The 72,089-nt window shown below is 36.3% G+C and overlaps 4 protein-coding genes and 1 non-coding gene across 6 annotated transcripts; 2 read left to right on the plus strand and 3 right to left on the minus strand.

Annotated features, from left to right (window-relative positions):
• Nucleotides 1-9,819: 9,819 nt before the first annotated feature.
• Nucleotides 9,820-10,736, plus strand: LOC145161429 (LOB domain-containing protein 12-like). The gene is made up of 2 exons (XM_079080941.1): nucleotides 9,820-10,085; nucleotides 10,250-10,736. Exons 1-2 carry the CDS (start codon nucleotides 9,927-9,929, stop codon nucleotides 10,673-10,675), a joined length of 585 nt encoding a protein of 194 aa, XP_078937067.1. The 5' UTR covers nucleotides 9,820-9,926; the 3' UTR covers nucleotides 10,676-10,736.
• A 1,793-nt stretch (nucleotides 10,737-12,529) lies between these two features.
• On the minus strand, nucleotides 12,530-17,735 carry LOC145161427 (cytosolic endo-beta-N-acetylglucosaminidase 1-like). 2 transcript variants are annotated; one of them, XM_079080938.1, is made up of 12 exons: nucleotides 17,111-17,735; nucleotides 16,635-16,772; nucleotides 16,416-16,525; nucleotides 16,199-16,310; nucleotides 16,000-16,107; nucleotides 15,802-15,914; nucleotides 15,557-15,638; nucleotides 15,396-15,476; nucleotides 15,250-15,305; nucleotides 14,371-15,167; nucleotides 13,138-13,244; nucleotides 12,530-13,073 (listed from the first exon to the last, which is right to left on the minus strand). In XM_079080938.1, the coding sequence occupies exons 1-12, from the start codon at nucleotides 17,594-17,596 to the stop codon at nucleotides 12,918-12,920; spliced, it is 2,346 nt and encodes a 781-aa protein (XP_078937064.1). In that variant the 5' UTR covers nucleotides 17,597-17,735; the 3' UTR covers nucleotides 12,530-12,917. The 2 variants fall into 2 exon arrangements, with proteins under 2 accessions (XP_078937064.1, XP_078937065.1); XM_079080939.1 differs by lacking the exons at nucleotides 12,530-13,073; nucleotides 13,138-13,244 and adding an exon at nucleotides 13,251-13,360 and having other exon boundaries at nucleotides 17,111-17,733.
• Nucleotides 17,736-38,228: 20,493 nt separating this feature from the next.
• Nucleotides 38,229-38,603, minus strand: LOC145158654 (uncharacterized). Its single transcript, XM_079077515.1, has one exon. It carries the CDS (start codon nucleotides 38,601-38,603, stop codon nucleotides 38,229-38,231), a length of 375 nt encoding a protein of 124 aa, XP_078933641.1.
• A 6,317-nt stretch (nucleotides 38,604-44,920) lies between these two features.
• On the minus strand, nucleotides 44,921-46,582 carry LOC145158655 (uncharacterized). Its single transcript, XM_079077516.1, has one exon. It carries the CDS (start codon nucleotides 46,580-46,582, stop codon nucleotides 44,921-44,923), a length of 1,662 nt encoding a protein of 553 aa, XP_078933642.1.
• LOC145161960 (small nucleolar RNA R71) lies at nucleotides 46,347-46,453 on the plus strand. The gene has a single exon (XR_013738815.1). It is a non-coding gene; the product is annotated as a small nucleolar RNA R71 (small nucleolar RNA).
• Nucleotides 46,583-72,089: the final 25,507 nt, after the last annotated feature.

A 72,089-nucleotide genomic window follows, 5' to 3' on the forward strand; every position in this document is an offset into this window, starting at 1 on the left:
AAGTGCCCAGAACAAAGGACGGTTACGACATGATTTGGGTGGTCGTTGATCGGTTCACTAAGAGTGCACACTTCATAGAAGCCAATTAAAGATGGTCTATGGATAAGCTTGCAAATGCTTGTGTGAAGGAAGTAGTAAGACTTCACGGTGTTTCTTTAACGATTGTATCAGATCGTGATAGTCGTTTCACGTCAAGGTTTTGGAGGAGTCTACGAGAGGAATTGGGTACGAAGTTGTGTTTAAGTATAGCTTACCATCCGCAGACTGATGGTCAGAGCGAAAGAACGATTCAAACACTGGAAGATATGCTAAGAGCATGTACCCTAGAATTCCAAGGTAACTGGGATGAGCACTTACCTCTGGTAGAATTTTCCTACAACAATAGTTACCATTCGAACATCAAGATGGCACCTTATCAAGCTTTGTATGGACAGAAGTGTCGTACGCCGTCATGTTGGCTTGAGGCCGGAGAAAAGCAGTTTACGGGCCCCGCGATAGTCTATCAGACTGCTGAAAAGATAAAGGTGATTAGGGAAAGGATGTTAGCAACTCAGGATCGTCAAAAGAGTTATGCTGGCAAGAAGAGATGACCGATGACATTCAAAGTTGGAGATTCGGTTTTGCTTAAAGTCTCACCGTGGAAGGGACTTATAAGATTCGTAAAGAGGGGAAAGTTGAGTCCAAGGTTTATTGGATCGTTCAAAGTTCTTCAGAGGATTGGGAACAAAACTTACAAGCTAGAACTACCAGAAGAACTAGATGGTACTCATAACACTTTCCATGTGTGTTATTTGGGGAAGTTCACGGGAGAAGTTCCCGACATAATTCCACTTTCTGAGTTAAGGATGGATGAAAATAAGAGGCTAATTGAAGAGCCGGAGGCGATTGTTGACCGTAAGACGAAGAAATTGCGACTCAAGATGGTTGACTTAGTGCTTGTGCGATGGAAACATACAAATAGGCTAAATCTCACCTTGGAAACAGAGAGTGACATGATGAGTCGCTATCCACATCTGTTTGATGATGCATGATTCCGGGACAGAATCATCCTAAGGGGGAGAGAATTGCAACGCCCGTGTTTCGAGGCTAGGCATTGATGCGATGATGTAATAGTTAGGGTCAACAAATGTAACTCATTTTGATGTAATAAAGAGGAATTACTTGAATTTTATGTGAATTATGTTAATTATGTGCTTATATACTTGTTTATAAAGATATAATAAATTAAGAATGAAAATAAGCGTAAAAAATAAAATGTTAGATAAACCCGATATCTATGAAGAAAGTTGTAATGGTCATGATAAGGATTCCAGAGATATAAAGAATGCCACTAACGAATAAGTTATGACCTGTTGAAGTTTCGCAACAAAACCGACACGACACTGTGTGACGTAAAAAGTGAGTTTATGATAAAGTGCTTTTTAGCCATAGAGATCTAAACGAAAGTCGTAGCATACGTTAAACCGAGAGCGTGCATAAAAAGAACGCCCAAATATGACTTCGTATGAGGAAGTTATGATTTTTCCAAGCTTCGGCTTAGCAGTATGCAACCCGGAGTTCGAATAGTAAATCGACTGATTTTTAGCTAACACAACCTAAACAAGAATCGAATATCTCGTTAATAGTAGCTCAACGGTAAAAAGACAGATGAAAACGGACGTTGGATGAAGAAGTTATGAATTTTTAACGGAGTTTTCCTGTCCCAGTCTGTTAAAAATATAACTTTAAAAACAAAGTCAAAATTTGCCGATGGAGTCTAAACGAAAGTTGTAGAGTACGGTCCCGCCTACGCGTGGATATAAAGAACGTAGAAAACGGAGCTCGTATTCGAAAGTTACGAATTTTAGAAGTCGGGATTGGAATTTGCGAGCTGGGTGCGAGGACTACGCCCAACGTACCATCGGACGCCTCGCGTACCGAAGTATGCCCTGCGTACGAAGTATGAATGCCCCGCGGTCTCGCATTCCTCGGTCCGGAAGAAGCCACTATAAATAAGATGCGAGGAACGCCCAACATCCATCGAAGTATGCCCTGCGTACCGAGGAACGCCCAACGTACCACCGAAGGTACACGCAACGTAGACAGCAGCCTCCGACTATAAATAAGATGCGAGGCAGCCCTTCTTTCTCACACCATTTCACACTTCTTTATCTCTCTACTCTCTCTCTCTCTCTAAACCTCCTAAACACCCCCAAGCCTAGGAAACTTCCCTAACACTAGAAGAAACAAGAAAGCCCCGGAGCGCCCGAAGACTCCGAGAAAAAAAGAGTTTTTCGGCTCAGAAGTTCTGCCCGTGCAGAACCCGGTTTTCAGCAAACCTCCTGGTTTCGTCGAAGGAAATTAATTTTTTTTAAGAAGCGAAGCGCTGTCTGAGTTCAGAATCACCACATTAACAGGTGAGTGCATAGTTACTTTCATCTTACACATAGATATGAAGTATTTTATATAAATTACGTGCTATGTGTGCATATTATATGTTTATCTTAAGATCTATGCTGAAAGAAAGATTTAAACTTTTTTTTTTCTTCAGATCTGAACTATATATGTATTTTCTTTTCAGACCTAAACTCTTTTCTTCAGATCTGAACTGTATATGTATTTTCTTTTCATATCTAAACTTTTTCTTCAGATCTGGACTGTATATTAATTTTCTTTTTAGATCTAAACATTTTCTTCAGATCTAACCTGTATATGTATTTATTTTCAGATCTAAACATTTTTTCTTCAGATCTGAACTATATATGTATTTTATATCTACAAATATGTTGGGTAGAACATGGGTAGATTAAATAGTTGGTGTGTGATGAAAGATGAGTTGGAGGATGAGATGAAAGGTGACACAGATCATGAGATGAGGGTGAGAGGTGAAAAATGAGAGAAACCTTTACCCAAGCGTTGGCCCCGTCATCTAGCAGAGTATGGATGACAACCACGGACTATTCTAGACGGTCCGATGGAACACTAGCAGGCTCACAACCTGTAGGTGTTGTGAACGATATGTTCACCCGATGTACTCTAAAAAACGCATTGACATGTATTGCAGGTGGACTCCTGAAAATAATACTATCGATAAATGAGATAAACCCTGACAACTATGGACTTAGCGCCTGTTGGATGAACCCTAGGAACTATGGACTTAGTGCCTATTAAATAAACCCTGGCAACGATGGACTTCATGCCTATTCATTAGGACAATCCTTAGGAATAAATAATGAGGGATAGACGATTCATAGAGAAGATACTTAAGAATAAAGAAGATAATGAGGATGGGTAAATGGGTTAATTGTTTGATGATGAAACATAATACTAGATTATTGTGGGTTGAAAACCCTATGTACTCACCAGGTTTCCCAACCCGACCCACTCAGTTTATTTGTATCACATGTGTCGTTATGAAACTACATTACACCGAGAGATTAAGGAGATGTAGATCACTAGTGTAAATGAATGTAAGTTCTGTTTATGCTTATGTTTCTGTATTGACGACGACATCCCAAAGTTTTAAAATGAATAAAATACATTTATTCGGAAATGCTTTGATAACATAATTATCATGTTTTTCTGGTAACAAATTCCGCAACACTTTTCTTTAAAAACTTACTCTGATTTGAAAATAAAGCATAAGCAAATCGGTCTTTTATGACCGTGAAAATGGGGATGTCACATTCACTTATGGTATTGTACTTTGCTTATTAGCTTTACAAGATAAAATTACACCATTTTAGGTATTGTATTACCATTACAATCTTGACAACAACAAAAATTACAAAAACAAAATATTCCATACATTATAATTTAGGAAAATTGTCAGAAAAGTCCCAATATTTTCAAGAAAGCTACACTTTAGTCCCAAGATTTTTTTTTAAACATAAAAGTGCCGATTATTTCATTTTGGCTCAAGTTTACAAAAAAGTCATTTTTTTCTTTTAACAAGAAATGACATATTATCATGTTTTTACAAATAATCGGGACTTAAATGTTCAAAAAAAAATATTGGGACTAAAGTGTAACTTTTCTGAAAATATTGGGACTTTTCTGACAATTTCCCTATAATTTAAGACACAAGGTACATGAAATGGCCTTTACATTATACATATGCCAATTCATCAAAATAAGAGCATCCCAAAAAAAACCTCAACACCATACAAGCATCATAAGTACAAAACATAACCACTAACTTTTACTTAACCCTAATCCCTAATTCTACGTCAAGAAAACAAGAAAAAAATTCAACTGCAACACAAGTAAAACCTCAATTTATGAACTTCATCTTCTAAATCTCTCACTGCCGTCTTTCATTGGAAGCTTCAAATTGTTCATTCTCTTCAGTAGACCAGAAATGATAGCCTTAGCACGACCACACATTCTTGGATTAAACCATCCAAGGAATCGACATTTTGAGTCCTTTGAAAGACGAAGAACACAAAATTAGGACAAAAATAAAGTGTTTGATTACAAAAATTAAAACACTTTACCGGTAGAGGGCAAGAGTAGAAGCGTCACTTGGATTGAGTGGAGTCCACAAGGTGTGCACCACAGAGTCGTTGCCACATAAACCTACCATCGTTACCATTTTTCCTTAAAATGTGAGAGTCGTTGGGGAAGACGGGTTCAAATGAGGGTTAAATAGAAAAACATTCGATTGCAATTTGGTCCCCATAAATGAAATTACGAAAATGCCCTCGAGTGCATGTGGGGAAGAAAACGGCATGCCTCTAACGGCAGAGACCAAATTCATAGCTCAAACTCAAAATAAAGACGTTTTTTGCTAGAAAACTTGTTTTAGACCTTATCCAAAGAAATCGGCAAACCATAGAGACAATTTCTACAGTTTTGTCGATTTTTTTTTCTAGTTAAACTGATAATGATACGTCCCAACTTTTTTTTTTAGATCTGCCACTACACTATTCGTCTATGTTATGCCCATTTCTTATATATAACAATGGCCATGATGATGGTGTGTTCGGTTTCATGTTGGATGAAAAATGGTGTCTTGTGGTTTCATCTTGTAAAAACTGATTTAATTATTCACTGGGAAAACATAATTGAGTTATCGGTGTATATCCAAATTTTTGGTCTGTTCAAATTTAACATAATACATATCTTCACGTCTTTTTGCTTAAATGCTGTAGTAACTAGTAAGTTCAATGAACAAACTAGTCAAACTCGGGCCAAGGCCCAAGACTGATGGATGGCAGCCCATTTATTTCCCATTTTAACACTAAAAGTATATATACACGATTAGCCTTTTTTTCTTTTTTTTTTCATTATGATTTAGGAGTACGCAAATTACCATTCCTATGCAAACAAGGTGTCTCCTCTTATTAGTTATATTAAATAACTACTCGTCTTCCATGTGTACGTGTGCATGGACTGGAAGTGAAAACAAAATATTAAAAAATTAATAGTAATAATTTGAGGTATTAGAGGGCTTACACTTCACTTCACTTTTCAGATTATGTATTATATTATATATCTTCCGATTATTTCATTTTAATATTATATCTTATTATTTATCTTATGTAATTAAAAATCAAATTTAATAGCTATAATTTAGGGGCGTTAGTTTGGATGGATCGGTTTGATCCGATCCGATAAGTAAATCCAAATAAATTTGGATTTTCAAAACATGGATCCAAATAGTCCAAACTAAATTCAAATCCGATCTGATCCAACCAAATTACAATTCAGTTAGATTGATTTTTATAATTCGGTTTTTAAAAAGCAAACATTTTAAAAAATATATAACTTAAATTTTAGCAAACTCTATAAAAGTAACTAAAAAAACTTTTTAGTTATAACTAATAATTTATAAACAACTATCAAGAAAAATTGATTATAGTTTAATATTTCATTGAAAAAAAACTTTTGATAAAAAAAATACATATTAAGGTATTGTATTAGATGAACGTTTCTAATAATTAAAAAAATAATTTAGTAAATTTATAAATGATTAAAGATATGTAACATCCGGTCTTGAGGTATGTTTTATTTTAATTTGAGATTTGAAGTTTCATGAGTCGCCACGACGTGGGAAAGATGGTCACGACGTGGCGAGACATTTTCCAGCCACAAGTCTTTTTGACTCGCCACGACATGGCAAGGAAGGCCATGGCGTGGCTGCCGCTGACGTCTTAAACCCTAATTTTTCGGGTTTTGCACCTATTTAAAGAAATGAGGAGGCTAGGGTTTGCTCACCCTCAGCCTCCACCACCCTCTTCAACTCAAAAGAAACCCTAATTCATTTTTCTCTATTGTTGAAGCTTTCTTAAGTGCTTTTGAGAGGTCTTGAAGGAAGAAGCAAAAAGGCGTAAGCCAAGTATCAGCAAGAGAGTCCCTATCTCCCTTCCTAGCTCAATTATGGACCCTTGTAAGTGTTCAAGGTTCCACCTTTTTGATTATAGAGTGCTAGATTTTGCATTTTGTCTCATTTTCTTCTTGATCTTATTGGATGGGATGGTGAGACTTCATAAAGGTTGCAACTTTATGAATCACTGGATTATTTGAGGTAGTTTATGGTTTAGATCTGAAGTTTGGTGGTTTGTTTGAGCCATGAATAAGATTTTGGTCATGAAACCTCATTTTGACCTAAGTGAGTCCAAGACTTGCATCAGACATGCGAGTCTAAAAAAAGCATCAATATTTAGGATGATTTTAGTGTTATAAGCTCTTTTGGAGCAAATGGGCTCAAGATTTAAGGGATTAAGTCTTGCATTGGACATAAGATAATGTCAGATTTCGTAGATGATAAGATGATACTAACGACTCTGCACTCAATAAAGATGATACCGACTACTTTACATTTAATAAAGGTGATAACGACAACTCTATGTTTAGTAAAGATGACAACGACAACTCTACATTCAATAAACGCACACTAAAAATATATTACAAATACAAGATAAAATATATTACAAATACATTAAAAGCATGAGATACAAATACAAGATAAAATATCTTATAAATACATTAAAACCATGAGATACAAATACATGATAAAATATCTTACAAATACATTAAAAGTATAATGAAAATACAACATACACTAAACTGTAATTAGTTTCCATAAAATTTCGACATTAGAAAGCTTTTCATGTTTTCTTCGTGACAAGGACACTTTTTGTAGGAGTGTGTTGAAATGCACAAGTTGCATCTTCATTAGCTCATTTTCATCTTTTTTTTTTCTCAATTTCTTCCATTTTTTGCACCTTTTGTTGATCCAAGTCAAGTCTTTTTCTCATGATTTCTACTTCACTATCTCTACTAAGCCTCATTGCACGAAGTTCTTCAACAATTTCGTTGTTAGAGGACTTACCTTTTTCTTTTCTTTTAGCCGCATCTCTACCTGTTGGACATTTAATTGTTGAACCACTAATATTTGCCCCTTCTGTGTTGGATTGGACACAATTGTCTCCTTCTTCAGTAGACCTTGATCTTTTTGTGCTACCACCACTTTCTTCACCACCCACTTCATTTTTAGGACGTGATCGTGTCGCATCATGATCTAGCTGTAAATCCCATTTTCGATGTTTACACATAACCTCGTTAAAAAAAATCGTGTCATTGAACTTGTTTCCATTTGTCTCATATAATTTATGAGCTTCATTCTTAACATCTTTCATACTCATTCCACTTCTTCTTTTTCTATATGTTTCTCGGTAAACACCAACCCATTTGCTGGCATTTTCATTAAGTCGTTTATAACGACCTTTCATTTGAGCTATGTTCCTGTTACCAAGTTTTCATGAGTTTTTTGCTTGATTTGCATCATATAGCTCCTTCACTCGTGCCCGTATTGATGTTTTCTTTTGTTTTTTCCCACGACACTCATCTTCACTAACGATACAATAGGCTGACATTAAAGCGATATCTTCATCAGCATCCTATTTATTGTCTCTTGGGTTTTTTCCGGTATTTTGTGAGGTTTGAATATTTTCAGTTATAGGGAATTGATTGGGATTTGCGAAAAGCTGTGAGGTTTCTTAGCTTTGAAAGTTTTGATAATCTTGAGAATCGTCAAGATTTAAAACGAAATTTGGATCCATGTTATCAAAGAAATCAAAAGGGTTTAGAAATGAAAAGTTGAGATGAGATATGAAGTATATCGATATTATACTCTATTTATAGAGAAAAGAATAGCAAATTTGATATTTTTTTTTTAATTTTTTTTTCTAAGATAATGTTGGATTTTATTAGATAATGGTTTTTATCCAAAAAAATATATACCCTTATCCAAAGAATATATATTCACCCTCTCATTTGATAACACGTGACTTAGAATTACTTATGTGAGCGTTTGTGAGCTGGATTGTGGCGGCAACCTAGTTCACCAAAAGTTATTGAATTTTTTTTAATTAATTACCAACAAGCCGCTCGCCAATATCCTACCAATGGGGGTAGTCTGATAATCAGTTAGGTTAGACTATTATTTATACTAGCTGCTCTCATTAGTTGAGTGTTGATTATTTATATTGTATTATCTATGAGAGAAGTTATGTAGAAAGATCTGAAAGTTTCTGGCGAGTTCTTGGAAAAGATTCAGAATATATGTTATTTCTGAATCATTGTGCTTAAACATAAAAACCCAACAAATAAAATGGGTTTTTATTTGTTGAATAGTTGTGTTATTATTTCGCGTTTCTATTAGATTCATACACAAGTGTTAGGATTTGAGACCTTCATAGTTCATAGGACAATATTAAGAACCGAAAATGGGTCCGCCTGATGAAAATTGATCTCGATTCGACATTAATTCCGGTTCGATCCGATCCGACCGGACCGACCAATTGCTCACCCTTACAAATAATTGCTCACCCTTACAAATAACAATCACAATAACCAAAGTTAACTACAACAACCAACCAACCGAAAAAGACAATAAAATTCTTAAAATTGCAAATAATAATAATAATAATAATAATAATTAAAAAAAAAGTTGTATTAATAAATTAACAAAAACCTCAACGAGAGAAGTGACGATGACATTAGCCCTTTCTAGTTACGTTTAGGTTTGAAAATACATCATTTTTTTCGAATAGTCCAGGCAACACTCGAAGAAAATAGAAAATCAATAAATTAAAATAGAAAAGTGGTAAAGAGAATTATTAAAATATAAAAGTGGTAAAGAGAATTATCAAATTTTATATATTTTCTATTGTAAAATCAGGTACATTGAAGAAACATATTAAAATTTGAAAATATAAAAAAACAAATTAATGACATATTAATTACTTTCTATAATCTAAAATTTAGAATAGTTAATTAAGAAAAATCGAAAATTACCACAAAATGACAAATAGAAAGAATTAATCACAAAACTATATGTGTCAAAACGCATAAGAATATGACACGTGACATAAAAAATTGAAATTTAAGAAAATGAAAACTAAACAAATGGTCCATGTGGATAGTATGTGAACATTTAGTCAATGATCTTTGTCGAGCCCGAAACAAATTAATCAATGTGGAAATGACCAAATACCAAGTACAACCGAAACTTTAAGTTTAAAGGCAAACGCCTTCATATTAGAAACTTCACAAGTTAATAGTAATTAAGACATAGTTGTCTAAATATGACATAAATCCTTTGTATTTATTATAGATTTATTAGATAATTTAAAAAAATAACTAAGATAAGTTAAATATCACCCAAAGCGTACTCAAAGTCTCCCACATCTATAATCTTCTAATAGATCGTTATAGTAATAATAATCATATTTAAATATTAGTTGTTATAGTAATTACAATAGTAAACGCGTCCATCAAAGCTACAACTCACACACCTGCCACTAATATAAATAATACACAAAGACTTCACTTCCATTCTTCACATATCCCCTCAAAAACTTGCTTGTTCTTCTTCTTCTTCTATTCTCTCTCTCTCTCTCTCTCTCTCTCTCTCACACACACACACACACACACACACAATGGCACCAGGGAATTCTCCATGTGCTTCATGCAAACTACTGCGAAGAAGATGTGCCAAAGACTGCATTTTTGCTCCCTATTTTTCATCGGATGAACCCCACAAATTTGCAATCGTTCACAAGATCTTCGGTGCTAGCAATGTTAGCAAGATGTTGCAGGTACCCCCACCCCACAACATCTTTATCTCAAGGATGTTACATCTGTGTGCTCATGGCACTGGAAGACAGAAGTAACATCCTTAAAATGCACAGTGTATACATGTACACTTCATATAAATCATATTTAAATAAAACTAAGCTGATAAAATTGTCACAAAATTTAGGAGCTTCCTGTTTGTCAAAGAGCGGATGCAGTAAGCAGCCTGGTGTATGAAGCGAATGCAAGAATGAGAGATCCTGTTTACGGATGTGTAGGGGCAATTTCGTACTTACAGAGTCAGGTTTCACAGTTGCAAATGCAGCTGGCAATGGCTCAGGCAGATATGCTATGCATTCAAGTGCAACAAGAGTCTGCAGTATCCGCCGATGGTGTCTTGCCAGGTCATCCTGCGTACAGCAATCTGTTAACAGAGGATGGCGTCTCTTCAGATGACATGTCATACTCGTGTATGCATAATAGTAATACCATCATCAACCATCATCATCATCATCATCATCAACATCAGGAACAATACTTGAACTTTACTTGTAACAATGTAATTCAGTACGACACAGTACTAAAGAGAGAGTCTTCTTCTCTGTGGGCATGATGATAAACATTATTTAAAGTGGTTTAATTATAATACAAGTATCTTTTAGATCTTTAACTTAGACTTTTCTTTAAAGTGTTTACAGTTAACAGTTCCTTCTTTGTGTGTTTTGCATGGGTGTGTAAACGTGTGAAAGAGAGTAGTACCCACTTGGGTTTTGTTTTTATTAGAAGTTAGAAGTAGTGCAAGACAAAAAAAAAACAAAAGCAAGTAAAGAGCAGGTAAATGTTTTTGAAAACATGGGGAGGTTTAATGGAGTCAACTCTAGCATGTGGCACAATTAAAAACTATACAAATAAATAAATAAATAAATAAGAAATATCAACGCCTCGATTTTCGTTAAACGCGTAATTATTTGAAAGTGTGTTATTTTTTCGTAAAAAATACATATATATGAGCCCTGATCTCTTAATTCTTCTCAATCCATAAGAAATATATTAAAAAGGACTTAACAAAAGCATCTTTAGACTTTAATTACTAAGTTTCTTTGTGGAATGCCAATCATAGAAACTTCAAAACAACAGTAAACTGAAGGCTAAACTTTGTTTATTAAATATGATCATGGGACAAGTGTAGATAGTGAGGCATATAGAAAACTGCAAGACATTTCGTGCATTAAAGACTTGTACTGTATGGATGCATAAAAGTACAAGTTTGAGGTATGTTTAGAACGTGATCAAGAGAGGTTGTTCACGTGGAGTGGGTGGTGGGTGGAGTAATGTGTTAATGACAAATGTAAACAAAACAACGTCTATGACTTCACTTGTGGTCTACATTTTTTTAATATAAAATGAAGATAAAACCTATCCAATTATTCAAACAAATCCAAATGAATTAGAAAAAGGATAAAAGCAGTGAATACAAGTGCAAGTGAACTTACTAAAAGATTCCTCATTTCTATAGTTTAATTAATGACCAAATCATTTTAAAAAAAAATAAAAAATCAAAAATCAAAACAGCATAAACAAGGAAAGGAAGGGAAACGAGAGGTTTCTGGTCAAGAATGCATCATGAAACATGTGGGACACAACACAAGTTCACAGCGCCCAAGGCATATCAAATGCTTGGAATTACTAGTCAAATCTTACTAATAAAAACAGAAATAGTCAAACTGAGTGGGTGTGGGATTGAAAAGGTTAATAGGAGAATCATCATTGGAGATAAAAATATACAATATAATATTGCATTTGAAACCACTATCTAAATGCTTCCAAAGGTGACAAAATCATCACAAGCCAAATATTTGCATGGGTGAAAATGAAAGGCAAGTCGTTACGTGGTGACAAAATCCTCACATGCCATATATTGCCATGAATGAAAGGCATGTAACGATGATAGATTACTATTGAGGACAAAGAAGAAGAAAATTCAACAGTATAGAAATTAAAATTTTGGAAAAAGACACGATTCACCTTCATTAATCAATATTTGTTTTTGTAATTTGTTTTCAAGGATTAAAAAAAGAAGAAGTAAATAATAGTAAATCTTTGTAGGCATTTGAATGTGGTGGGCTCGAGGGGTAATGCTTCCAAATGTTTGGTTTGGTTTTAACTTTATACTTTTAAAAAGACATTATTACCCTGTTTTGAGTTTGGTTTCTTCTGCAAACAGAAAACACAACCAAAAAGGTTTTTTGGTTCACATTTAATGTCGCAAAAAAGGTGTGCCCAACACCAATATTCTACTTCCTTCTATTTTGTATAATGATTTCTCATATTTTCAGTTATTTCTATACGAGATATATTCAAGGGTTAAAGAGCTAGCAATCTACTTTCATTGTTTTGTTTATGATACCATTTTATCTTCATTTATTCATATTAGAGCATTGTACTTTGAAAAATCTACCCAATAAGAAAACAGTTGAAAGTAGAATGATATATTAGAACAGATTAAAGTAGGATGCTATATAATACACAATACACAAATCAATGAAAGTACATTGCTATTTCCTGTTACAACAACTACATAACTTATACAAGTTATAGAACAAACTTTTTTTTATTAAAAACAAGGACGACATGAAAAAGCAGCATATTCTACAAACCTTCAACATGCAACCGAAGAAAGGGAGAATCCACAAGCTTGGATGATAAATTTAAGACTTGAAATGCCAGCTGGCAACAAAAAGGTCAGATATATAAAAAGCTTCCATTGTCGCCACTCCAAGAAAGTTTGATGATTTTACTGATTTACCCTCTTCATTTTCCACATAAACCTAACATAGGTAAAGATCCAAGTAACATTACAATCTGTATACAAGGATGCACACAAAAATAATCCAGCTTAAACCAAGATAAATCTTCAATTTCAGATTTTTTTCTTCAAGCTTAATGTGGATGGACTCCTTACAACCACACATCTGCTCATCAACCCAGCCTAAGAACTTGCAATTTGGTCCCTGAAAATTTCACATATTTTAGGGTTTTTTACAAATTTCACACAAAGGATGCAATCGATGATACCTTATTGATACAACCATAGAAACACCGCCTTCCTGAGTTGTCCTTGCTCCATGAAGTTTGGATCACTGCTTCTGCTCCACAATTGCATATTCTTGCATTTTTTTCTCCTTCTTACAAGGAAAACCACAGAACAGAGATGAAGGAGGATGGAGGAACCAAAGACAAGTGTGGGCAATGGTGCCTTTGTCTAAGAGGGTTTTCAAAATAAATGACTAAAATGCCCCTGCATGTGGGGAATTTAAAGCCAGGGGTGAAGCATGCAATTTTTCAAAATAACAATGGAAGGTCTGAGTGAATTACAAAACATAGGGACGCAATGCATAGATTGGGGTAAACCACAGGGATGATTCGTGTACTTTTTTACTCAGTGCATTTTATTAACCACTATTTAAATACTTCAAAAGGTGACAAAATCATCACAAAGCCAAATATTGCCATGAATAAAAGAAAGCCAAGTAATGATGATATATTACTATTGAGGACAAAAATGAAGAAAAGTCTGACAGAATAGAAAAATATAAATTTGGAAACAGACATGATTCACCTTCATTAGTCAATTGTTTTTTTTTTTAATTTGTTTTCAAGGATTAAAAAAAAAAAGAAGAAGTAAATAATAGTAAATCTTTGTAGGCATTTGAGTGTGGTGGGCTCGAGGGGTAATGCTTCCAAATGTGGGGTTTGGTTTTAACTTTTAACTTTAAAAAGACAATATTACCCTGTTTAGGGTTTGGTTTCTTCTGCAAACAGTAAACATAACCAAAAAGTTTTTTGGTTCTCATTTAATGTCGAAAAAAAGGTAGTGCCCAACTCCAATATTCTACTTCTTTCTAATTTCTATAATGATTTCTCATATTTTTCAGTTAATTCTTTAGAGATATATTCAAGGATTAAAGAAATAGCAATGTGCTTTCATTGATTTGTTTACGATAGCATTTTATCTTCATTTAATTCTATTAGAGCATTGTACTTAGAAAAATCTACCCAATAATAGATTTCTCAAAGTATAATACCATAATAAGAAAAAATTGAAAGTAGAATGATATATTAGAATAGATTAAAGTAGGATGCTATATAATACTAATACACAAATCTATGAAAGTACATTGATATTTCCTGTTACAACAACATTGCTATTTCCTGTTACAACAACTACATAACTTATACCAGTTATAGAATTAACTTCTTTTTATTAAAAACATGAACATAAAAAAAAAAGCTATGTATTCTACGAACCTTCAACTTGCAACCGAAGAAAGGGAGAATCCACAAGTTCCTGAGAAGCCCCACCGGACCCACAAACTTGGATGATAAATTTAAGGCTTGAAATGCCAGCTGGCACCAAAAGGTCAGATATATAAAAAGCTTCCACTGATGCCACTCCAAGAAAGTTTGATGATTTTACCAATTTACCCTCTTCATTTTCCACATAAACATTGTACTTGGAAAACCCAGGAGACACACCGCTGTTCAATGTCCATAGAATCTTGAGAGAAACCGAACCAGATTTCCAGTTGACATTTTGACTTTTGACATTCCATTCCGAGGCTGGTGGGAAACTCATGTTTTGTGGTGGAGATTTGATGGAAATATGACCAAGAATGGAATAGTATTCCGATGATGAACTTAATTTGGATGAGGTTTTATAGCATACAGCATGGATACCGGTTAATGTGGACCCCACCATTGTGACACTGCTATCTTGTATCACCCATCCAGATGATGTTTTCTTCACATGACGTGGCATTATCACACTGTCAAATTTGCTTGAAAACTGGTTCATGGTGAGTAATGTATCTCCAGATGATGCAAGAAGAATTGATGTTTTGTTTTCCATGTTCATGGTGTTTGTAAACTCAAGAGAAAGACCAATCATAGAGCTCCCATCTGATTTTACAGAGTATGTAAAGTGAACTGGAGAATCCCCCATATGAACTTCTCCTTGAAAGATTCTTTTTTTCAAATAAGCACCATCTTCAAGGGCTCCTTTGAATGTAATGTTCCCTCCTCCACTATAAGATGCTTCCTTCAAACTAAAAATGAAAAAGTATAAATCATTAAATTGTACATTACCAAAATAAAAGGTTTAGAATTTTTATATATTTGTTAACTTACTCAACGGATGCTTGAATCGTTTCAGTCGTGGTATCTCCAGAAAACTCAAGAACAGGCTGTCAAAACACAAAAATGACATTTAAAAGAAAGATATCATATTGTAAGATATGATGATAAGGATAAAAGTAATCACAAAAATATGTTACCTGAAAGCTTTGATTTGAAAGATTGTTCCAAGGAGCATCTGAAACTGATTTTCCATCAACAGAGAAATGGTAACTATTACCCTGTTATGTTTATTATCAGTAAACAAATATTAGTATGTTGTTATCATGAGTATAGGATTGAAACTATGCTTAGTATGTACCCGATCAAAGTTTGAGTAAAATGGAAGAACGTTAGGATAACTTCGTGTTATTCCCCATGATTTTTCAACAAGACTCCACCACCTAAAATACATTATATATATATATATATATATATATATATATATATATATATATATATATATATATATATATATATATATATATATATATATATATATATAAGTAACCACAAATTAAATAAGAGCTAAAAGTTAAAAATAAAAATAATAGAGAAATGTAATACCGATTTTGAGCAGTTTGAAAATCGGGGGGTTGTTTAGTCTCGTAAACCCATCCAGGAGCAAATATGGCTGCTGACACATCATCTTTCTTTATTACATCAAGTGCCACATTTGCCTATTATGCAAAACATATTGGCAATTACAAAAATGAAATTTAAAAAAAAAAATTACGGATCTTGAAAATTAAATAAGCTACATACCGTCCATTGTCCACCACCATAAGTGCCTCTACCAAAAACATCGATTCCCATGTACACATCAAACTTTCTATCACCAGCAACAGCAGCTGACAACTTTGGATAATCTTCCTACATTGTACATATCATAACATCCTTAAAAAAAAAAGGTAGAACATGTAAACAAAATAATTAATAAAAAAGGAAGATAATGATAGAATACCGTCCAGGAATAGTTTGTGAATATGCCATCACATATATCAAAAAAGGGTTTGTTGTAGTTATTCAATTGATTTTGCCAATTAAGTTGACCCTCAGTTGTAACACTGTCATACCTACATACATATAGCCATATAGCCATATATCACATGTTTCAGCTTAAAAAACAACAGAGTATACAATTTGAAAAAAAAAACAATTATAATACTGGAAACACCTACCAGATTACTAAAGATCCAGGTACTGAAGAATGCATAACCTTTGTTAAATGACTGACAAATTCTTTCATAATGGGGATCTTTTCAATATCCAAACTGACCTCCATATTTATCTGTCAAAACAGGGTGAAACAAGATACATGTTCTAGCTATGTCAACAAATCATCATCTTGAAGAATGGAAAGTTATCTGATATATGATTATGAATACGATGTTACTTACCAGCCACCCATCGAAGCCCAATGCAACAGCAAGCTCAGACAAACGCTCAGCATACATGTCAGCAACTGTAGTTGATGCCAGAAACTGATCTGCTATCAGTTTTCCTTCATCCCACTCTACTATAAAAGTTCCCAGGACCTGTAGTTCTGTAAACAATTAGAAACTGTTCCGGATTTTAGGACTCCAATCTTACATATATTGAGGATAAGATCACAACAGAAAGCTACAGCTAAAGAAGTAATATGCATCTCGGAGAGAGAAATTAAAAATGTTGATTATTCAGAAATTCCAGAATAATTTTGTTTAATGGTTTTTCTCCTGGATTTCTGATTGATTTTACTTCAGATCCTGTTACGAATGATTGATGAGTTTCAAAATTTTGAAATGATCTCACATCTCCATGATCAGAGACCAGAAAACTGTTCCAGGTAATTAAGTTATTCAAAGTTCGTAAAAAGTCAACGTATGAGAAATACCTTGACTCCATGTTTATGAGCAGCATTAACCCAACCAGGAGGCGGCAAAGTAACCAAACTATGCGAAAAATAGATGAACACATCCATCAAATACCAATGCCATATTGAATAGGCATCAGCATTACTCCCTCCTTGAACCCACTTATCATCGGTGTACCCTCCTGCCATATCATGGCACACCATAATCCTCCGGCGATTCGGCAACGAAACACCATCAACACCACTGCGACGTAAAGGGACAGAAGCTTTATTGAACTGGAAATGGAAAGAATCGAAGTATGTACGAAGTTTCAAGTCTTCTAAGGTTTTGATTGGGTAGGAGACGGGGACGGACGGCACACGCGGGTCGAATTCGGGTTCTTGGGAGTCATCGGGGTTCATTTTGGGGGAAAATACAGAGAAGATAGGGTCGATGATTGAATTGTAGAAATTGCGAATGGAAATCAGGGTTCTGCGGTTTATATAGGTTCGAAAGAGGTTTAACATAAAAGGATGCTTCAGCAGTCTGTGTTGCGTTCTGGGAGAGACGAATACGATGCCGAAAAATTTGGGTAATGCATGTTCATGTTCTTGTCAAAAAAATAAAAAATAAAAATAAAAATAACTTTAAACGAGCGTTGGGTAGGCGGTAATAAATCGTTAGTCGTTCCCAAGGAATAAATAAAAACATCGTTACTCTTTAAAGAAAGGAATAAATCATACATGGAATGCGATTCCTTCCTTCAAATATATTGATTTTGATTCGTTAATGAGTGGCTCTTTTCTTTTCATTCCGGAATAGAATCGATGACAAATTACGCAAAAAATAACACCATACACTTATTTGATACCAACTCGACATGTGATAAACGAGTTTGATTAGGAGTATCCATAAATGGTGACTTCAATAGATGAAACTCTACCATTGTGAGATGTTACTTTGACAATCAATGGATTTGAAGTTCAATGGTCATTGAACTTTTCAATGGGATAAAGAAAAGTTTTTAATTCTTAAATATTTATTATAAATTACATTTTGTAACATTCTATTGAATTTTGTAGAGTTTAATGCATTGTAGGAAAAAATGATATAACTGTATAGATTGTAGAAAGATGATGTGGTAATCCATTGAAACTTTATGGAGTTCAATTCATTGTGGATGCCCTTAGTCACACTCTCCACACCAATTTTTTTTTGTTACCTCACATGTCATGTCACTCTCCACATGATACCATATTTGCTAGAAAATATCCACCACACCACTTTATTATTATTTTTTAAAAAAAATTAAATGTACACAAAAATTTTTTAATGAAATTAAATGAAGAAATATGTTGGTCACGTAGCCTCTTGGGTTAGATTTTGGTCCTCCATCGGGCGTTCCTTTGTGTTACCTTCTCCACATCAGTTAATGTCTCGTATAAGAGGGCAGTGTTCATCTGTGTGGCCACGACATGGAGGATGTGCCACCTCAACCTCCTCCATGGCGTTAGTACCCATACCAAGCAGCCTTATTCTTTTCATTTTCCCCTCAAAACTAACTATGAATTTTGTCTTTCTATCTCTCCAAATTCCACTCTTTCAACACTTTAGTGTTTAGAACCAACATTACACAACACATTTACAAGGTCTACACAACACATTTACAAGGTCTAAGGTGATGTTTGTTTTTTTTTTTTTTTTTTAAAAACACTTATGACCACTTATTGTTGCGTCGCGCAGCACACGCGTAACACTTGACCCTTCGCAATTGTTTGTTTTTCAGAAGACTTCTGACTTAAAAACTGTTGCGCGTGTGCTGTGTGGCGCAACACTTGATCATATGTTTCAAATATCTTCACACCTTACTTTAACTTATTGCAGCAGTCTGCAGAGGTTAAAAAACAAACATACTTTTTATTACATGTTGCAACCGTTTGATCCCTCTCTGCTACATAGGGTTGCAGAGGTGGTCCGCAGACTTCAGACATTTTCGCTTCGGAAAAACAAACGACACCTAAATCTTAACTTACAACCCGTACCGGCTCAACATGAAAATAAACGGGTTGACACGATACGATATGATAATTAAACGAATCGGATTAGGTCGAGATCTCTCAACCCGTTTAATGTTTTGACATGACATAACACGACACATTTTCTAGGTCTACTTATTTGCATAATTGTTTACTTTTTTTATTCTAAAAGATTTCTATATTAACCTTAGACATGTCAGCCTCTGTCTTAATTTTATTTTCTACTCCTTTTATTTAGCAACACATAAATTTTCATATATGTATATTTCCGCGTAATCCTTTTCATGTATATGATATCGAACTAGCATCTACTATAATAAATGAATGTAATTTTGCCACATGTCAATTTCTAATGAGTTTTGATACTTGTTATTTTGTGATATTTTTCAAATAAATAATATACTTGTCATTTGGTCAATTTCTAATGAGTTTTGATCAATGTTTTAAAAACCGGTTTTTTAGTTGAACCGGTATGATGATCGATTCCCGGTTCGACCGTCGGGTCAACCGGTTTCTACAATTTTCATCTTTTTTCCTATTTTTCTACACATACATACATATATAAATCATGAATTTGACGTTTATTAGTTCAAACATTAAAAATATACATAAAAATAAGTTGTAGATCAATCTAAATACATTAAAATAGCACATAACCATAAGTTAGTGTTTTACATCAATCCATATACGTCAAAAAGAAAATAAAATATAATACCGAAACAAAAAATAGTTTTAGATGAATACAAACACATCAAAAAACATTATAACATTTACCATATGTTTTTATTTAGAGAAAACTAAATAGATTTGAAAAAAAATCACCAAAGTTTATTATACAAATAGTTTTTTTCCATATGTTTTTATTCGGTTTAACCGGTTCAACTGAGTTTTCCTAAAAACCGGCCGGTTCAATCCAGTTTAGAAATCGACATAAAACCGGTGATAGTTGAATCGCTCCCTCCCTCGGTTCCCGGTCCAACCGGTTCGACCGGCCAGTTCAAACCGGTTTTTAAAACATTGGTTTTGATACTTGTCATTTTGTGATATTTTTCAAATAAATAATATTCACATGTTAATATATGATTATTTTCAATTTTTAAAATTAAAAAGTCACATAATACTTATACTTATATATGTAAAATATCAAATATAATAAATATTATACTAAATTACATACTTATATATGTAAAGCCACATAATACTTATACTTATATTTGATTTTTTTTAATCAACCCGTATATTATATAATACACGGGTTTACACATGGTATATTAAAAAAAAAAAAGTAAGAATCAGCATGTAGTAAAAAGTAAGAATTGCCATATTTATTATTATTTATTATAAAGAAACCAATTATATTATCTATTGACCTAAAAAAAGACCAAGCAGAGAAACCAAATAACAATAATTATCACATGATTAGCATTGTCTATCTCACATTTACAATATATAATCACGTTTCATTGATTTATTTTTTTATTCCATAAAAACTTGTATCGGTTAATGGTTATCCCTCGCAATATTTTGGTCATTTATAAAACCATTTCTAAAGATTATTCTTTATTTTGAAAAATCAATTATGGAGTGTTTCCGTATTGAAATATATTTAATAATTAATACACAGTTAATTAGTCAACTGAATAACCGAATAACAAAGAAATTATAAATATAGCCATATTTTTAATTACTTTGCAAATAATAGCCAAAAATTAAGGTTTTAAAAAAATAACCACTAAAAGGCTCTGCGGTTTCGTCAAGTCAGCTTCGGTTTCGCGCTCTAGGGGAGAACACATCTTCGGTCTCATCATACAGGTTGTTTTGTGGCACGTCTTTGGTTTCGCAGTCCATTAGCCTATTAGCTATTTTTTCAAACTTTCAGATTTTCTCTTTGATGGCTGAAGAACGAAACAATGTTGCAAGTGATGTTTTATTTAACTTTTTATCATGTACGCTATTATTTAGTAGTTATGTGTTTGTTTTTTGCCGTTTTTTTCCCGCAAATCGAAAAAATCAGATAATATGAAGAACAAACCCGAAGATGACATTGCGATCTATGGTGGTACAAGTTTGTATGCACGAATTGTGTAAATTACAAACTTGTACCACCGCATATGACAATTCCTCTTCGGTTTCATTCTTCATATTATTCGATTTTTTTGATTTTTTTTTTGTTGTTACTTATTATTCCTTGAACATCTATTAGTAGCTTGTATGATTTTTAGGCTATAATACCGTAGTCAAACTTACATTAGATTTTAAAAAATGGAAAAAAAAAATAGACGACGAAACCGCAACCGAGATGAGAGGAAACCGCGGATGGCCAAATGTCATATGTGATTTCGTCATCTTAAAAATAAATAAATAATAATAAAGTATTAGAGTCCGAGATCAAAATCGATGCCACGAACCAGCTGCCCAACGGAATAAATCGGAGTGTATTTCTCCGGAGTTGACGAAACTGAAGTTGAGTACACAAAATCGCAGATTAGCCTCCATCGTTTGCAGTTTGTGTGGCTATTTTATGAAAAGTCATAACTTTTTGTTAATTTATAAAAAATCAAAAATGAATTATTTTAAACTAGATGTAAGACTCATGTATTAAATGGATTAATTAAAAAAAATTAAATATAAATATCTAAATATTTAAGAACTTTTGATTTATAAGAAAATAAGAAAAATAATGAATTCTTAAATTTGATTTTTTTATCTTTTAAATCTAAATAAATAAACAAAATAAATTAATTAGTTTTAATTTGAGAATTTTGAATTAAGAAGATAAGTCCATTGATGAAATTGATATTCATTTATTATTATATTTATTGTAATTATTACATTAAAGTATTATGTAGAATTTATTAAAATATAAAACTTATAAAATGACATGTTGAAAAGAAATTAATTTAAAATAACCACAAAATGACATTTGGCAAATTAAATGAGAGTGTGACATGTGGCAAAAAAAACATTTATTTATTAGAGTAACTAAGTGTGAGACTCGTGTATTACCCGGGTTGATTTAAAAAAAGATTAAACATTAAAATGTAAACAGAAAATATTTTTTAATATATAACTTTAAAATAAAAAAGAAAGAAACATATTTATTGCAATTTAATATCAGATATATTATATTTAATACTTTACATATATAAATATATGACTTTAATTTTAAAAATTGAAACAAACTAAAATTTGACAAGTGTATAATATTTATTTCAAAAATTCCACAAAATAACAAGTGTCAAAACTCATTAAAGATTGACATGTGGCAAAAAACATTCATTTATTAAGAAGGAATATATGTATGTTTTTTTTTTCTTTAAAGTTAGTAAAAAAAAAACCAATTAAATTGTTCTTTCAATTTTTCTACGTCGCGCCTAGTTTGTTAGTGGCTGACGATTTATTCATTTGTAGGGCCCACTAAGATCATATTCATACACATTGATAGTCCATTTCTGTTCAGTTTCAAAAAGGCCTGACCCATTAACTTACCTTTTTGTTATGTATAATGAATAACCGATATCGTCATAACAAGTTAACGGCATTATACCTTTGATTTTTTAAGCTTATCGATTATGAAAAAAAATGTAACTGATTCCATGATCAATAATGCAAAACTATAACAACGTTATAAAATAGGATCGAATAACAATATAAATTATAAAGTAAAGAAAAAAATAAGAGTGAAGAAAACTTTTATTTCAATACTTATGAAATCATCAACTTTCTAATATATATGGTTCACTATTTATAATATCCAAATAAGATGAAATATGAGTTATAATATGAATGCACATTATGATGGTGTATTATTACATTCATAAAACACATTGAAATGTTTGTTACTAATGCTAAATAATGATGGGGAGTTATGAGAGAAATAGAGAATCTAATGGTCATTCACAAACTAATAATTCATAACCCCCCCCCCCTCCCCTGAATGACGATTGTATTATGCATCGTTAAAACCTTAATAGGTAAAACCTGATGAGAAAAAACATTTATCAAATAAAAAGAGTACATGATTAATAATAGATATTGGGAAAATTGTCTCGTTAAAAACATTGCTAAGAAAACCCAGTGAGAAAAACATAGCTAAGGAAAAAAGTACAATATGTTTTCAACTTCCCCTGATTATCACATCTCTTGATTTCCTTAAAACGTCGCATACCAATGTTTCGTACCATCTTTTCAATTTTGGATGTAGGAAGCGCTTTAGTGAACAAATCGACAAAGTTGTTACTTGATTGAATTTTCTTGATATTGATGTCACGCCCTTTTTGAAGATCATGAGTAAATTTTTTTGGTGATATGTTTGGTTCTGTCTCATTTAATAGACCCTTCCTTGAATTGGGTTATACAAGCCACGTTATCTTCATATAATATGGTTGGAACATCCCTATTAGATGTTAGACCATAATTCTCAAGAATGTGATGAGTTAAATTTCTTAACCAAATACATTCACGGTTGGCCTCATGAATTGCTATAATCTCTGCATGGTAAAAAGATGCAGCAACTAAAGTTTATTTTACAGAACGTCAAAAAATGATGGTACCTCTACAAGTGAATAAATAACCTATTTAATAGACCCTTCCTTGAATTGGGTTATACAAGCCACATTATCTTCATATAATATGGTTGGAACATCCCTATTAGATGTTAGACCATAATTCTCAAGAATGTGATGAGTTAAATTTCTTAACCAAATACATTCACGGTTGGCCTCATGAATTGCTATAATCTCTGCATGGTAAAAAGATGCAGCAACTAAAGTTTATTTTACAGAACGTCAAAAAATTATGGTACCTCTACAAGTGAATAAATAACCTATTTAGGATCGAGTTTTATGTGGATCAAACAAATATCCAACATCTGCATAACCAATTAACTCCGTATTTGATGAATTTGAATAGTATAAGCCAATATCCATTATACCTCGAAGATATCGAAGAATGTGTTTGAATTCATTCCAGTGTCTTATTGTTGGGCAAGAATAATATATTGCTAATAAGTTTACGGTAAAAGATATATCAACTCTCGTATTATTAGCAAGATGCATTAGTGCACCAATAACACTAAGATATGGTACTTCGTGACCAATAAATTTTTCATGTTTTTCACAAGGCCGAAATTGGTCCTTTTTGGCATCTAAGTGCCTTACCACCATCGGCTTACTCAATGGATGTGAGTTATCAATATAAAACTTTTTAAGCACCTTCTCTAGATAACTTGATTAATGTACAAAAGCTCCATTTTTGGTGCGCTCAATTTGAAGACTCAAACAAAACTTTGTTTTACCAAGATCTTTCATCTCAAAATTTTCTTTCAAACAAAACATGGCATTTTCCAATTATCCAGGAGTTCTAATTATGTTCAAATCATCTACGTAAACAACAATTATCACAAATTCTGATCCGGATCTTTTTATGAATACACATGAGCTTAATTGATCATTTTTATAGCTCTCTTTCAACAAAATTGTACTTAAGCAATTGAACCACATACGACCAGATTGTTTCAATCCGTACAAAGATTTATTTAATTTTACCAAATATATTTCTCGAGAATTAGAAGTTTTTGCTTCTGGCACCTTACCCTTCTAGGATTTTTCATATAAGTATCATTCTCAAGTGAACCATACAAATAAGTGGTAACTACATCCATTAGACGCATCTCCAATTTTACATGTATTGCCAGACTTATTAGATAACATAATGTAATTGCATCAACCATAGGAGAGTACGTTTCTTCATAATCAATTATGAGCCTTTGGGTAAAACCTTGTGCAACAAGTCTTGCTTTATATCCACAACTTCATTTTTCTCGTTTCTTTTTCGCACAAATACCTATTTGTGTCCAATTGATCTTACCCCGTTTGTCGTACAGACTATAAGTCCAAAAAAATTTCGTTGAGTAAGAGAATTAAACTCTTTGTTGATTGTATCTTTCCATTTTGTCCAATCTTTTCTATTTCTACATTCCTCTATAGATTCAGGTTCAAGATCCTTATTTTCTTCCATAATCTTGTGCACAACATGATATGAAAAATTATCGTCGACGTTTGTCTTATTTCGGTTCCATCTTATTCATGTCTTGACATAATTTATTGAGATCTCTTCATTTTCATAACTTTTGGGTACCTCAGTTTCTTTTGTTATGTCATTGGGCTATTCTAGAGCTTCATTAGTTTTCTCTTTTGGACCATCAATTATATTTGCTTCCTTTTGTTTTCAAGGATCTTTATCTTTGGAACCGGCTGGTCTTCCACACTTCAGGCATGCCTTAGATTTATTTATAGTTGTATTTTTTTTCCTTCTGGGATATCAATTCTAATTGGATCATTTACAGCTGGTACATGAGACTTTATTACTCTCTTTGGGTCAGTAAATGCACATGGCAATTGATTTGCTATATTTTGTAAATGAATTATTTTTTTCACTTCAAGTTCACATTGAATTAATGGAGGATCTAAAACTGAAAGTGATAATTCATTCCAAGAGATTTTATTTTCCAACTTCTTTATTTCTCCCCCCTAATGTTGGAAAAAACGATTCATCAAAATGACAATCGTTAAATCTAGATGTAAATAAATCTTTAGTTGATGGTTCTAAATATTTTACTATAGATGGAGATTCATATCCAACATAAATTCTCATTCTTCTTTGAGGACCCATTAATGGGTACATAAATTACACATCCAAACATCCTTAGATGGGAAATATTTGGTTCCTGAATGCAAACAGTTGAATATGGGAGAACTTATGATAACTAGTTGTCTGATGTGTATAAGTGATGTTGCATGTAAAATTGCATGTCCTGGTGTCGATGTAGGAAGTTTAGAATGCATTAGTAATGGTCTTGCAGTTAATTGAAGGTGTTTGATTAACGACTCAGCTAAACCATTTTGTGTATGAACATATGCAACAAGATGTTCAATAGTTATCCCAATCGACATGCAATAGTCATTAAAAGCTTGTGAGGTAAGTTCTCCAACATTGTCAAGTCGAATTTTCTTAATTGGGCAATCAGGAAAATGTGCCCTTAGGCGGATTATTTGTGCAAATAATCTTGCAAAAGCGAGATTACTACTAGATAACAAGCACACATATAACCATCTAGTTGACGCATCTATTAAAACCATAAAATATCTAAATAGTCCACATTGTGGATGAATTTGTCCACATATATCCTCTTGAATTCTTTCTAAGAAACTAGAGCTTTCATACCCAACTTTGTTCAATGATGGGCGATAAATTAATTTTCCTTGAGAGCATGCAGCAGAAGAAAATTCATTTTCTTGAAAAATCTTCTGGTTTTTCAAGGAATAACCACTCGATGTTTCAATCATTTTACACATCATAACTGATCCGGGATGACTCAACCAATCATGCCAAGCTTTGAAGGTGTTATCATACATTTTATTTTCAATAGCATGAGATTCAATCATTATAATAGTTGTATAATACAATCCGAAGGACAATACGAGTGTAATGCCCCGTTTATTATGTGAATAAATAAGTAAAGACTAATAAATGAATCCTGGTCTTAAAATCCATAGTATTTAGTAGGGCGTTGGTTTTTGGGAGCCAAATGTAATTATTTAGATTATTTGTGGGTTAAAGTGTAAATTCGAGACTTATTTTGTAAAGATTTTAGATGATGGGGGTGTTTGGTATCATTGGACCTAATTTGAAAAGGATTTGTAGAGGGAGGGGCGGTTTGGTAAAATTAGGACTTAATTTGAAGAGATGTTGGAAGCTAAGGGCTGAATGGTAGGTATTGGACTAAAGTTGAGAAGATTTCATGGAGGCAGAGGCTAAAAGGTAAGATTTGGATTTAAATTGGAAAAGATTTGGTAAGGAGGGGCCTATATTGTTAAAATGGATGTAAGTTTGGTGAAACATGGGTTACACCCGTCACCCCCCCCCCCCACCCTCATGCAGCTACACACACACACACACACACACATATATATATATATATATATATATATATATCTAAGTGTATTGGAAAAACCCTAACCCTAGAAGATAACACCTAGCTGCCACCTTATACCTCCAAGTCGTCGGCCGCCGACCCCGCCCCTCTAATTCACTTTCCGACCAGCTAGCGGTCACTGACGTCCACCATTCTTCCTCTTATTCTTCTTCTTCAGCCGCTATCGAAGGTGGAAGACATCTAGTCGTCGTTGCGTTGCCAAGCTCGCTCCAGCCGCTCCTTCGCCGTCCAAACACCACAACAACGCCACCATCGGACGATCGCCATAGCTGCCCGAAACGAAGTCAGGGCTATGTTGCTGGCGTTCTTGGACATTCCTCTTTCTCCTTCTTCTTTTGGTTCGCATTTGGGTGGCTGCCTCGGCCCAAGTCCGCCGTTGTAGCGCTGTGGAACCGTTGTATTGCCGTTAACGAAGACCGAGCAGGGGTCATCTTCGGTCGTTGTTGTTGCTGCTGTTCGCCAGTCGAGATCGCAAACCCTAGCCGCCACCCCCGTTGTCGGGGGCTGTTGAAGACAATTAGCCGCTGCCGCCTCTATCCGCCGCCTTCCTGTCGCCACCAGCCACCGTGGAAGGTGGATGTGTGTGTACTGCTATGTGTTTAGGTGTGTGTTGGCGTGCTGTGTTTTAGCGTGTGTGATGTATGTAGCTTCGTTTGGCCGGAAAATTGAGAAAAGGCCACCACCACCACCGTGAGGTGGTGGCTGCCACCACGTGCCACCGTCGGCCACCACTAGGGTGGTTGTGTGTGTGTGTTTGTTAGTTAGTGCGTGTGTGTTTAGTTTTGGGTTAAAGCTTTGTAATTGTAATTAGCAAAAGGATAATGAAAAATGAACCAAACTATCACCATGAGGTGGTGGCCGCCGTCGCGAGCCGCCATTGACCACCACTGCCCGAGGTGGTAGTGGGTGGTGCCCCACTAGCAAACCCTAATTGACCTAATGAAACCCTAATGGGCTTAAAGATTAGTTTTGGGCCTATTGGGCCATGTTGGGTGGGAAACCCTAATTAGGGTTTAGAAAACCCTAATTTTAGTTATGTGGGCCTTGGACTTATTGAGACCCACTTTTGGGCCATTGGGATTGGATTGTATATTAAGCCCAACTACTCCATATCTTTTATTTAGAAGAGTGATGGACTTAATGGATTAAGTCCTTAATGGGTTAAGTGAGAAACACTTAACCCTAATTGTTATTTTATGTGAAACCCTAATTTCACTTGGGCTTTGTGTTGGGTCTTTCTATTGGGCTCTGGTGTTTGGTCCAATAGTGAGTCATCCAAGAACAATCAAATGGACTAGAATAATTTAATGGGCTTTAGGGTAAGGCCCGTGTGAGGGTTTGGACCCAATTTGGAAAATTGGGCCATAGAAAGGCCATAGTTTGGGCCTTGATGATTATGAGATGATGGACCATTAGAATGTCAAGTGTTGGACCAATAATAAATGATTGGGCCTTAAGGCAAGACCATGTAGAGGTTGGACCCAAATTGGAAAATTGGGTCATAGTTGGGCCTTGGTTCATTATTAGACTTTTGGGCCTTGGATTGGGCCCTGGGCTTGAGTCAAGCTAAGATAGGGGTAAAGTAGTCTTTTACCCCAAGTATGGGCTTATGGATATGAGTTGGAACCCTATTTATTAATTGGGTGTTATTTTGATATTGACATATCGGGAATCTGTCATCCAGCAGCTATGGTTCATCAGCGGGACTTCAACAGTGTGAGGTGAGTTTTCCTCCAGTAGGAACGGGTCTAAGGCACCAATGCCGGCCCGTTTATGTAGTTGCAGTATGCCGGGGTAAGCCCGATGCAGTTTATATGTTCCGGACTTCGGTCCGATGTCGGGGCGGTCCCGAGAAGTAGTTATGTATGCTTGATGTCTTTGTGATTCATGCATGTTTATGTTATGTGTTATATGTTCCAGACTTCGTTCTGATGTATGGCAAGCCCGATGTAGTATATGTGATTATGTTTATGTTATGTTCAGTTTATACCGGACTTCGGTCCGATGTCGGGCGGGGCCCGATGCAGTGGGCGAGGCCCAAGTTATTCTGGACTTCGGTCCGATGCCGGGCAGGGCCCGATGCAGTGGGCGGGGCCTAAATTTATGTCGGACTTCGGTCTGATGCCGTGCGGGGCCCGATGCAGTGGGCAAGGCCCAGTATGTGTTATATGTGTTATTGTATGGTATGTGGTAGTTTGGGGGAGCTCACTAAGCTTCGTGCTTACAGTTTTAGTTTTGGTTTTAGGTACTTCTAGTAACAAAGGGAAGGGCTCGGGATGATCGCATGGCACACACCACTGCTTTCAGCCTGTAATTGATTGAGACTCTGATATATTTTCTCATTTGTTTTTGATACAATATTTGATATGAGATTTTGAGATACATAACACTTGGTTTTCTTATTGATTATGGATGATTATAGTTTTTATAATATTTTCAAAACGAAATTTTTGGCTTGTGTTTTTGGGATGTTTCAAGTTGGTATCAGAGCCTTGGTTTGAGTGATTCGAGCACACTCTCGGGTGTGTCTGAACTCAAACTAAGGAAGTGGTATAAAGTTTTCAAAAGAAAAACCATGTTTATAAAAGGATTTTGAAAATAGAAAAGAACTTTGAAAAGAGAAAAGGGTATGGTGCATGCAATCAGCCGAGCTCAAGTAAGTACTCCCAAATTACCCATACAAGTTTATGTTATGATATGTTTTTCAGCTTTATGAGAACAACATGCTAGATTAGGACTAAGGATCTAGGAAGGATGCCTTATGGGCCTGTTATATGTGTACCAGCTTATTGAGAACTGCATGCTAGTACAGATTAGTCAGTATAATAGCCAGAGTAGTATATGCTTGATTATATGTACTCAATGCCCGAATGATGCTTGCTTTGTGCTTTTATGAGTTCTAGTTGTCTTTCACTAACTAGTAAAACGAATATGTTAAGTTACATATTGCAAGGACTAAATAATTTCAGAAGGTTAGGTCTAGCTCTATTTCGCAGCTCTTGTTTGAGTCCAACCGTTGTAGGGTAGGATCTCTCATTCGAAGAATTATCTAGTCTGCATAATATGTAATAATATTCGCGAGCTAGTTAGGGGAAGAAAGCAGGGACTTCTTATGCAGCTGATGGCGGAGAGTGGGTTGGTGAATACCCTAGGGAAGGCCTAGGATGAGAGTAGCAGAGAGCAGTAGCAGTAGAAGGGACTTGGTGGAGTCAAGACAGTTCTTGAGCAAAGTACGGATAGATGTGGAAGGTAGTATGGGCTCGTACTACTGAAAGCAGAGGATCCGTACTCGAATCAAGGAAGGCTGAGATAAGACCAGGGAACTTGTAGTGTGTGAGATCCCTTGAGTTTTGACGAGTATTATGATGTTAGTGATGGTATATTACCGAGCATAGTGACGCTACGTGGTAGACCAGATGGCAGTTCTGCTGCCGGCGAGGGATCAGGCTCGGACTCTGGAGCCGTGCAACTCGATGATCAGATGAGAGTGTTCATTACATCTGAGATTACGCACCGTATCACTTACCAGACTTCCATGATCCTCAATAAGATCAAGGAGGGCACTATAGAGATCTGTGATGAGAGGCCGAGTGCATTCTTGTGACATCCCCATTTTCACGGCCAGAAAAGACCGATTTTGTTTATGCTTTATAAAAATCAGAGTATCCTTTTTAATAAAAATGTTGCGGATGTCATCATCAATACAGAAACATAAGCATAAACATAACTTACATTCATTATCACTAGTGATTTATATATCCTTAATCTCTCAGAGTAATGTAACTTCATATCGACACCTGTGATTCAAATAAGCTGAGTGGGTCAGGTTGGGAAACCTGGTGAGTACATAGGGTTTTCAACCCACAATAATATAATTATTATGTTTAAACATCAAACAATCAACCCAATTACCCATCCCCATTATCTTCTTTACTCTTAAGGATCTACCCTGAGAATCAACTAGTCCTCGTTCATTCATTCCTAAGGATCATCCTAAGGAATCGGCACGAAGTCCATCGTCACCGGGGTTTAGGCACTAAGTCTGCATAGTCGCCATGATTTATACAACAGGCACCAAGTCCGCATAGTCGTCAGGGTTTAGGCACCAATTCTGCATGATCGCCAAGGTTTAGGCACCATGTCTGCATGATCGCCAAGGTTTAGAGTACACCGGGTGAACACATCGTTCACAACACCTACAGGTTGCGAGCCTGCTACTGTTCTACTGGACTGTCTAGAATAGTCCTTGGTTGTCATCCATACTCTGCTAGATGACGGGGCCAACATTTGGGTAAAAGGCTTCTCACATCGTTCACCTCTCACCCTCACCTCATGGTCTATATCACCTCTCATCTCATCATCCGACTCATGTTTCATCTACCCATGTTTACCCAACATATTTTGTAGATATAAAATATATATACAGTTTAAATTATTTTAAACATGTATAAAATCGTTCATCCAGCATAAACAAAAAGTATTCAGACAATATGCACACATAGCACGTAATTTATATAAAATACTTCATATCTATGTGTAAGATGAAAGTAACTATGCACTCACCTGGTAAGGTGGTGACTCGGTACTCGGACAGCACTTCGTTATCTCAAAACAATTTTCCCTTGACAAAACCTAGTATCAATACCACTAGAGTTTACTCCGATGTTAATCGCGACTAATTAATAGTCTAGCTATTATTACTATTATATAAGCGTTTAAACAATATTTTCCAACCAATATGTACAGACAGGGGCCAAACATAAAACACCGGAGGGCAGGACCAGTTTGGCATATAACACTTCTGAAATCCAACAACCCTATGCGGCCCTTTAAACCAGATTCCGCGTACCGCGAGTGGTCAAAAAAGATATTATAACGACACTTATATAACTCATAATAATAGCCCAAATATTTATTATAAGGTCCTAATAACATTACTATATTTAAACATAAGTTATACTTAAGGTAGGGTAAGCATATCTCACTTACCAGGGGTTTGGCTAGGAGCCGGGCTCTGCAGGGGCAGAACTTCTGAGCCGAAAGCTCTTCTTCGCGGAGTCTTCCGGTGCTCCGAGACTCGCCTCTAACACCTAGGAGGTGTTAGGGAAGGGGGAAGAGGTTTTGGGGGTAATGGGAGAGAAAGAGTATGAAAGGTGTGAGTTTTGGGGGTGATTTATGCCTCTATTTATAGGTTGCCTGGGTCGATTCACTTCGTGAGAAAGGGTGCTCACGTCGTGAGCCTTGCGTAGGCTCCAAGTCGAAGTCTGGTGCTGACACGTGGCGCCGGACGCAGGTAAAACAGCCAATCTTTAAAAATTCATAACTTTCGCATACGAACTCCGTTTTTGACGTTCTTTATATCCACGCGTAGGTAAAAATAAGATCTACAACTTTCCTTTTGACTCCATTAGCTAATTCTTGACCGATTTTAAATTTAATAGTATGAGAAGATTACTCGGTTAAATGTCCGCGTAAAATTTGTAACTTCTTCTTACAGACTCCGTTTTCGCCTGTCTTTTTATCGTTGAGTTCCTATTAATGAGATATTCAACTCTCATTTAGTTCGCGTAAGCAAAAATCCGCTCGATCTAAAATTCGAGTTTCGGACCGTGCACTGCTAAGCCAAATCTTAGAAAATTCATAACTTCCTAATACGAAGTCAGATTTGGGTGTTCTTTTGTTGTATGTTCTCGGTTTAACGTATACTACAACTTTTGTTTAGATCACTAAGGCTAAAAATTCCTCTATCGTAAATTCACTATTTACGTCTCCCGGTGCCGTGATGGTTTTGCCGTAAAACTTCGACGTTCTTTTGACTCCATTTGCCGTAAAACTTATTCGTTATAACTCGGATTTCGGCGTTCTTTATATGTACGGAACCCTTGTAACATATACTACCACTTGGTTAAGATTAATCCTTATAAATAATATTCATCAATAACTCTTTTTTTATGCTTCTTGTCTCTAAAATGACCAGCCCGGATCTGCGGGCGTTACAATTATCTCCCCCTTAGGATGATTGATGTGTATAAAAATGCACCGGTTTTAGTCCTACTTTTAAGATGTAATTTTAGCACACAAAGGCAGTGAACCTGTCTTTTAGTGGTATAGTTGGGTAAGCAGGGTATCGAACTCGAGGAACGGAAATTAAACTAATAACTAGAATTAACTAAACAAGTAATAAAAGTAGAAGGTTTTATCTAGTTTTACAAGACTAGAAACTTTAACACATTAACTAACACGCAAATAAAACAACTAATCAGCTAAAAACAAGTAAAAACTAACCAAATTCAGTAATAAAGAGATTTCTGTTTAGGTTCGATTCGTTTACTGCTATGTTTGATTTATGACAAGTGCAATGGATTAATTGTTATTGGTTACCGACTAAGGTGATTAGATTCACATTCGCTATTACCAATCCTTAGGAAACAAATTAACTTAAGCAGTGATCAAGTGTTTAAACTAATGAATTTCCTAGTTAATTATTCGGATTAAATAAGACTTGTAACTAGCTAATCAAATTAATAATTCAACTAACCTCTTTTTGATGGTTTATCATACAATGTCACACATTAATTTACCCATTCTCTAGTTAACCCTAGTTTCACATTCATTATTCCTAGGCACATAACAATGTTTTCGCATAAATTACATGAGGTAAGCAATTAAGAGATGTTCATGCAGTTTAATTACTTGTCAATTAACTGAAAATAGTTATGGTTAATGCATAAGGTTCCTTAACAAGCTTAATTTAACAAGATACACCAATAAACAATCAATCCAAATATAAATCAATTCATAGTAGCAAACTTATCTACCCTAAACAGAAACTAAAAGAATTAGTTCATAATTGCAGCAGGTAACAACCCAAAAACGAATTCTAATAATCCAAACATAGTTTTATTCAAGAATAAAGTGGAAAAGTAAACTTATGTTGCCTTAAATCTTCTTGGAATTGGGGATTAGGGTTCTCTCACGATTTTCAAAGCTCCAGATGCCTTCTTGGTCGTCAAGTAATTCTCCTAAAAAATCCCAGAGAGTCTCAATTCGGGATTGTGACTCCTATTTATAATTTTCGGAAAACAGAGTCTACTCGTCGAGTAGACAACCGACTCGCCGAGTCCCTTCGTAGAATCCGTATGCGGAAAGGACTATGCGTATTGCTTCGCGAACCTTCGTGGTTACTCGTCAAGTAGACGTCCCTACTCGCCGAGTAGCTTCAAAATTTGACTCGTTTATTCTCTCTTAAGTTCCCGAGCTTCCGATCGCATCTCCTGCTTCCTTTTGCTTCCGAGCATATCTTTTGGATTGAAAATACAATTTAAACACTATTAAGTATCTTTTGTCCATAATTTGCAAATAATTAGCAAATAAATAATAAAAATCTATACTAAATATATAGCTAAATATGCACATATCAAAATACCCCACACTTGACTTTTGCTTGCCCCCAACCAAAACAAAATTTTAGTACACTAATATCACATAAGACAATCCCAATTGAACCCAACCATTATGCCAAGACCGCAACGCATGCATTTGTGTCTAAAATTTTATCTAAGGACCCCCCTTAATTCTAAATACTCACAATCCTCATAAACACTCGCCCAGTTCTTTTGAACAATGCTCATTTTATGCATCCCTCCGAATCCATCCGCAGAAAACCTCCTAAGCTCAAGGTATTTTTGGTTGAGTTACCCAAGCCTACATAATCTAGACAATTACAACCTTTTGATACCACTATAGAGCTTAATTGGAATTTTAGCACACTAATACCAATTTTTATGATTTTTGGTATCTTCAACTTTTGAACTTTTGGAATTTTGATTTCTTGATTTTCACTTTGATTGCTCCAAAATTCTTACAACTTTTCTTGTAATTCCCCCTTTTTTTTCAACATGTATCTCACTTTTTTCTCTCCTTTTTTTTCACTCAAATCCTACATGCTTAAGCACGGGCGCTCAACTTCAACCCTTATTGATTAAAGATAAAAATTTTCCTAGATACATTTCTGGTACACGATGCTAAACATATTGCATCCCTCAAACTAAGCGAGGTTGTGTTTTTGTCCCATGATTTCACTAGAATAAAGGAGGCCACAAATGCACTAGAACGTGTATAGGCTCAACTAAACATTTGGGTCTTCATGCAATCATCAAACATAAGACTAGCATGATTCCTAATTGCTTTTTACCAAAGTTTTCTAAATTAAATCCTAGCAATTTTTATGCAAAAATTTCAAATTTTTCAAAATTTTACTAAAATTTTAACTAATGTAACCAACCCCCTACCCCACACTTCATTTATGCAATGTCCCCATTGCATGTTATGCATGAAAAAGAAATCAACAAAGTAAAGAGGGAATTGGAACAAACTCCCCTGGTATAGTAGTAGCGAGGTCGATGTTCTTCATTCAAAGCTCCATCTTCAATTGACTTCAGACATGGGAAAAGCTCATCCATGCCTTGGGTGCCAAATCTCGTGTGGTTAAGCTCCAAAAAAATGTGGGAAAGACTTACGAAAATCTTTAGGAATTAATTTTTAAGATAATATCATCAAACCATTAGCTTTAGATGTGAAATGGAAGTCAGCTGTAGCGCAAAACTGGCAAAAGTCGTGAAATTGCACTGCGACTCGTCGAGTCCGATATGTGCACTCGACGAGTACATCGTTGTGTGATAAAAATAAATCTTCTGCTTTGACTCCGTTTTTGCTGGGTTTGGCAACAGTAATTTAGTATCCCTCCTTTATTTCTCTTCAATAAATGACACTCTTTAACCCTCTTTACTAACGGACTCGACCTTAAACGCAAAACTTTCACATCCTCATCTAGACTCGGCTCTCATTTTAGCCTTGACACTTAAGACTCTTGCATACATCCTAGCTTCAATCTGAAAAGATAAGAACAACATAAGTGATAGATAGCAATAATCCAAATCCTCTTTAAACCTAGTACTAGAAGTTCAAAACACAAAACAAATAAAAATAGTTTTTCAAAACAACCAAATAAACCACAAATCATCAATCTTCTCCTTCTTCCTCGTTTCCTCCAGCTCCACTTCCACTAGCTTGGTGCATTCTTTGATTTTCCCGCTCTTCCCAACTCGCAACATAGGGATATCCGGGCCCGGGTCTAGATGCAATGTTCATTTGTTCAAATAAATAAACAAATGATTTGTTGTGGTAGTTCATGCTTCGTCCCAGGTCATCTTGGTACCTTCTCATTTCCATGTTGTACCAGTCCATTGGTAACTCTTCTTCCACCGGAATGAACGGTGGGTCTTCTCGGACATGCTCTCTTCTTTGTCTTACCCTTCTCCCGGCTCCTCCGGCATCAATACTTCATCCGCATTCGGGATCCCAATGTGTCCCCCACCATAATCATCAATGATCCTCGCCCTCCTTAATAAAGTGGTGCTAAAAGGAGGAGCAGGAATCATTGTCAACATTCTTGCTTCCCTTTGGTCCAAGATCCCATATGACCTAGCCAGCTTTGTGACAAACATGCCCCCATTGATTTTGGAAGTGACCCGCTCCTTGACCGCTCCTTCTGCTAAATATTTTTCCATACAATATGGCAAATTGCAGAAGACATCGGGAGTGATAATGCTCCACATATAGAAAATATCCAGAGTGGGCACTTTATCATCATCCTTTCGCATATTAATAGTGCTTGCGATAAGATGATGTATCAGGCGATGAATTGGGGAACAGATACTCCCCTCTTGAGCATACGATGGAATGTAAACCCGGTTGGCAATTGTGTTCCACCAAGTGGATGCAACCACTCCTTCGGGCAAGTCCTTGTGGCACTGCTCCAGGAATGCTTCAAAGTTTTCGGACATGATCACATTTTAATCATAAATTCCCAATCTCCATGCGAGCTCCGCGATGCTGTATTGGCGCAGCTCCCCTCCAAGACAGAAAGTAATGATGCCCAGATTATAATAATCATTTCCACCTCGGAAGGAGATGGTAGCAAAGAACTCCCAGCATAGTTCTTGATAAACAGGTTCTTGAATCTTGAACAATCGACTCCAACCGTCACAAAGTATTGTCATCCCATCATTTTGGAATGACTTGACCAAATAAGGAGTCAAGTCTTCCTCCAATCCAGATTGACCCATCCAATACCAGTCGATTGCGTTGGGGACATATATTTCCTTTCGTTTGAGTGTTTCCAGCTTGTTTTTTGCGCGAGCAAGTGAAGATTTGGAGGTTATTCGTGGAAAAGTTAACCATTGGAGGTCCCCATAGTCGCCTCCCCTTGAACTTTGTCCCCGCCTCGACATATTTCCTGCAAAACCAAACCAAGAAAACCACAAACAAAACACAAAAACATCAAAATTCTGGGCATCTGCAGCCTGGACTCGCCGAGTAGAAGCGCCTACTCGACGAGCAGGATGAACCGCGCGAGTCCATTCCAGTTCGGGCGAAATCAACCGTTTAAATGTAAAAATTAATGCAGGGGTTTGTCTCGGTATGATTATTAAGCATATTTGTGCAAGAAATTTCAACCAAAACAACCTAATTCGTCCTAAAAATTAAAACCCTAGAATTGGAGTAAACCCCAAAACCGGGTTTCTCCTAAATCACAGCCATAAAACTGCCCAAGATATGATTTTTAACAAGATGTAGTGTAAAAGATGTTACCTTTTTGGTTGAAGAAGCAAGAACTAGCAAGAATTGAAGATGAAGGATTGAGAGGAGAGAAAGCTCGACGAGCGGCTGGTGGTTGCGTATGAAGTTGTGATTTACCAATTAGGGTTAAAACCCCTTATATTACAGAATGTGAAAAAAAATGGGTAAATACGTGGACTTGCCGAGTCGAAGCGCCTACTCGCCGAGTAGATACGCGAATCCGTGACTTTTTGTAGTTTTCAGAATGGACTCGTCGAGTAGATACCTAGACTCGACGAGTGTTCTGTTTGACAAAAAATTGAGTTCTTAAATTTTATGCCACCAACCCTACACTTGAGCATTACTTGCCCTCAAGTGATCATTTTAAGCACAAAAGAAGATTAATAAAAGCAGATTCTAACAAAAACGAAAGTAAAAAAGAAAAGTAAAAGAAAGCAAACTTTAAACTTGGGTTGCCTCCCAGAAGCGCTTCTTTTTAAGGAGTCATTAGCTGGACTCCTTCCCGCTGTACGTTTCTGTAATTTCTTCCAAATGCACCCCTTCTTCAAGTCCTTCTTCTTTTGGGATTCCTTCTTCATATGTCTTCACCCTATGCCCATTTACCTTGAAAGGAGTTCCATCTCTTGATATAAGCTCAATAACTCCATGTGGAAAAACTTGTTTTACCACAAAAGGACCATCCCACCGTGTCTTCAACTTGCCTGGAAAAAGCTTTAACCTCGAATTAAAGAGTAACACCTTTTGTCCTTCATGGAAGTCCTTATTACCCTTTAATCTTTTGTCATGCCAATTCTTGGTTTTCTCTTTGTATATTAAGGAATTAGTGTAGGCCTCATTTCTAAGTTCTTCAAGGGCATTCATTTGTATAACCGGTTGGTACGAAGTTCAGCCAACTCAAAATTACACATCTTTAAAGCCCAATAAGCTTTATGCTCTATTTCAACTGGCAAATGACAATTCTTTCCATAAACTAGCCTATATGGTGTAGTACCAATAGGTGTTTAGAAAGCTGTTTGAAAGGCCCAAAGTGCATCATCAAGTTTATCCGACCATTCCTTTCGATTTCCTCCAACCGATCTTTCCAAAATCCTTTTTAATGCCCGATTTCTCACTTCAGTTTGCCCACTTGTTTGTGGATGATAGGATGTGGAGAACCTATGATGTACCCCATATCTTTTCAACACTTTGGCTAATTGATCGTTTGCAAAGTGAGTGCCCCGGTCACTAATAAGAGCTTTAGGAACTCCAAATCTTGAGAGTAGCTTTTTTAGAAATCGCACCACCACCCGAGCATCATTAGTAGGTAATGCTTGTGCCTCTGCCCACTTAGATACGTAATCGAACGCCACCAAGATGTATTTATTCCCTTTTGACATTGGGAAAGGTCCCATAAAGTCAATCCCCCAAACATGAAATATTTCACATACTTGAATATTATGTGGAGCATCTCATTTCGGGAGGATATGTTCCCCGCTCTCTGGCATGAATCACATTCCTTGACATATTGAGCAGCATCTCTAAAAATTCTGGGCCAATAAAACCCAATATCAAAAATCTTTTTAGTCGTGTAATGTGCTCCATGATGTCCCCCAGCGGGCCCGGTATGGCAGTGTTCCAAGATTTCCCGACTTTCTTTTCCGAATACACATCTTCTTATCATTCCGTCTGCGCAACTTCGAAAAAGGTATGGCTCGTCCCAAAAGTAGTATTTTATTTCTGAAAATAATTTCTTCTTTTGTTGGCGGGTCAAATCTTTTGGAATATATTCAGTAGCTAAATAATTAGCTATATCTGCAAACCATGACACATCTCCTGCTATTACTAAAAGATACTCATCGGGAAAATCATCTCCAATCTCGTTTTCTTCCAACTCCTCCAAATGCGGGTTCTCTAATCTTGAAAAATGGTCGGCAGCTACATTTTCCATTCCCTTTTTATCACGTATTTCAATGTCAAACTCTTGTAACAGTAAAACCCAATGTATCAATCTTGGTTTTGCATCTTGTTTAGCAAATAGATACTTTAAAGCGGAATGGTCGGTGAAAACAATAGTCTTAGACAATACTAAATATGGTCGGAACTTGTCAAAAGCATATACCACCGCTAGCAACTCCTTCTCGATAGTAGTGTAGTTCTCTTGAGTTGGGTTCAAAGTTTTGCTTGCATAGTAGATAGGTTGAAAATGTTTATCAACCCTTTTCCCTAAAACAGCTCCCACCGTATCACACATTAGCTCGAAAGGAAGATCCCAATTTGGTGCTATCATGATGGGAGTAGTGGTTAATCTTTCCTTTAATAAATGAAATGCTTCATGTCATTCTTTAGAGAAATTGAATGGAGCATCCTTCAAGAGTAGTTGAGTCAAAGGGCTTGTGATCTTCAAGAAATCTTTAATGAAGCGACGAAAAAATACCGCATGGCCAAGAAAACTCCTCACCCCTTTTACATTTGTTGGAGGGGGTAATTTGGTTATTGTGTCAATTTTTGCTCTATCCACTTCAATCCCCATCCTTGAGACCTTGTATCCTATCACAATTCCTTCCTTTACCATAAAATGACACTTCTCCCAATTTATAACAAGGTTAGTCTTCTCACATCTTGCTAGCATGAGATCCAAGTTGGATAAACAATCCTCAGAAGATGACCCAAAAATCGAGAAATCATCCATGAAAACCTCCATAAATTTCTCGATCATGTCGTGAAAGATAGCCATCATGCGCCTTTGGAAAGTAACTGGTGTATGGCATAACCCAAAAGGCATGCGTCTATATGCGAATGTTCCACTTGGACATGTAAATGTGATCTTTTCTTGATCTTGTGGGTCGATTGGGATTTGAAAGTACCCCGAGAAACCATCTAGAAAGCAATAATATAGATGACCGGAAATCCTTTCTAGCATTTGATCGATAAATGGTAAAGGGAAGTGATCCTTACATGTAGCATCATTTAGTTTTCTATAGTCGATGCAAACACGCCACCTGGTTACTGTTCTTGTTGGAATTAACTCGTTGTCTTCATTAGTAACCACCGTCATTCCTCCCTTCTTTTGTACCACTTGCACCGGACTTACCCATGGGCTATCGGAGATTGAATAAATGATACCCGCGTCTATTAATTTAACCACCTCCTTTTTGACAACTTCTTATATGTTTGGGTTTAGTCTTCTTTGGCGTTGTCACACCCCCGAACCAGACGGCGGAAACGTCTGAGGGCTTGCGTGACTCAAATTGAATATCATCACAATGAATATACATGAAACACAACATAAACTTCACCATGCATTAATACATTACAACCGACATTGTTCACATCAAGTACATTGTCTAAATATTACATATTCATAGCAGAAATTGTTTGAGAGTTTTCAAAACATAACATCCTAACATACTTGGTATTACTCTTCAGCTTACCTGTTACCTGAGAATACAAGTTATTTTGAAAACAACCTGTTACCTGAGAATACAAGTTATTTTGAAAACGTCAACATATGGAATGTTGGTGAGTTCATAAGCAGGGTTGTTATAAAAATGTTTAGTGTAGTTTATAAAAACCAGAAAATCCGATATTTTCTGAAAAGACAATTGTTTGTACCAAAGTGTGAAGATCCATAAGTTGGTGCATGAATGATTTCAAAACGTGCATGAATGAGAAGTTTTGCATTATAGTTATTGAAAATTACAAGTGAATAGTGTTGACTTTCCTCGAAAAACCCGATGTTTTCCGATACGATAATATAATTAATTCGAATTGTTATACCGCCACAACGAATGATTATGATTTTCCTTGATTACTCGGATAGTATTGGATTTATTTATTTTCGTGAGTCATTATAACCATGCATAATAATGACTAGTTCGTCTGTCTTGGCATTCTAATGGACGCCGTAATTGATCTTAAGATTTTGTCACCCTAGACTGGCCGAGTCTAACTGTAGCGAACAACTGAGGTGTGGGGGAGTCACCCCCGTATAGATCTATACACAAACTCTCGCTCTCCTTCCAAGAGACTTTGATTATAACTACAGACTACGAACGACACTTAGAGGTGTCGCCCGTTATTACTCACTTAATCCAAACGATATTGATTAACGACCTGCATTTGTTTACTTGAATTGAAGGTATGCCTAACAAACGAGGAGAAGAGGATTACAAAGTCCTGCTAATTACGTGTGTTATTTAAGGCTGTTGGTTATACGAAGGACGCATTGACCCATTTCATATTTGATTTAATTGGACCTTACTAGCAATGCTAATGGGCCACCAAGGCCCAATAGCACATATAAGCCATTGAGGGTCCCTTAAACATGTAATTGGGTCACAGGAGGCCCAATAGACATGTGTTATTATTGTTGGGCCCAAAAGTCATGGTAATGGGTCACTAAGGCCCAATAGGCATGATTAGGATCTTTCAAGCCCAACTATTTGAATATTTACTTGTTTTAGGTATAGTATAATTATCGGAAGTTTGATTGAACAATTGTTAAATTCGCAACGGCACGAAACTCGTCGATTGTTTAAAACGATATTGAAAATATATGTGTATTCTTCATTCTATTTTCATAAGTTATAATTTGGTATTTTTGACCCAAATATCTTAATAATAAAAATAATTAAATCAAAATATTGGTTTGACCCATTCAGCACTTCTTTAATAAAAATGACGATTTTAGTCCTTTATAAAAAAAAGACATTTTAGGTCCCTAAAACCATTTTCTTGACGTTTTTGATACATCGGCTTATTTAAGTAATGTTTTTAGCTCAAAATTTACTCTTTGGCAGTTTTAGCCCTTTCAGCAAAGAGTTTTTCAATTAAAGTCCAAACTTTTCGCAACTTTTACAATTTTGGCCCAAATTCCAAAAACTTCACCTTTTTGATCCTTTTTGGAAAAAAAATCATTTTAACCCCTGAAATAGTTTTGTTTACCCCTTTTACCCCCTGTTTTGAGAGTTGTACCATTTCAGCCCCTTGAAAATCACATTTTCACAATTTTTGGGCCTATGGGCCGAAAAGCCCAAAAATTGGCCCATTAAGCTACAAATTACATTTCTAGTCCTTTAAAGAGTATAATATTCATAAAAACATTTATTTTTACTGTTTTGACTCTTTTGGTCCTTAAGAAAACCGTGAATGACAATTTTAAACCCAACTTTTGTTTATTTGACAATTATAGTCCAAAAATGAGTTTTATGTTGCAATATGTTTATTATAACTTTAGAGGGTAATTTTTCTTGACTTGTTTAGTGTATTATCTCTTAGATCATGTTTGTTTCCCTTCTTGTGCCATAGATCTCGAGATTTCTTTCCTTTTTGTTACATATTTACCACATGAACACATAAAATCACACATACATACATGAAATCACACATAGCATACACATACACATAGATCTACACATTTTACTTGTATTCTTCCCCATAAAACTTGTGAAAACCGAAAATAGAGGGGTATGAACTCACCTTTGCTTGTTGTTTTTGATTTGAAGAAGAAAGGGAAGAGTTTGATACTATATTTCGGCCCTAGCAAGCTTTCTTGGGTTGATTCCGAACTTAAGGAGCTTCTAAGGAGTAGATCACGAAAATTGTTTGAGTTAGGAGGAAGTTTTGATGAAATAAAGAGACTAGGTTATGGATCTAAACAATAACTTACCAATGATGCTGATTATTGTGGAATAACCTTCTTGAAAAGCTCTAAATCTCGAAAATTTAGAAGGAGAAGTGAAGAAGTTGTTGAGTGTTCTTGAGAGAAGTGTAAGTGAATTGTGTGTGTGTGTTTTTTTTCTTCCTTTGGCCGAGAGATAAGAAGAAGAGAAAGAGAAGAGAGAGAGGTGAAAGGATGGTGCATGGAGAAATGTGAGGTTTTGCATGGATGTCCATTATGTAATAAGGAGGTGACTAACCCTCCTTATTTCATCAATTTCTATTTTTTTTTGTTTTCCTCTTGGGCCGAGAAAGAGAGAAGAGAAAGAAGATTTTGGGCCTTTTGTGCTTAAGTCCATAATATGGGCCCAATTGGATAGTTTTTGGCCCATTGGCCCTTTTAGAGTAATTCACTGCCCAATATTCATCAAAGTATGAGTTTTATGGCCCATTAGGGCTAACTAGGTTTGTTATGGCCCAATAAGGCCCATTAAAGATAAACTAGTCCATTTTAGGCTTATGAGGCCCAAAATGTTAATTTTCATGCTAATGGGTCCAATTAGAGCCCATATAAGGGTTCTAAGCCCAAAATAGTCAAATTGGAAGCTTATTGGTCCATTAGGCCCAATAAGAAAATCCTAGTCCAAAATGGACTTGAACCGGGATTTTTAGGGTTTCCAACCTTTTGTTGACTACTTGAATGTTTGTTTAGAGTATTTGATGGAATTTTGTGGTCATTGAATAAACACCGTACATGTTTTCAAGTTTCAACTACAATGTTATCTTCGTTAAGGGTTTTACAAAGCATCAGAATTTCCAGTTGTGACAGGCGTTGAACTACAGATTTGGCTCCTTCTTCTAAGTTAATTTTATGAGAACAGTAAGTTGGACTAATTCCCTTGATATCGGCGATCTTCCATGCTATGGCACCTTGCCTCTTCCTTAACACTTCCACAAGGCTTTCTTTTTCATGTTTTGATAGATCAGCAACTATAATTACGGGTTTTTGTTCCCCATCTTCAAGAAATGCATACTCCAAGTGATTAGGTAGAGCCTTAAGTTCAGATTTTGTGTTCTGAATGCTGAACACGTCGAGTCTAGTGAGGGGACTCGTCGAGCCCTGGGTAAATTCCCGATCGATCGGGTTTCTTCGAATGGACTCGTCGAGTCGGTCGAGGCTACTCGGCGAGTCGGGTGTTCTGTACTTCTGATCAGATCATTATATTTAGCTTCCTCGAGCAGTCTTTCTATTTCCAGCAGGTCTCTTTCAGCATCAAATTCTTCTTCAAGGATGGCGGTGGACTTGTTTGGCTCAACTTCATTCCATTCCTCCATTAACTCTTCCAACATATCAACCGATAATGTCATGTAATCACTATTCCGTGCATGCTTCATGGCTTGATCAACCCCAAAAGTAACTGATTCGTCTCCCACCTGAAGAGTAAGTTTAGAATCTCGCATGTCAACTATAACACTCGCGGTGTTTAGGAAAGGTCTTCCAAGTATGATCGGGACTTGAGGGTCTGCTTCCATGTATAATACTATGAAGTCCGTGGGGAACACAAATTTATCAACCATAACCAATAGATCTTCGCATATTCCCTTGGGAATGTGACCGTTTTATTTGCTAGGTGAATTGCCATTCGAATTGGCCTTGGCTCCGGAAGATCTAATTTCTTGAAGAACGAGTATGGCTTGAGATTTGCACTTGCCCCTGAATCAGCCAATGCATAGATGGTAGCTAAGTTTCCGAATTGACAAGGCAAAGTTAAGCTTCCCGGATCACCCTTCTTTTTAGGTAGCTTGTTTAACATGGCAGCTGAACAGTTCTCATTTAGGACCACCTTCTTTACCTCTTCCATCTTCTTTCTATTAGTTAGAAGCTCCTTGAGAAATTTGGCATATTTAGGCATTTGTGCTACCGCTTCTATGAATGGCATATTAATTTGAAGAGCCTTTATGTGTTCCAGAAACTTCTGGTAGTCAACATCATTCTTTTCTTGTCTAGCTCGAGCTGGAAATGGAAATGGAGGCTGATATGGCTTGACAGTAGGCTTGTTTTTCTGTTCAGGTGGGGGACTCGTCGAGTCCATAACTTCGACTCGGCAAGTTGGATCGGGAATTTGTGATTCCTTATGTGTTGATTCTTCTTCTTGAACCAGCTCAGGATCTTCTTGCTGAATGGGGGCCAAGGGAGTTATAATCTTCCTACTCCTAGTTGTCACGATATTTATATGTGCACCTTTTGGATTACTTTCGGTATTACTAGGAAGTCCACCCGGTCGTCTCTCGTTCACTTGTTGTGCAAGTTGGCCCAGCTGCTTTTCTATGTTGAGAATAGATGCTTGCTGATTCCTAAGAAGAGCTTGTTGATCTTTGATTGCAACATCGGTATCATTATGTCTTTTCTCGGACGCGGCCACGAATCTTGTTAGCATGTCTTCCAAATCTGATTTCTTTTCATACACCGGTTCCTCCTTTTGATAAAAGCCTCTATCTCTTTGCTTATATTTTTCCTCCCTTGTCTTTTTGTACTCATCATATGGTAGCCATTCTTTCTTGGGTTTTCGCCAATTGTCATCATACCTATCACCACTTAAATAGCACACTTGCACTTTCCGGTTCCCATTCTCATCAAGGTCACAATCTTTAGTAAGGTGGGGCCCTCTACAATTTTCACATCCCACTCTTACGGCATGGATGGATTGGTCCATCTTAGTCATTCTTTGGTCCATGCTTTCCAATTTTGCCATCATTGCTGCCATGTCATCCGTAATAGAGTTCACTGCCCCTCGAGTTAAGTCATTCCTTGGGTTGAGATATTCTCTAGAGTGCTTAGAGAATTCTTCAATTAGAGCCTTTATCACTGGGGGTGGTTTCTTTGTGAGTGGTCCTTGGGAGTCAAGGAGTTGTCTGGTTGTCACATTTACTCCATCATAGAAAATGGAGACTTCTTGTTGGCTGTTTAGATCGTGATGTGGGCAATTTCTTAGTAAGCCTTTGTATCTTTCCCATGCTTCATAAAGTGACTCTCCAGCTTGTTGTTCAAAATTGGAAATGGCTTTCTTCAATTTGGCTATCTTTGAGGGAGGGCAAAATTGGTCTATAAATTCTTCTTTCATTTTAGTCCAAGTAGTGATGGATCCTGGAGGGAGTGATTTCAGCCAATCTTTTGCAGCTCCCTTGAATGTGACTGGTAGCATACGTAGCAAGATAGTGTCACGAGCCACATTAGGGACATTGAAGTAGTCGGCTATGTCATTGACCTCTCTTTTCTTCTCTCTTAAGTTCCCGAGCTTCCGATCGCATCTCCTGCTTCCTTTTGCTTCCGAGCATATCTTTTGGACTGAAAATACAATTTAAACACTATTAAGTATCTTTTGTCCATAATTTGCAAATAATTAGCTAACAAATAATAAAAATATATACTAAATATATAGCTAAATATTCACATATCAATGATTACGTCCCAGAATCATCAACGAAACAGGGCTGTATAATGACTCCGTACGTTATCTCTTTATCCTAGGTAATAATCGTAACTTCTATGTTCCTTCGAATGAGTATCTAATTCTTGGACTTCTCGACTGCAGGCGGTGCTTGATCTTGCACCCGCTCTCTATCTCATGTTAGACTTTCGATCATGACCTTCATGTCACAATCCCGATCTTTATCAGAGACTCCTTCTTCTTTTTAACAAACTTAAGATAATTTATTTTGATTTCCACAATAGACCGATGGGTCATGTTCTAACGACCTCTCATCGTATGTTGCAACGCTTAGACTCAGGTCTCTTAGAGTCAAATTCCAGAACAAACTATAGCTTCCTTCATGTTCTAATGTGATATAATCACGTCTTAAAAGGTATCGTTTCTAGCTACAAGCAACTATCGTGATACCTCTACTGATCGCTTTGATTATCTTTTATTTCAATCTTTCGGCTTAAGTTAGATGCCACATCGATATTGGTTCTCTGAACCATGTAACATACTCATCTTAGTCAGACTCGACATGATATGACCACTAGGTTCTGAATAATAATCATCTTCTTAGTCATTACCGAAACGATGGTAACGACATACATGAACAAAACGGAATCAATTACTAGCTTCTTGGTAACCTTGTGACTTTCCCTGATCCAAGTGTGAGTCCTGTGCTTCCGGTAGTATAGGCCTCTACTACCATTCACACCTACTCATACTCGTCCCAATTATTGTCTCGCAGTTCTCCAAGTTATTATCACAAAAAAAAAATTTAAGACATACAAATGTGTCCAAACAATCATATAATTTTCTCTAGACTCTACTAGGACTTCTTCCATGCGTATCTTCAATCATCAATTCTGCTTCAACTCGGTTGGTGATGGAAATGTAAGACGATGGGATAACTTCATGGATTATACCAAAAAATCTTTCTTTCTACTAATCAAAAGTGTACTTCTCCCGTACTAGACGTATTATTTATTAGACGCATTCTAAAGGCAAGATATCACTCTTACGATATCTTCTGATATGTATCATTCACTATCGTAAGCCTTCTCATTTCCTCCATTTGCTCAGTCTGCTATGAGTCCTTATCATGACATTCTATACACCAAAGCAGGTGTTCAGTGTATCGAGACGAGAATATAGATAGAGGAAGATTTATACGCGTATTCCTCCTTATTACTCCAAAAAGTTACATGTCAGTTCTAATATCGTAATTAAACGTTTAGAAACCTGAGCACATAAAATTTCCAGATCTGGTCAGCAACAGACCATAGATCCGATCAAACGATAGCATAAAGCATCACAAATCATTTAACGCATAAAAGCATTTTAGGCATCTTCCCTAATTAAGCCAGTGCTTGTGTCTATTTAGGTGTACTTCCTAAAATATATTAGACACACTCCTCACGATCATCGCTTAGCATTCTAAGTTTAAGTCTAGAAATAAATCCTTATTCCTAGTTCGCTTAAACTAATGCTCTGATACCAACTGTGACATCCCCATTTTCACGGCCAGAAAAGACCGATTTTGTTTATGCTTTATAAAAATCAGAGTATCCTTTTTAATAAAAATGTTGCGGAATTTGTTCCTAGAAAAACATGATAAATACGTTATCAAAGCATTTCCGAAGAAATGTATTTTATTCATCTTAAAACATTGGTATGTCATCGTCAATACAGAAACATAAGCATAAATAGAACTTACATTCATTATCACTAATGATTTATATCTCCTTAATCTCTCAGAGTAATGTAACTTCATATCGACACCTGTGATTCAAATAAACTGAGTGGGTCAGGTTGGGAAACCTGGTGAGTACATAGGGTTTTCAACCTACAATAATATAATTATTATGTTTAAACATCAAACAATCAACCCAATTACTCATCCCCATTATCTTCCTTACTCTTAAGGATCTACCCTAAGAATCAACTATTCCTCGTTCATTCATTCCTAAGGATCATCCTAAGGAATCGGCACGAAGTCCATTGTAACGCCCGTGTTTCTAGGCTAGACATTAATATTGACATAATAGTCTAGGTTAACCTTTGTAACTCATTTTGGAAGAAATGAAACGGAATTATGTGAATATTATGTGAATTATGTGTTTTATACTTAATTATTAGGGTTTAATTAATTAAGAATAAAAATGAGCGTCGAAAATAAATATTAGATAAAGCCGATATCTATTAATAAAGTTGTAGTGGTCGTGACAAGGATTACGGATATATAAAGAATACCGAAATCCGAGTTATAACGAAGAAGTTATGACCTGTCGAAGTTTCGCGACAAAACTGGCACGGTGCCGAATGACGTAAAAGTGAGTTTTTGATAAACTACTTTTTAGCCTTAGTGATCTAGACGAAAGTCGTAGTGTTCGTTAAACCGATAGTACGTATAAAAAGAACGTCCAAATCTGACTTCGTATGAGGAAGTTATGATTTTTCTAAGTTTCAGCTTAGCAGTAGACAGCTAAAAACTCGAATTTCAGATCGAGTTATTTTTAGCCGACACGACCTAAACGAGAATCGAAGGTCTCGTCAATAGTTGTACAACGATAAAAAGACGGACGAAAACGGACGTCGGATGAAGAAGTTATGAATTTTTAACGGATTTCCTGTCCCGGTCTGTTAAAAATAATAATATTAAAATTAAATTCAAAATTAGCCGAGGAAGTCTAAACGAAAGTTGTAGAGCGTAATTTTACCTACGTGTGCATATAACGAACGTCAAAAACGGAGCCTGTATGCGAAAGTTATGGATTTTAGAAGTTTTAGCTCAAAAATTCTCGAGAAAATCCCAAAATCCGAGAATTTCGCAAGGCCCAACTTCGGCCACGTCACCTTGCATGCGAGATGACCCGTGTCCGCCTCGTGTCACCCGCTGATACGACCGAAGGTGCGGCCCAGTAAGAAGACGGCGCGCCTCGCATCGGTGGCAGGTCCGAAGCGAGCCACGTGCCTCGCCTTCGCATCCGACGCGTGCAGTCTTCGCGAGTCCGACGCGTGTTCCTCCTTTCCTTCGGTCGAAGTCTTCTCGCATGCTATAAATAGGAGGGTGCAAACCCTCCCGGCTAAAGTTGGAAAATTCTCATTTTTCACCCTTAAATCAATATTTCTTTTATTCCAACTTCCCCCAAAGCCCCGGTATTATACCAAACACCCGAAATACGTTCCGAAGTGCCCGAAGACCCGAAAAATTTTATCTTTTCGGTTTTGAAGCCCGACCCTCGCAGAGCCCGGTTTCTCAATAAAACTCCCGATTTTATTAGAAACGATCGTTTTAGGAAACGAAGTGCTGCCCGATTATCATTAAATCAAGTGAGTGTATAGTCACTTTCATCTTACACATAGATATGAAGTATTTTATATAAAATACGTGCTATGTGAATATATATTGTTTGTTTATTTGAGATGGATGTTGAAGGAATGATTTATACATGTTTTTAAATAATTTAAACTGTATACGTATTTTTATCTACAAAAATGTTGGGTAAAACATGGGTAGATGAAATAGTTGGTGTGTGATGAAAGATGAGTTGGATAAATGAGATGATCAGTGATATAGATCATGAGTTGAGAATGAGTGGTGAATTATGAGAGAATCACTTACCCAAACGTGGCCCCCGTCATTCAACAGAGTATGGATGACAACCATGGACTATTCTAGACGGTCCATGGAACACTAGCAGGCTCGCAACCTGTAAGTGTGTGAACTATATGTTCATCATCTGTACTCTAAAAACCCATTGACATGTATTGCAGGGGGGATTCCCGTGAATAATACTGTCGATAAATAAGAGCTATGGACTTAGTGCCTGTTTTATAAACCTTGGCGACGATGTAACTTCGTGCCTATTTGACATAAATTGCTGAGGGAAAAGCAATGTTGTCACCCCGATGTTTGCCTTATTTGACATAAATTGCGGAGGAAAGCAATGTTGTCACCCTATTGGTTGTCTTGTTTGACATAAATTGCTGAGGAAAGCAATGTTGTCACCTTATTGGTTGTTTTATGTCAGGTTGTCTTGTTTGACATAAATTGCTGAGGAAAGCAATGTTGTCACCTTAGTGGTTGTCTTATTTGACATAAATTGCTGATGAACCTCCGAAGCAATGTTGTCCCCCTAATGAAAATCCTTAGGCTAGGTCCCTTGTGATAGTTGTTTTAGGGACGTAAGGTGAGGATAACGGGAATGGGTAATTAGGGTTATTTTTGGTTGATGAAATTAATAAATTATTTGTTGATTGATGAACTTAAAAAGTTTATTATTTATTGTGGGTTGAAAACCCTATGTGCTCACCAGGCTCTCAAGCCTGACCCAGTCAGTTTATTTGTATCAGAGGTATCGATACGAAGTTGCTTTACACTGAGAGATTAAAAGAGAAGTAGATCACTAGTGTAAATGAATGTAAGTTTTGTTTATGCTTATGTTTTTGTATTGACGATGACATCCCAATGGTTTAAATGAATAAAATACATTTATTCGGAAATGATTTGATAACATATTTATCATGTTTTTCTGGCAACAAATTCTGCAACATCTTTTAAATGGATTACTCTGATTTTATTTTAAAAAGCATAAACGAAATTGGTCTTTTCTGGCCGTGAAATTGGGGATGTCACATCCATCGTCACCGGGGTTTAAGCACTAAGTATGCATAGTCTCCAGGATTTATACAACAGGCACTAAGTTCGCATAGTCGCCAGGGTTTAGGCACCAAGTCTGCATGATCGCCAAGGTTTAGACACCAAGTTTGCATGATCGCCAAGGTTTAGGCACCAAGTCTGCATGATCGCCAAGGTTTAGAGTACACTGGGTGAACACATCGTTCACAACACCTACAGGTTGCGAGCCTGCTAGTGTTCTACTGGACTGTCTAGAATAGTCCTTGGTTGTCATCCATACTCTGCTAGATGACGGGGCCAACATTTGGGTAAAAGGCTTCTCACATCGTTCACCTCTCACCCTCACCTCATGGTCTATATCACCTCTCATCTCATCATCCGACTCATATTTCATCTACCCATGTTTACCCAACATATTTTGTAGATATAAAATATATATACAGTATAAATTATTTAAAACATGTATAAAATCGTTCATCCAACATAGACAACAAGTATTCAGACAATATGCACACATAGCACGTAGTTTATATAAAATACTTCATATCTATGTGTAAGATGAAAGTAACTATGCACTCACCTGGTAAGGTGGTGACTCGGTACTCAGACAGCACTTTGTTATCTCAAAACAATTTTCCCTTGACAAAACCTAGTATCAATACCACTAGAGTTTAGTCCGACGTTAACTGCGACTAATTAATAGTCTAGCTATTATTACTATTATATAAGCATTTAAACAATATTTTCCAACCACTATGTACAGACAGGGGCCAGACATAAAACACCGGAGGGCATGACCATTTTGGCATATAACACTTCTGAAATCCAACAACCCTATGCGGCCCTTTAAACCAGATTCCCCGTACCGCGAGTGGTAAAAAAGATATTATAACGACACTTATATAACTCATAATAATAGCACAAATATTTATTATAAGGTCCTAATAACATTACTATATTTAAACATAAGTTATACTTAAGGTAGGGTAAGCATATCTCACTTACTAGGGGTTTGGCTAGGAGCCGGGCTCTGCAGGGGCAGAACTTCCGAGCCGAAAGCTCTTCTTCTCGGAGTCTTCCGGTGCTCCGGGACTCGCCTCTAACACCTAGGAGGTGCTAGGGAAGGGGGATGAGGGTTTGGGGGGTAATGGGAGAGAAAGAGTATGAAATGTGTGAGTTTTGGGGGTGATTTATGCCTCTATTTATAGGCCGTCTGGGCCGATTCACATCGTGAGAAAGGGTGCTCACGTCGTGAGCCTTGCGTAGGCTCCAAGGCGAAGTCTGGTGCTGACACGTGGCGCCGGACGCAGGTAAAACAACCAATCTTTAAAAATTCATAACTTATGCATACAAACTTCGTTTTTGACGTTCTTTATATCCACGCGTAGTTAAAAATAAGATCTACAACTTTCCTTTTGACTCCATCGGCTAATTCTCGACCGATTTTAAATTTAATAGTATGCGAAGATTACTCGGTTAAATGTCCGCGTAAAATTCGTAACTTCTTCATACATACTCCGTTTTCGCCTGTCTTTTTATCGTTGAGTTCCTATTAATGAGATCTTCAACTCTCATTTAGGTCGCATAAGCCAAAAACCGCTCGAACTAAAATTTGAGTTTCGGGTCGTGTACTGCTAAGCCAAATCTTAGAAAATTCATAACTTCCTAATACGAAGTCACATTTGGACGTTCTTTTTTTGTATGTTCTCGGTTTAATGTATACTACAACTTTTGTTTAGATCAATCAGGCTAAAAATTCCTCTATCGTAAATTCACTATTTACGTCTCTCGGTGTCGTGCCGGTTTTGCCGTAAAACTTCGACGAGCCATAACTTCTTCGTTATAACTCGGATTTCGGCGTTCTTTATATGTATGGAACACTTGTAACATATACTACCACTTGGTTAAGATTAATCCTTATAAATAATATTCCATCAATAACTCTTTTTTATGCTTCTTGTCTCTAAATTGACTAGCCCGGATCTGCGAGCGTTACAATTATCTCCCCCTTCAGAGTTTGTGAAGCTTCAGATTGTCATGGGGGTTAGGGACCCCCATTGTTAGCAGCATATGGTTGGCAGATGTCGCCAACACTTTTCGTATCAGACGTTGTCTCGAAAGGAGACAAGATCCGACGTACTTCCTGTCTCCTGAGGGACAGAGCATGATATTGATAGGAAGAGGTTGGTAGTGATTTGAGTGATGAAGCGGTTGATGCTATGTCATTGGATGGATTTTAGACCAGATTCAGGGCAGAGTGTGCCTAGGCGATTGAGGCGCAGCAGTTGGTGCAAGAGTTGTTAGATCTCTACCAGATGACTGAGACTGTGGTAGAGATCACTGCCAAGTCTCGAGAAAGAGCTTATTTGGTACTACAGTATGCAGTAGATGAGGAAATGAAGAAGGTAAGGTATTAGAACATACTGTAGGGTGATAGCAGGGAGATCGTGAGTATCTCTGGGTGCAAGACCCTGAATGATATGACTTCTAGCGCACGAGAACGAGGTATTGACTTGGAGCACATTGGTAAGAGGGAATCAGATCAGTTGCTTATATTGAAGGGTCTCAGGAGGAGCCCCAATATTTCAGAACAGCTCTTGAGAGGCCTGCATGGCCAGAATCAGCGCAGCAATTGCGGGATTGGGAGAGTACAACGTCATCTTGCTTTATTCCAAGACCGAGGAGCAGCACGAGGAGCACCTAAGGGAGGTGCTGGAGACTCTGAGGAGGGAGAGACTTTCTGAAAAGTTCTCCAAAGGTGAGTTGTGGTTGCGCGAGGTGCAATTTGTTGAGTACCTTGTCAACCAGAAGGGTATACTAGTCGATCCGGCCAAGATAGAGGCCGTGGCGCAGTGGGAGATTCTGAGGTCTCCAATTGAGATTCGGAGTTTCCTAGGTTAGCAGGTTGTTACCGGAGATTTATTCGGGACTTTTCCAAGATTGCAGTTCCTTTGACCCGACTGACCAAGAAGTCATTGGCCTTTCGCTGGGGGCCTGAGCAGCAGGCAGCCTTCGAGACTCTCAGACAGCGGTTGTGCGAGGCACCGATTCTCACCCTGCCAGAGGGTGTAGATGATTTTGTGGTTTACTGTAACTCTTCGATCATGGACATGAGTGCGGTACTGATGCAGTGAGGTCGTGATAACAGACCTTAGGGAATCATGTTGGGGATTACAGTCAGGACATGAGTTCAGTTTGGGATGGAAGGTCGTGTGTGTGCTCGACTTTGGATGTGTTCGGATTAGTAATCAGCAACTAAGATAGTGTGGGAGAGTGTTGTAAGTCTGCAGGTGTAGCCGTAGCATTCACTAGCAGCCAGATAGTGCTAGAGTGTTGTAAGTGATGGGTTTTGAGCATTCTAACACTCCTATGGTCTACATGCAACCCTAAATACCTTGGATCTATGTTTTCTCTATTATACATGCAAACTTGAACTTTCCAAGGTATTACCCTAACTAGCATACAATCTTTATACTTGGGTAATATAAACAAGTTAGAAGACATACCTTTTTATGTAGCTTGATTCCATGGAGCTTAAGAGCCTAGTGCCTCAAGTGTGACACCTCAAATGGTTCACACAACATCACTAATATCTTGGAATAACTTGAGAGAAAAGGTTCCTATGCTCAAATCAGCTAGCCCTCATGTGTACACACACTATTGCCAATTTCTTGAGCCATGGGGTCCTTATATATGGTGGCTATTAGGGTTACACCATGTAACCCATTTCTTTCCATATTCTTCATGCTCCATGGGTTACTCCATGGGTTTAGCCCAACATGAAGAACTATGGATCATAAGCCCACATATACAAGAATGAATGATTTATACAATCAATCCCCATATATTTAATTAGTCTCCTTTTGACCACAAAATTAATTCCAAATTAATTCTTGATCAATACTAATTAAATAATATGATTTCATATTAATATATTAGAACTTATAATATATTAACAAATCATAAATATCCTTTTCTCATAAAATTCTATCCAAATTGTTCCGATGCCATGCAACCCAAATGGACCATGCCAAATCGGGTCAAGTACATACCAATTATAGTTATGGACTTAGACACTAATCCAACAGTCTCCCACTTGGATAAGTCTAAAACTATTATTGCGTATGACTTCAAAACCCAACTAGCAATCGTAGCTTTTAAAAGCTGTTGTCGAACTCTGAACAAATCAATGACGCGTCCATTAGATAAGGGATCATATATTCCTCCATTCTAGATATCATATGGACTGAGACATGGATTATAATCATTCTCTCTGTCCATTTGTTGTTTCCCGATTTCTGATTTATGACGACCGACTAATTGAACAAATCAAATCAGTCCAGGCTTGGCCAAGCACTTCAAAGTGTCATTGTGGATGGTTTGAATAACTTAGTCATTCATGAAGAACAACCTAGTTATTCTGGAAGTCAAAACATGCAAAGTGAAACACAAGAATAATCGAATCCAATATGGTCTCAGAACTTATGAATATAAAGAGAACACCTTTTATTTATCACCATATTGATTACACATTATTCATTGCATACTATTTCAAATTATGAACTTTATACTTGAATTAAAACAATAGCTGTCCCATGCTCCGAGTATGTACACTATGTTTTCTAAACACTAGTCATGCCATACACCAAGTATGCACACTATGTTTATCTATGATCTTTACTTTGTGAAATAGATCGATTGAACATAATTCCAATGATTATCATTTCACAGTCCCAAATCCTTACCACAAATGCAAGAATTCCAAATTCCTGCCATTTACCTAAATATGTTAGATTCTAAACTTATATGCATTGATCCTCTCGTAATGACTATGCACAAAGTCACAAAGACTTGTCAACAGTCATTACAGAGTACTCCAATGGAGATCATTCCATGGAAACGAAGTCTCAAATTCAAAGTACATTGCTTTGAACATCCTTCTTGCATTAAGTTTCCTAATCTTACACAGATTTAATGAATAACTTCCACCTATGGGAACATTTCCATATTCCCATTTTGACTATCACTTCTGAACAAGAGTTGTATCTTTTCAGAATATGTCAATATGGTCCTCTCCAAAAATTTACACCATACTTCTAACTGTCCCTGAGCAACCAATCTTTGGTAAACCTTAGATTGTCCTCGACAATTGCTTACTCAAATTAGTCATATCTAGTTCTAGTACTTTTTCCCTCTTAATGCTCTTGGCATTTGGAAAAATTTAGAACAAATGAATATTATAGCACATGCAATCGACCCTATATCCGAAGCATATGGGACACGATTCATGATGTCTCACATAAAGACATGATACTAGACCAGTCTTTTGCTATAATATTTCTATTTCTATTTGCCATGTTCTCACAATTCATATTATGAAAAGGGATGCCGTAATCATAATTGAATTTTAGAACGCAAATAATGTTCTCATATATAGAATTTCCTTATGTTGAACCATTCCAACAAAACATTCATATATATGCTTGACTAAATTTGATTAAAATCTCACGATATAATCTTTTAGAGTTGAAATGAAGTATAATTTCCTCTCCCTTAATTATGGCAAAACAACTTTTCCCAATTGAAACTTTTATTTTCTATAATTAACATTGCTAACTTTCAACACTTATCATAATTATCATGCTCCCACTAACATGATGATTATTAGCATAACACTTATGCTCCCACTAGCTTTGACATGTACTCAGAAATCAGCTGGACTTATAGAAATCAATACTTTATTGACTTTCTTACCAAAGTTCAGATTTCTGATACGAGATGCTTTGATAAAACTTTATCAAAATCATACACCTTTCCTTAGATAGCACACATGTGTGTCTAAACAATTTCAGAACTATGAAAAGGGATGTTGTAATCATAGTCTCAATTGTTTAGACCATTGCCATTCCTCACAAGTCCGTGTTAGTGTGCCGGTTAACCATGTTGGATTAGTGTCTAAGTCCATAACTATTTTGGTATGTACTTGACCCGATTGTGAGCATGGTCCTTTTGGGTTGCCTTCACCATAGCAATTTGTAGGATGAATTAAGGAGAGAAAGGTTTAGTTATGATTTATTAATATATTATGAGAATAATATATTAAAGGAGAAATCATATTGTTTAATTAATATTAGTCAAGAATTAATAAAGAATTAATTCTGTGGCTAAAAGAGATTAATTAAACTTAGGGGACTGGAATTGTAATTATAGGATAATTGCAATTGGGCTATGGATCGCCTTGGAATAATAGGTTGGACGAATTCTATGGGGAAGCCCGTTAGAAATCGTCCAAGGCATGTTCCAGAAGGGGTCCATGGGTTGCTTAGGGCTTAAGCAATCAAATTAGGGTTTCCTTGTTGGATAACCCTAATAGCCTACATGTATATAAAGGACCCCTATGCCCCAGAAACGTAAAAAAGTGTTCCTTGAGGGTTTCCAGCCGTTTTTGGTGCCTCCCCTCTCTTCTCTCCTTCATCCAATTGCTTAGTGGTGTTTGTGACTCCATTAGAGGTGCAACACTTGAGGCACTAAGCTTTCTGAAGCCAATCAAAGCAAGGAATTGATTGTTATTACTATATAATAATCAAAGGTAATTACTAAACCCTTATTTTTGTTCTTATATTATAGATCTAGGGTTTATAGCTTTGGATATTCAATTGCATGTTCATTAGACAAACTAGATCCAAAAGCTATTAGGGTTTGCATGTACACCATAGGAATGATGTATTGCTCGAAACCCATCAGTGGTATCAGAGCCTAGGGCTGTTGTTAGTGAATTTGATGCTTATTTGATCGAATTTTGGCTGAAAATCGATTTTTTTGAGGTTTTTTGATTTGACTCGCCGAGTCAACTGGGTGACTCGCCGAGTCCATAGTGAACTCGACGAGTCCAAGCCTGACTCGACGAGTCAGAGGGTCAGATGGAGGATTTTTCGGGTTTCTTGCTTATTTTTGCTGTGGGATAATTACCAAAACGTTTTTTATTGATAGAAATCGGATTTTTATGATATTGGGTGATTATCTTTGCCAAAATAAAAGATAATTTCATATTAATTGAATAATTACTTCCTTATATGATTAAATTTAATTATTTGAATTATTTGGTGTATTATCTTGCAAGAAATTAGACTAGGTCAAATCTATATAATTGCCTTATTTGAATTGTTGATCTAGAATGTTCTTGATAAAGTTTGAATAGTTTCAAATTACTCCCTTTAAGTTTTATAGTTTAAATTTGAACTTAAAATTTTTGTTTTTGAAATTTAAATAGTTAAACCCTAATGTTTTGAAATGTTTCAAAACTTGCCCTCAAGTTTTGGAATTTAAAAGTTGATTAAAAGTTTAATATTGAAATGTTAAATTCTAAAAACCCTAGTATTTTTTGAAAAAGGTTCAAATTACACCCTTATGGTTTTATTAATTAATTAAGGTGTATAATTAAAAGAGATTTAATAAACCCATAAAGTTTTGGTTTACATTTAATTAAATTAAAAGTATAATTTATTAAATTAGACCACCTAGTATTTTAAAAGTGTAAAATACACCCTATACTATATATAACATTAAAAGTCTAATATTATATATATCTATGAGTAAACAGTCAGTCTTACCATTAGTAGGCCTCATTCACGAAGCTAGTCTCTAAGGGGTGTTTAAGGAAATTGCCTATGAAATGACGATTGAATGGGTATCCACTCTTACCCACCGCACTCTTGACTAGTGGAGGGTCGTTAGCCGAACGGGTAGGATAGGACGAAACCTTCCATTATAAGTATAATGAAGTACAAAGTAACTAAATGCTTTTATAAATTCCCAAATCATAGTTACTTTAGGCAAAATGTGAAATTGTATGCTAATCCATGGAATTACACTTCACACCCTTGCCAAACGTTAGTGGGGCGTGCGTGGTTAACCGGCACACTAATTTGGGGTTGACATTGGTAGTGAAGGGTGGCTCGATGTTTATCATAGATCAATGGAGCGTGTGTGGTTAACCGACACATTGATTAGGTGATAGTATCATTGAGTGCATCACGTAGATTCGTATGGTTATTCACACCTTGTTTGTGATCCTCGACATCCCAGTCGTAAATTTGAAGGGCATAATCGAGATTAAACATGCCATTGAAAAGTTCAATGAATCTCAAAAGATCTAGGAGTTTCAATTCATTTAAAACTTAAACCTTTTTTTTTGTTTTTCATGGTGGAAATTGGTAAATCGTCATTTACCTACCTTCAAATATTCTGCAACTAGATTACGGCATCCCTCTTCTAGGTTGTAGAGTATTGTGTTGGATCCTAGCCTTGATGTTTCATTTGGGTGTTACATCAAGGATTCTTATCAACTAACTTGAATTTTCTCCCGTTTTGTAGATGTCTAAATCTTACAATGGTCTACCCAAGTCCCTTGGAACAAGCTTTCCAAATGAAGATGACGTTCCACGATACGATCAAGGAAATGAGAGTCATGCTTCACTTCCTCCACCTCCTCCAATTATTCTCCCTAACCCACAAATTCAAAGGCTTGAAAAGTTCAAGCTCACTCAAGCCCTATTGTTAAGTAAACACGAAGATGGGAAACCTGTGTGTGCACACGTCTTGGAGATAGAGTCACACATTGACTGGTTAAGGATGTTGGGTGTCGAGATTTTAGGTGAGTTGGTTGTTGACTGGGTTCTTCAGTCGCTTCCTGAATCATATAATGAGTTCGTTAGAGAGTACTATATGATGAACCATGACGTGACCCTCATTGATTTGACCTATTTGCTTATAGCTGCTGAATCGGCAATGATTTGGCATGCTGATCAAGCAAATTTGTCTGGTGAATCAAACTCCCAAACTTCGATGGACATTAAAAATGGTGACATTGGGAATCCAGAAAAGGTAAATTCTGAGATAGTTCCTTGTGCCATTCCAAAAGAGTCCATTTGCTTCTATTTCCAAGAGAATGGGCATTGGAGTCGAAGCTGCCCTGTTTACCTGAGAGATCTAAGAGATGGGAGAGTCAAGACGTATAGCTCTACTTCAGGTAAAATCCATTAACTAACTCTATAAGTTCCTATTCTTTGATTCTTAATATGTGATGTGATGAGATTACATTTTTAAGTTTTGCAGGATCGAAGAAAAGAGAGGAAGCTTAAGGAAGAAGCGTGCTGAATCTGATCTTGAAGAAATGGATTTCGATCGCATGGATTCGAAGATCAGATTTTTGAGCTGCTACTCTAGAGTTAGGATAGATTGATAAGAAATATGTGATAGCATAGTTTTTCAGTTGAATTGCATTGTAAGGACAAATTTTTCCGCAATAGTATAAATTTTGATTTTGTCTTATTTATTTATCCTTGTAGTGGCATGTATGAAAAATTGATGTTTGAATATTTCTACTATTAGCAATAATGGATTTGATTCTTAATTATGTTATTTGTGGAAATGTCGAGAATTTGCCAAATAAAGGAAGATTCTCATCGCCCAAGTTTCAATTGGACAGAAACTTGGAATCATACAACTTGGTTGCGTGATGAATGAGAAACTTCATATTTGGAAATTAGACTATTTTTTGACAAAGTGTCAAGAGAAGGACTATGATATCGAGTACACTAGGTTGTGCGTTGATCAAGTCCAACACAAGAGTGATAAAGATATTCGTCATGATTTACTAAAGTTTAGTAAATATGGTTATACTTATAAGATTAAGTATAATTCTGAGTTGATTGAAAGAGTTTCAATCAATAGCAGAACGAATAAGAAGAGTCAAGTAGGCAGAAAGATAAACGTTTCTTCATTCTAAGAAGAAGGGAGAGTACCTTTTATTGTGTTTTATGATAAGTCTTAATGATTAAGAACTATTTCTCAATTGGTCCTCTAAGTGAGTCTTAGTGCATTTGCATGTCTAAGAAGAGGAATAGAGAATTATGGAAATAGTTAAATCAATAAGTCAATCATACTTCCTTCCAATATCAAGTCTTAAGAGTCATACTCCAAGATTATGACTTGAGTGACAAGTCTTAAGTAGGTTTATAACACTCGTCAAATGTGGAATTTGGAAAAGTTTCCTTATTCTTGAACATTTGAAATTGGTAAGTTGTGATGTCTTGGATAAGACAAAGACCAACCAAGACCAATTGTGTGAAGTGTTAAACTTGACAAAAGGCTACACTAACTCTTGAATATTTGTTTGTCAAGAAATGTTTCTTGACAAGAGAACCTCATATGTCAAGGAGTCAGTGGGAGTCTTAATGGTCTTGAAAAGTTTCAAGAAAAAATCAAGAATAAACCTAATTGATCATCACTAGCACACGACTTGAGGTATATAACCTATCGTGTTGACGTTATCTTGTTTCTGTGCCATTCCAGTTGAGTTAATTGTGCATGTGAGTTCTATGAGTTCTCATTTGAATGCATAAAGACAAAGCACCTTGATCAATGGAAAGTACATTGATATGTAGGGGTGAGTTGCTTGGAAGACATGGTGGGCATTCGTGCTACCATGAGGCAAGGAATCAAGTTTGAATGAGTTCAGTCCATATGAGATTGGATTTGTCGCGAACCTTGTCTTACGATTATGGTTGTGGCAAATTCACATGGATAGGAACACATACATCATAAAATCTAAGTGTCATAAGGTTTCCCTCCTTCATGAAAATGATTGTGAGGAAATGCTTTCACTAAGAGAGATTTTAAGAAGATAGCAATTGTGAAAATTGTATTCTCAAATTCGATTATGATTACGACATCCCTTTTCATAGTTCGAATTGTGAGATTTGGCAATTGGTCTGAACATTTGGGACTTAGTAACATAAATTCTGAATTGTTTAGACACACATGTGAGCTATCTAAGGCAAAGATGTATGAGCTTAAAAAGCTTAGATAAAGGCTTATCAAAGCATTAGGTATTAGAAATATGAACTTAAGGAATTCAATAAGCATTGTTTTCTGGAGGTTCAGTTGCTTTCTGAATACATGTCAAAGCTAGTGGGAACATAAGTGTTATGCTGGTAAGAAAATAACCATCATGTTAGTGGGAGCATGATTATTATGGTAAGTATTGCAAGTTAGCAATATTAATTATAGAAAACAAAGATTCACTTTGCAAAGTTGCAAGGGTTGAAAAGTTGTTTTGCTATAATTAAGGGAGAGAATATTATACTTCGTTTCAAAATTCTAAAGCTTAGATCGAGAAATGTTAATAAATTTAGTCAAGGATACATAGTGCATTCTCAATATTTGATTATGATTACAGCATCCCTCTTCGTAGTTCGAATTGAGGGAATATGGCACATAAAATATTATGGCAGAAGGATGATAAAGTATCACGTCTTTATGTGAGACATTATGCATCGTGTCCAATACGCTTCGGGTATAGGATCGATTGCATATGCTATAATATTTGACCATTCTAAAATTTTCCAAATGCCTAGGGCATTAAGAGGGAAAAGGACTAGAACTGGTTTTGACTAAAATAATTAAACAACTATCAAAGGACGATCTGAGGTTCACCGATGATTGGTCGCTTGTGAATAGTTGGAAGTATAGTACTGGATGGACCATATTGACATTATTATGAATAGATAAGATTCTATTAAGAATGAGTTGTCATATGGCAAATATGGAAATGTTTCCATTAATGGGAGTTGGATATTAAGAAATATGTCTAGATTAGAAACTTTTATGCGAGAAGGATGTTCAAAGGAATGTACTTTGAATGTGAGACTTCACGTCTATGGAATTGTCTTGTAACAATTTCCGATAGAATACCTTGTAATTTCATTAGCCGGGTCTTGGTGACTTTTGTGCTGTGACATTACGAAAGAATCATTGCATAAAATGTTAGAATCTGACATATTCTAAAAGTGGCAAGAATTTGGTATTCTTATACAAATAATAATGATTGGGGATTGTGAAATGAGTTTCATTGGAAAAGTTTTTCAATTGATCTATTTCACAAAGTATGGACCATAGGAAACCAAAGTGTGCATGCTTGGAGCATGGGACAATTGTGGTTATAATTCGAGTAATAAGTTGATTTTCCGAAACAGTAAGCAATGAATAATGAGTAATCAATATGGTGTTTAAATAAAAGTGTTTTTATTTACGCTCAAAAGTTTTGGGGCCATATAGGATTAATACTATTATTGCGTTTCACTTTGCATGTTTTGACTTCCAGAATAACTGGGTTATTCGAACCTCCACAGTCGGTCATACGTTGGAAGTAGGTATGAAGGAAGACTGTCATGAATTTGTCTGTAGATTGTCTAAAGTGTTTAGATATAGCACAAGTTTGCCGCAGAGTTCATGAGTGCTTTGATAAGATTAAAGTATTGGATTAAACCCACGCTCACTTGAATCACTTCATGGATTTATCACGGGTGATTAGTGAGACGATAACATTGTATATTCTTGAAACCGAGATGTGTGAGTTGTTATTTGATGGTCGGTTGCACATTGATGATAAGTAAACGCACCAGTAAGTTGGTGTTATAAACTCATTGTTGTGTGTGATTCGATTAGTAGGTGCAAGCAAGCATTTGAGTCGAATTTTATCCATTCCTTTTACCCAAAGTGGGATAAAAAGTGATATATGTGGGCCCCTCGATGATTTAGTGATGACACCCTAAGCGCTTGGCCAAGCCGGGACTAAGTTGATGTGTTCAATTGTAGTCTGTTGTCGGTCGTCATGAATCAGATGTCGGGAAACAATACATAGACAGAGAGAATGATTTAAATCCATGTCTCATGTATATACGGTATCTTGAGAATGGAGGAATATATAATCCCTTATCTAAAGGACACGCGTATCTGATAAGATCAGAGTTGACAACGGCTTTTGAAAGCTACGATTGTTGATCAGGTTCTGAAGTTATGCAAAATAGTTATTAGACTTATCCAAGTGGGAGACTGTTGGATTAGTGTCTAAGTCCATAACTATTTTGGTATGTACTTGACCCGATTGTGAGCATGGTCCTTTTGGGTTGCCTTCACCATAGCAATTTGTAGGATGAATTAAGGAGAGAAAGGTTTAATTATGATTTATTAATATATTATGAGAATAATATATTAAAGGAGAAATCATATTGTTTAATTAATATTAGTCAAGAATTAATAAAGAATTAATTCTGTGGCTAAAAGAGATTAATTAAACTTAGGGGACCGGAATTGTAATTATAGGATAATTGCAATTGGGCTATGGATCGCCTTGGAATAATAGGTTGGACGAATTCTATGGGGAAGCCCGTTAGAAATCGTCCAAGGCATGTTCCAGAAGGGGTCCATGGGTTGCTTAGGGCTTAAGCAATCAAATTAGGGTTTCCTTGTTGGATAACCCTAATAGCCTACATGTATATAAAGGACCCTTATGCCCCAAAAACGTAAAAAAGTGTTCCTTGAGGGTTTCCAGCCGTTTTTGGTGCCTCCCCTCTCTTCTCTCCTTAATCCAATTGCTTAGTGGTGTTTGTGACTCCATTAGAGGTGCAACACTTGAGGCACTAAGCTTTCTGAAGCCAATCAAAGCAAGGAATTGATTGTTATTACTATATAATAATCAAAGGTAATTACTAAACCCTTATTTCAGTTCTTATATGATAGATCTAGGGTTTATAGCTTTGGATATTCAATTGCATGTTCATTAGACAAACTAGATCCAAAAGCTATTAGGGTTTGCATGTACACCATAGGAATGATGTATTGCTCGAAACCCATCAAACCAAACACGCTCCACTAACGGCTTTAAGAATGCAAATATCACAATTGCTATCTACTTAAAACCTACTTAGTGAAAGCGTTTCCTCACCATCATTTTCATGAATGGGAGAGAAACCTTATGACACTTAGATTTTATGGTGTATGTGTTCCTATCCATGTGAATTTGTCAAAACCAGAATCACAAGATAAGGTTAGTGACAAATCCAAACTCATATGGACTGAACTTGTGTAGTCTTTACTTCTTGCCACCTGGCAGCACAAAGGACTACCATTGCTTCCAAGTTGTTATGAAACCAATTGAGAACTCTTAGAACTCATATGCAAATCCAAATTTAACTGGAATGGGCACAGAAATAGGAATATGTCAACACGATAGGTTATAAACCTCAAGTCGTGTGCTAGTGATAAAATACACGTTTTTATTCTTGATTAGATCTTGAAGCTTTTTCAAGATCTTTAAGACTCCCACTGTCCTCTTGACATATAAGACTCTCTTGCCAAGACCCATTCCTTGACAAACAAATATTCAAGAGATAGTGCGGATTCTTATCAAGACAAACACTTCACACAATTGGCCTAAGTTGGTCTCTGTTTTATCCAAAACATCACAACTTACCAATTTCAAATGTACAAGAGTAGGACACATTTTACTCTTACATTTGACAAGTGTTAATAAACCTTCTTTAAGTTGTGTCACTCAAGTTACAATCTTGGAGTATGACTCTAAGACATGGTTTGGAACGAAGTATGTATCACCTTCTTGATTTAACCATTTCAATAATTCATGACTTCTCTTCTTAGCCATAAGAATGCACTAAGATGTCCCTAGAGGATGAATTGTGATATGGTCTCATAATCATTAAGATGATCATAAAACATGATACTAAAGTACTCTCCCATCTTTTCAGATTTGAGAAACTTTTATCTTTATGCCAAATTTGATTCTTCTCATTCGTTCTGCCATACATCGAAACTTTTCCAATGCTTCAGAATTATACTTAAACTTGTAAGTATAACCATATTTACTAAACTTTAGTAAATCATGACGAATAATCTTATCGATCTTTTGTGGTGGACTTGACTAGTGCACAAGAATGTGTACTCGATCCCTTAGTCCTTCACTTGACTCACATATACATGTGAACAAGGAATTAGTCTTAATTTTCCAAAGATGAAAATTCTCATTCATCATACTATACAACTTGAATGATTCCAAGTTTCGGTCCAATTGAAACTTGGGTGATGAGAATCTTTCATTATTTGGTAAATTTAGACACTACCACAAATGAAAGAATCAAATTCACATTTCCATTATTGCTAGAAACATACAAACATCAATTTTTCATACATTTCATTGCAAGGAGATACAATAAAATAAAACAAAAATTTATTTATTTATCAGATGCGGAAAAAACTTTTTCCTTACAATGCAACTTTAAATGAAAACTATGCTATTACATATTTTCTAGCAATCTATCATAACTCCTAAGAAGTAGCTCAAGAATCCGATCTTCGAACCAGGCGATTGAAATCCATCTTCGCGATCAGATTCATCATACTCTTCTTTTAAGCTTCCTTCCCTTTGCTTGATCCTGACATACATCAAAATGTATTAGGAACCTTCAAATAGGAACTTGAGAGAGTTAGATAGTGGACTTACCTGAAGCAGAGTCAGACTTTTTGACTTGACCTTCTCTCAGATCTTTCAGGTAGTTAGGGCAGCTTCGCAACCACTTCCCCTTCCTTTGGCAATAGCAACATATGGACCCTTTGGGAATGGTACACATGACTATCTCAGACTTAGCCTTTCTCTTTACCATTTGGTCAACCAAGTTGACTATGGCCGATCCCTTTCCATTGGGAAGAGAAAGCTTTTCTGGATATCCAATGTTACCATTGTCAATGTCCATGAAAGTTTGGGAAGTTGATCTTCTAATCAAATTTGCTTTACCAGTGCTCCAAATCATTGCTGATTCAGCAGCACCAAGCAAATAGATAAGATCATTAGGGTCATGTTATAGTCTGTCACATAGTAGTCCCAAAGGAACTCACTGTGTGACTTAGAAAGTGATTGAACAACCAACTTTCTCAAGACTTTGACACCCAACTCTCCCGGCTTGTCAATATGTGACTTCATCTCCAAGATGTGAGCATACATAGACCTTGCTTGCCAATAAGGCTTGAGTGACCTTGAACTTGTGGGTTAGGGAGAATAATTGGAGGAGGTGGAGGATGAGAAGTATGATTTCCATGAGATTTGGGAAGATCATAGTTGTCTGAACTAGACATCTATAATGGGAGAAATTAAAGTTAGTTGATTTAAAGTCCTTAATATAACACCCAATATGAAATATTAAGGCTAGGAGCTAACACAATATTTTATAACTTGGAAGAGGGATGCCGTAATCCAAGCTATAGAATATTTGAAGGTAGGCGAATGACGATTCACCAATTTCCACCATGAAAAACGAAATAATATATTAGGTTTTAATTGGATTTGAAACTCCTAGATCTTTTGAGATTCATTGAACTTTTCAATGCCATGTTTCAATCTCGATTGTGCCCTCTCAAATTTTGTGACTGGAATACCGAGGATCACAAAACAAGGTGTGAACAACCATGCAAATATACTTGGTACCCTTAATATCTACCACTCAATTGATGTGTCGGTTAACCACACACGCTCCACCGATACTATGATAAACATTAAATTACCCTTTGCCTACCTTGTTAAATCCAGGTTAGTGTGCCGGTTAACCACACACGCTCCACTAACGACTTAAGCAAAGTGCAAAGTGTAATTTCATGGGTTAGCACCAACTTTACATTTTCCTAAGTAACTAATATTGGGAATTTATAAAAGGTTTTGTTACTTAGTATTTATCATTAATACTTTTAATGAAGGGAGAATTATAGTCCTTGTCCTACCCGTTCGGCTAACGACCCTCCACCAGTCAAGGAAGCGGTGGGTGAGAGTGGACACCCATTAAACTGTCATTTTATAGACAATAACCTTATACCCCCCTTATAGACCGGCTTCGTGAATGAGGCCTACTATCGGTAAGATTGACTTTGTTCTTATACATACATACATACATACATATATATATATATATATATATATATATATATATATATATATATATATATATATTATTAACTTATAATACTATAAAGTATAAGGGTTGAATTTTAACTTTTAAAATTCTAAGGGTTTAACTTGGAATTAAAGTATTCATGAGGGGAAACTTTACAAATTCCAAAACTTGAGGACAAGTTTTGAACTATTCAAAAACTTTTCAATTCCATAACTTATGTGTTTAAAGTAGTTTTAATGAAAAACTCTTCAAGTTCCATAACTTGAGGACAAGTTATGGAAGACTTTAAAACATTTAAAAATGAGACTCTCCATTTTTCATAACTTATGGAAATCTTATGAGTTTTAATAATCATAAATGTGACTTTTCATATAACTTGAGGACAAGTTACAAAAACACATATTATGAACAACTTTTAGATTAATTTGGATTGAAAACATATTATCACATAACTTTTCTATTAATCTAAATCAACTCATAAGAACAAGATAATTCAAATCAAACAATTTTCATTTAATTATCCTAACCATTAAACTAATAAAAAACATGAATCTATTGACAATTATCTATGAAATTGGATTAGCATGAACATTACCACATCAAAAACAGGTATACAAGTTCAAAAACAGCTTAGGGTAATGTTCCTAGTCCAATTCCAGCCAAAAAACTCGAAAATATGTTGTCTGAGGGTCCAAATCGTCGAGTGCAAGAACCAACTCGCCGAGTTGGATGAATTTGTTCATGGACTCGGCGAGTCCATCAGTGGACTCGGCGAGTCCACTGTCCAGAACAGCAAAAAATCGACTTTTTCAGCATTTTTCAGCAATTTGCATCAAGTATAATTGAAAACAAACCTAGGCTTTGATACTACTGATGGGGTTTTAGCATTCTAACACTCCTATGGTGTACATGCAACCCTAAATACCTTGGATCTATGTTTTCTCTATTATACATGCAAACTTGAACTTTCCAAGGTATTACCCTAACTAGCATACAATCTTTATACTTGGGTAATATAAACAAGTTAGAAGACATACCTTTTTATGTAGCTTGATTCCATGGAGCTTAAGAGCCTAGTGCCTCAAGTGTGACACCTCAAATGGTTCACACAACATCACCAACATCTTGGAATAACTTGAGACAAAAAGTTCCTATGCTCAAATCGGCTAGCCCTCATGTGTACACACACTAGTGCCAATTTCTTGATCCATGGGGTCCTTATATATGGTGGCTATTAGGGTTACACCATGTAACCCATGTCTTTCCATATTCTTCATGCTCCATGGGTTAAAACCTCCATGGAGTATCCATGGGTTACTCCATGGGTTTAGCCCAACATGAAGAACTATGGATCATAAGCCCACATATATAAGAATGAATGATTTATACAATCAATCCCCATATATTTAATTAGTCTCCTTTTGACCACAAAATTAATTCTTGATCAATACTAATTAAATAATATGATTTCATATTAATATATTAGAACTTATAATATATTAACAAATCATAAATATCCTTTTCTCACAAAATTCTATCCAAATTGTTCCGATGCCATGCAACCCAAATGGACCATGCCAAATCGGGTCAAGTACATACCAATTATAGTTATGGACTTAGACACTAATCCAACAGTAAGTCTGCGGGTGTAGCTGTAGCATTCACAAGGTTGGTAGATAGTATGAGAAAGTGTTGTAAGTCTGCGGGTGTAGCCGTAGCATTCACTAGCAGCTAGATAGTGTGAGAAAGTGTTGTAAGCCTGCGGGTGTAGTCGTAGCATTCACTAGCATCCAGATAGTGCTAGAGTGTTCTGAGACTGCGGGTGTAGCCACAACATTCACTAGATTGGTAGATAGCATGGGAGTGTTGCTAGATCGCAGAAGGAATAGTAGTACCCACCAGTTCGGCTGCAACAGTGAGGATATGGAAATCCACGAATTGGATTTCGAAAGTTCCCATATGGATTAGATCTGGATGAGCCATTGATAAGACTATAGGAGCGCCACTACAATTATGGGATCAGGGAAGCAATGGACCGAATAAGATTGCTTGTGATATCAGGCTACCATTAGTCAGGTAGTAATCACTTTTAGCCTTGGATTTGGAGGATGACAGGATCCGACGTATGGATCCGATCAGTTAGATCAGAAATTTATTAGAGCCTTAGTGGCATGATAACTAGTGGCAACTAGTTTCGGAGAAGGATTTCATTAGGAAGTTGTGTGAGGCGACTAAGTGGGAGTCCTTTTAGCAGCGATCGGGCCGGAACCCGATATTTTAGAGGACTGGTGAATGAATTGAGTCCAGGAAGGCTGCGATAGGTTTTGGGAAGTAGCCAAGTAGCAGCGTGATATTTCCAGGCAGTTCAGTGTTTCAGGAAGATCAGTGCTTCAGACAGTTTTGGGTCTGAAGTAGTAACGATATTTTAGGATTTCATGTATGTTAAGCATAACAGATTGCTGAGTAATGCTAAGTCATTCACAGCAGGATTAGCTGAGCCTAGGCCAAGTATAAGTGATCTGCAGGGATAATTGGATATGTAGTTCTGTTTTCCAGTGGGAACCTCGAGTTATCCTAAGTAGAGTAGTTAGTTGAGGGATAAACGAACTAGATTCAACGATAATGATTCAGTATGAGTGGTCTGTTATGGATTCAGACCATCTTGAGACAACATATTTCAGAGGGAGTAGATGTGACATTTTTGCAAGAAGTTCGTTCATTTCCGGGTTTTAAAACTCTGTGAGGGATGAATTAGAAAGCCTTGGGAAGGCTGGGGCTATGCTCGGGGTTGTGGCCATATTACTAGAGTGGTTTGGCGTGTAAGGAATGGTAAGGAATGATTTCGAGGACGAAATCTAATTTATGTGGGGGAGAGTTGTAACCCCCCGTTTATTATGTGAATAAATAATTAAAGACTAATAAATGAATTCTGGTCTTAAAATTCGTAGTATTTAGTAGGGCGTTGGTTTTTGGGAGCCAAATATTATTATTTAGATTATTCGTGGGTTAAAGTGTAAATTCGAGACTTATTTTGTAAAGATTTTAGATGACGGGGGGTGTTTAGTATCATTGGACCTAATTTGAAAAGGATTTGTAGAGGGAGGGGCGGTTTGGTAAAATTAGGACTTAATTTGAAGAGATGTTGGAAGCTAAGGGCTGAATGGTAAGTATTGGACTAAAGTTGAGCAGATTTCATGGAGGCAGAGGCTAAAAGGTAAGATTTGGATTTAAATTTGAAAAGATTTGGTAGGGAGGGGCCGATATTGTTAAAATGGATGTAAGTTTGGTGAAACACGGGTTACACCCATCACCCCCCACCCCCTCATGCAGCTACATATATATATATATATATATATATATATATATATATATATATATACATATATAAGTGTATTGGAAAAACCCTAACCCTAGAAGATAACACCAAGCCGCCACCTTATACCTCCAAGCCGCCGGCCGCCGACCCCGTCCCTCTAATTCACTTTCTGACCAGCTAGCGGTCATCGACGTCCACCATTCTTCCTATTCTTCTCCTTCTTCAGCCGCTATCGAAGGTGGAAGACATCTAGTCGCCGTTGCGCTGCCGAGCTCGCTGCAGCCGCTCCTTCACCGTCCAAACACCATAATAACGCCACCATCGGACGATCGCCATAGCTGCCCGAAACGACGTTAGGGCTATGTTGCTGGCATTCTTGGACATTCCTCTTTCTCCTTCTTCTTTTGGTTCGCGTTTGGGTGGTTGCCTCAGCCCAAGTCCGCCGCTGTAGCGCTGTGGAACCGTCGCGTTGCCGTTAAC

The sequence above is a fragment of the Lactuca virosa genome, chromosome 2, assembly GCF_052849685.1.
Source record: "Lactuca virosa cultivar CGN04683 chromosome 2, Lactuca_virosa_CGN04683_v6, whole genome shotgun sequence".
In the NCBI taxonomy this organism is placed as follows: Eukaryota; Viridiplantae; Streptophyta; class Magnoliopsida; order Asterales; family Asteraceae; genus Lactuca; species Lactuca virosa.

Excerpts from the sequence above, each read along its gene's own strand:
- LOC145158655 (XM_079077516.1), bottom strand. The coding sequence starts at position 46,582 with ATGCTACCAGTCACATTCAAGGGAGCTGCAAAAGATTGGCTGAAATCA.
- LOC145158654 (XM_079077515.1), bottom strand. The coding sequence starts at position 38,603 with ATGAATGCCCTTGAAGAACTTAGAAATGAGGCCTACACTAATTCCTTA.
- LOC145161427 (XM_079080938.1), bottom strand. The coding sequence starts at position 17,596 with ATGTTAAACCTCTTTCGAACCTATATAAACCGCAGAACCCTGATTTCC. Across the intron at positions 15,477-15,556 it reads TTTACTCAAACTTTGATCGG|GGTAATAGTTACCATTTCTC; the intron begins GTACATACTAAG and ends TAAACATAACAG. Across the intron at positions 13,074-13,137 it reads TCTATGGTTGTATCAATAAG|GGACCAAATTGCAAGTTCTT; the intron begins GTATCATCGATT and ends TGAAATTTTCAG.
- LOC145161429 (XM_079080941.1), top strand. The coding sequence starts at position 9,927 with ATGGCACCAGGGAATTCTCCATGTGCTTCATGCAAACTACTGCGAAGA. Across the intron at positions 10,086-10,249 it reads ATGTTAGCAAGATGTTGCAG|GAGCTTCCTGTTTGTCAAAG; the intron begins GTACCCCCACCC and ends CACAAAATTTAG.